Raw genomic sequence first — 72089 nt, forward strand, 5'->3', positions numbered from 1 at the left:
TCAATTATACATAATTATCTAGTTAGGGTTTTGCTAATCCATTTCTTAATTCCGGGTATTACAAACAAGTATGTTGATTAACATCCTATATATGAATTCTCTAAAACAATGAAATAATGACTCCTTCCGTTCAAGATATCTAGCCCTTGATTCCTTTCTGTAGCAGAGCATTATCAAGACCTGAACCTAAATCTCTTTCTCTTCTTCGGGGTTGGTTACCACCGTCTTACTCACTATGATTTAGTACTTGACTTGCTATGTGTGGGCATGACACTCATTCACTATGGGCCGAAATAGGAAGAACAATGAAGGAGGTTGAATCTCTATAGAAGGAACTCTCTCATCTAGGTTTGGTTGAATAGTCAAGTTAACATTAATTGGATGAGTGAGACTATCTTGTTTCTTTTATAGTGTTTCAACTAGGGCTTAGGGTTGAATTATATGAATTAAAAAAGAATAACATATTGGGCAAAATAAACTTAAGTTCCGTACACATAAGTGGATCACTTTCTAGTTACAATTTTGCCACTTTATTTCAATCACTTATTCTTCTTTTCAATAATACCATATTTTCTAATTCAACCTTATAAATGCCAAAACTATTTATTTACTAATTATAATTAATTACTAAATAAAATTGCCATTTATGTAATTTATTAATTAGACCATACAAAGTCTCTTAATTAACAAATTGACCCCAAAACCTCTTTTCTTCACAATTAAGCCCTTGCTTAGTGAAAATTCTTAAATAATACATAGTTTAATTTTAGAATTATAACTGATTAATTAAAATCAATTAACTGAGTCTGCAAGCAGTATTATCTCAACTAGTGAGGGGACCATGGGCCTATATAACCGAGCTTTCAATAAAAAGATCTAGAATTCACCAAGTAAATCCACTAACTTATTAATTCCTCATTGAACCACTATAGAACTTGAAATTGAATACACTCTCAGTTATATAGAACGCTCTATATGTACCACGATATAGATACGTTATGATTATCCATTGTTACAATCCTAATAGTCAAGGATCCACTATAGATGATCTACACTGAATAAGAACAAATTTACCGTTCTACCCTTCAATGGATTTTATCCTTAAAACACTTAGCTACCCATAAATGATATTTCAGTAAACTAATATAATTACTGAAATAAGATCTCAATCATTTATCTCTATTCAACCAAGCTCGAAGAAAATCATCGTTTCACTTCTATGTCCAGATAGAAGCTATAGATTCCATATCTATGATTAGTGCTCCCACTCAATTGTACTATCATGTTCCCAAAATGTACGTATCACCCAGACCAAAAGGTAGGTTTAACTAACAAATCAAAGAATACATATAACACTTTTGAGATCGAACCTAACCATGTAAAGATTAAGATCCATAGACCTAAGATCAACCATTGATATATATTGACTTAGAAAGATATAACAGTAAGTTTAGGATATCATATCCAAGATCAATATCGGTCTCTTCCAATGTATACTCCATACATCCGATACTGGTAAACTTTGCCAATGCCCTAGAAAGGACATAACACTTATCCAAGATGTAAGTATACCTATCGCAGATTATCATGCCAGTCTAAATCCAGTGAACTGATAAATCACGAGAATTAAAATTTTGAACATATGATCATGATTATATTCCACTGTGCTGACGATACTATAATCATGAACAAATACATATGTTATGGATTTAAAAGAATTTATACATTAAACATAATCATGAAATAAATCATCTGAACCATGCAACATAAAATGAGATTTCTAATCTTTATTAATTAGTAAATCTAATTATATTGAAATTAGTTTTATTTAGGGCACGAAACCCAGTAAACTCCCACTTGCACTAATATAAAACAAAAAGTGCATTTCAATTAATCTCAACACCTTGATATCCAGATCAAGTGTAGTATGTAGTATTCTCTCCGTAATAGGATCTGACAGGTTGTATTCAATACAACATTTCCTCCACCATTACATTTCTTAAATCACAAAATCCTTGATATTGTGAAATTCCTCTCTATATGTCTACTCCTCTAGAGATACTGGATTCTTTACTTTTTGGCAACTACTTTTGTGTTAGTCAGGAAGTAACACTAGTAGTTAATAAATATTGGTACAATGCCAAAAACTGTATAGAACTTTCCATAGACTGAATAAGTATCTTTCCTACAACTTTAACATTCAGTCTCTCTGGTAGACTTAGAGACTTCAGATATGTTTTACAATTCTCCAAAATTACTACTCCACCCCCAGAGTAATCACCATCTCAACAGTAGACTTTCTAGCACTAAGGCAAGTCTACAAACCTGATTTGGTGTAGTCTAAGAGTATTAAATATCACCCTTATCGACTAACATATAGTTCCTCTTCTTGATCTTAAGATTTACTTGATTGTCTTCCAATATTCCTACCCTGGATTAATCTGATACCAACTCATTACTCCCACTCAACAGTACGTGTCTGGTCTAATGCATAGGAAAGCATATTTGAGACCTCTCACTGTTGATTCAATGAATTCTTTCATTGGCATTTATCTTTTCTGGAATAGTTGAGACTTTTCCTTAAATAAATAAAATCTATGTCTAGAAGTCGAGAAGCTTCTATAGATGTAGCCATTAGAAAAATGCACCAGCATCTTACTAAAGTAAGTTGCTTGCACTAGAGTAAGTAAAATTACCATGCATACCAAAAGCCATAGGCTTAGATAAACTCAAACCATTAATACTAGGAACAAGAATTTTTGTTAAGTCCATTGAATAAGCTTATTTTAAAAAATTTCCTATCTTGTCCTTGTAATAAAACTTTTGGTAACTCCATATGAATGTTTTTAACCATAGTTCTCTTGGCTTTACTTCTTAGTTCCTTATTCTGACTATCCATTTCTTGTTTAAACAAATAATGGATTTTAATCACAAGTGTCTTCCAAGTCTTTGTTTAAACAAAGTACATGTTCGAATCATGAGATGTATTCTCTATTTCATGATTTCCTCGAGTATGTACTCCACCACCTCGAGCCATGAACACAAACCAGATCTAAGAAGAAGAAAGAAGGAGAAGAGCTCACGAAGCTGGCTCTGATACCATATTAACTCAAAAGAGCATGAACAAGAATGAAAGAGAGAAAGAGAGATAACCAAAACAGAATTGTGTATTGAATGAATTGAATTAGTTACAACAATACAATATCTACTACTTATACTAGTAGCCAAAACTAGCATACAACCAAATGAATTAAGGACACCAAACTAACTAACTAACTTCCTAACTAACCAACTCATTACAAAGCTTACCTTGATATACAACCAAAATTTATATTTATTCTACTATATAACTGCGCAAAATGCGGTTACGTTTACTAGTTAAACTATAAAACACATAATAATATAACACAATTATTAATTAGAAGCTTCATAAGAGAGAGTGAAGATTCTTCGCATTCGTTTATGATAATAAATGTTAGAGAACGATAAAGACAATTAATAAATATTAGTATGTAATGTAATTTCACACCATATACTGAATTTTTTAACTTTCTAACTTTTTTACTGTAGGATGGAATTTTTTTTCAAAAATACTCTGTACTGTGTTAAGTTTTCACGGTTGTTTCACTATTGTTTTAATTGTTCTATTTTGTTGTTTTATGGTTATTTTATAAAGGGTAAATAGTGGTATAAGTACCCAAAGTTTTATGTTTGTAAGCGGCATAAACCCAATGTTTATAAAATTGTAATTTTTTTTCTAATTTTATCAGTACAGACTCTGTTATTGTCTTAAACAGGGCACATATAAGGCCTAAATTCTTGATCATTGGGTCTAGATAGAAATATGTAGTATCAATTACTTCTAAATGTTCTTTTAATAAATTTAAAACAGAGTTTGTACTGACGAAACTGGAATAAAATTACAGTTTTACAAATATTAGGTACTTATGCCGCTAAAAATAAACATTAAATTTATGCCGTTTACAAACATAAGACTTTAGGTACTTATGTCGCTATTTACCGTTTTATAAAAATATAGTATTTTTATAAAAAATTACGTGTAACAGTAATATGGTAAATTTTTATTCAAAATTAAATATTTTTATAAAAAAACCATAAACCAAACCCTATCATAAATGTTATAACAATAAAAAATAATAAAAAGAATTTCCGTACGAACGCCAGTTGTTAAGATTCATATATACACATCAATATATATATATAAAGGAAAGCATTCAAGAGTTTATGTGGCATACTCCCCTTCTTTCTTTCTAATTTATCTATTTTGTAGTTATTTTAGATTTTCATTTCATATTTGAACTTTTATAATTTATTAATAATATCAATCCATTATTACCATTAATATGATTACAAAATAACCGAAAAATTTAATAGCACTAATTTAATATATAATATAATTTATTGTATAACTATTATACTATGCACCAAACCTATCATCTTCTCCAATAAAATTATTATTCATGCATGTAACATCAATTTTTTAATTTACAATAACTAATTTCTATTACACTATTAAAAAACTATTCATTTTCCACTACACCACCTCTCTCTCCCTCTCTATGTAAACTAACTATAAATAGATATCATATTTCTCAATCTCACATATGATATTTTTGTTTATTAAATTGATGATGTGAAGTAAATCATTCATATACATGAATAGGAATGATTCTATGAAAGGAGTCTACATTTTTTAATCTTATTCAAGAGGTTATTTATATATATATATATATATGTTATTTATAAAAGAAAATTTCATATATATACAATATTGATAATAATGTTCTAAAAATATATATACAATGATAAAACCTAATATTATTAACATAATCTAGCACATACGTAATCACATAAATATAATAATGTAACTTACAAAATAATTTGTTGGCCCAAACCTAAATGACTATTGTTGGTGTTATTCTTTGAAGAATCTCACGTGTGATTATTTGGCAATGCATAAAGTATATTTTTAAAGTCAATGGTTGAAGAAAGATTCACAAAAATAAAATAGGTACAATAACCAAAAAAAAAAAAGGAAAAGGAAAAAGAAAAATTAATATAGGCCTCTTCTGTTTATGGGCACCATAAAGTAATTACTTTTATGAGTTTATGGGAATTAAACCAAAAAATAAATAAAAGGAGAAAAGATAGAGAGAATGGTTTAGAAGAAGATAAAGAAAATGATTGTAATAAATTAAAATAAGTAGAAAGAATAAAAAGGAAGGGTTGATAGTGGAAGCGTGAGTCAGGCATATCCTGTCACCCACCTAAAGAGACCAAAGACGAGAACGCGTTTAGTACGTGACAGCTTGGAATTTCTTAAGCCCCTCACAATTTCCTCCAATGCCCTTTTCTCCCACGCGCCATCCTCCCTAACCATCTTTACCTTTTCTATCTTTACATACATTGATTTTAAGTGTTAAAATGTAACTCAGTTTTTATTGTTTTTCCTAGATTTTTTTTCTTCTTTTTATTTGTTCGTTTTCTCATTACTAATTAATTCCTGACCAGACATAATTAAAAAAATAAAGCATTATAGATTCTGACAATTTTATGCATGTGTTATCATTATTAGTGTAACAAAAATGACCCACTCAGTTTTCAATCGAGTAAAGAAAATGGTCTTTTTTTCTCCTATTTGTGTGGTAAAGATTCATTGAGAAATTTTGTTAATAAAAAAAAAAGAGTTATATAATTTTTTTTAAAGAAGAAAATCAGTACTTTTCTTTTTTGTGTTTTTAAATAAAATCAGGAATAAAAAAGCTAGTGGCGCGTGGGGAAGGAGCTTGGTACTGCATGACACGTGTATAGCGACCTGTTGAGGCGGTTAACCATAAGCGAAGGAAATGAGGAGCAGAGCACAACAGGTCAGTCATGGTGAATTTGCATTTCAGATGCATTTGAATTTCATTTAGCAGGAAAGGAAGAGACATATAGCTAAATGGGTCTTTTTATTTTTATTAATAGAGAAGCGGGGCCATACAGTTTTGAAGATTTGACTTTGACTGAGTTGAGGCTTTTTATTAATATAAAATAAAGCAAAGTAAGAAAGAGCTGAGAAGAAAAGTCACACTTTCCTCTAAGCTTCTTGCTCCTTCAAACTCAAGCTCTACCATATATAAAGGCCCATATTCCATCTTCAGGTTACTCATAGTTTCTTCAAACCAGGTCTTCTGCAAATATTTTTTGCTCTTTATAAAGATAAACAAAAACGAAGATAAACCCAAAAATACCATACTCCTTCCCAACAATAACTATTCTAAAGGTACAGTACGAAACCGAATTTCTTACTCTTCTAAATTTAGACTCTTAAATCTGGTTGTTTTCCTTTTTTTTTTTTTTTCAGTTGTCATCCAAAAATTTGGTGTCTGGTTTTTTAGTATTTTGGGTTAAACTATGCTTGTTATGCCTCTTGGTTGGTGGGATTAATTGTTAAATTATAGTAATAGCTGAAACAATCTTTTTCGGGGTTAAAGAAAATAGCCTAAATCTAGATTCAAATAATAATTATATCCTTTTTTTGGTTACAATTAATTTTGTTCTTCCTTAATTTGGCCATGTCGTTTCACAAGATTTTATTGAGATATGGATAAAATTTCTGACCCTTTTATTTTTTGCTTCAAATTTTTGCAGGAGACTTTTGGGTATGTGCAGTGGTTCAAAGAATAAAGTTAATAATAACCCTTCAGAGGTTATCATGGAGAGCGAGTTTCCCAAAGAGAATAATGGGGTTTTCAGTAAGTGCTCTGTTTTGCTCGAATTGTCCGCCTCGGACGATCTCGAGGCCTTCAGAAGTACAATCGAAGAAAAGGGTATCAACGTTGACCAGACGGGTTTCTGGTACGGCAGAAGAATTGGGTCCAAAAAGATGGGATTTGAAGAGAGAACTCCTCTTATGATAGCCGCCATGTTTGGAAGCACCAAGGTTTTGAAGTACATAATCGACTCCGGCATGGTCGATGTCAACAGGGTTTGTGGTTCGGACAAAGTCACAGCCCTTCACTGTGCTACGTCTGGAGCCTCGAGTTCTTCACTTGAGGCTGTGAAGCTCTTGCTTGAAGCCTCCGCTGATGTTGACTTGGTCAACGCTTATGGAAACAAGGCTATTGATTTGCTTGGCCAAGGCTTTAAGTGGCCCTGCAGTTCGAGGAGGAAGGCAATGGAGATGTTGCTTAGAGGGGAGACTAACTCTGTTACAGAAGATGAGGAGGACCAATTTAGGGTTGGAAGTCCTTTGTCCTCAAGGGACGGAGGTGAGAAGAAAGAATACCCCATTGATGTATCTTTACCAGACATAAACAATGGGATGTACGGTTCAGACGATTTCAGGATGTATAGTTTCAAGATTAAGCCTTGTTCAAGGGCCTACTCTCATGATTGGACTGAGTGTCCATTTGTTCATCCCGGGGAGAACGCCAGGAGGAGGGACCCCAGGAAATACCCTTACAGCTGTGTTCCTTGCCCTGAGTTCAGGAAAGGGTCTTGCCAGAAGGGAGACTCTTGTGAATACGCTCATGGAGTTTTCGAGTCATGGCTTCATCCAGCTCAGTACAGAACTCGGCTTTGCAAGGATGAGACTGGCTGCACAAGAAAAGTCTGCTTCTTTGCTCACAAACATGACGAATTGCGCCCAGTTTATGCCTCCACAGGCTCAGCCATGCCTTCACCAAGGTCTCTTGGAGTCAGCGCCTCGGACATGGCTACTTTGAGTCCTTTAGCTCTTGGTCCATCGTCTATGCCATTACCCGCAACTTCAACACCGCCAATGTCTCCATTGGCAAACTCTTCATCACCCAAGAATGGTGGGTTGTGGCAGAACAAAGCTAACCACAACACCCCACCTGCTCTTCAGCTCCCTGGTAGCCGATTAAAGACTGCTTTGTGTGCTAGAGATTTGGGTTTGGAGATGGAGTTGCTTGGGATGGAAAGTCACGCCAACCAACAGCAGCACCAACAGCAACAGTTTTTATTGGATGAGATATCTCGTCTCTCCTCTCCATCATACTCAAAACAAACTAACCTTGACGATTTATTTGGATCCCTTGATCCTTCTGTATTGTCTCAAATGCAGGGATTTTCATTAAAATCCTCAACACAAACCCAGTTGCAATCTCCAACTGGGCATCAGATTCGCCAAAATAACATGAACCAACTTCGTGGAAGCTACCCAACCAACAACATGAACATGTCATCCTCTCCCGTGAGAAAGCCCACAACTTTTGGGTTTGACTCAGCTGGTTCCATGGCTGCAGCAGTTATGAACTCGAGGTCTTCTGCCTTTGCCAAGCGGAGCCAGAGCTTCGTAGACCGCGGTGCTGCCACGCACCTGGGCTACACAGCGGCTGCCAACTCGGCATCATCGATGATGTCTTCATCCAGCTTATCCGATTGGAGCTCACCCAATGGGAAACTGGATTGGGCAGTTCAAGGAGATGAGTTGAACAAGCTGAGAAAGTCTGCTTCTTTCGGGTTCAGAAACAGCAATGGTGGAGGTATTGCCTCAGCAGCATCCTTGAGGCCATCAACCATTGATGAACCAGATGTGTCTTGGGTCAATTCCCTTGTTAAGGATGTATCATCTGACAGGTCTGGACACTATAATCTCAACAAAGGGGATCGTGAAGTTCTCCCACCATGGGTGGAGCAGCTGTACATAGAGCAGGAGCAAATGGTGGCATGATTATTATTAAGTACTTGCTTCTCTATGCTTCTCCTCACCAAATTAATCTTTTTCATAAACTTACTGGTCATTCATTATTTGGAAACTTATTATCATTATAAATATTCAGTTAGATGTAAGGAGGAAAATGCCCACAAATTCTGGGCAGAGGAGGAACAAGTTATTATTACTACTATTAGGTTAAACAACCAGAGAAAGATTTATGTATTTTTTAATTATATTATATTTGTTTATTATTTTTATTTTTCTCTTCTCCCAAACTGGGATAATTGTAATCCTTCTCCCCTTAAGGGGGTGTATCTTAGCTGATCTGATCAAAATTGTGGTTTTCTCATCAAGAATGAGTTTTCTCTCTTAGATGTATGTATAATAATAAAAATAATGTATTCAATTGACATTTTCCAATCTAAAAATCTCTGTGATATATAATATTTGATTGATGCTTAACATCCAATTCCAAATCATCCTCCATCAAATCCTATTCAAATTCAATTCAAATTCAATTAGAAAAGGAATAATAATAATAAAAAAATGGGTTAGTGATAACATTGTCAAAATTTTAATTAAAACTTATCCAAATCTATCAGATATTCAAGTTTTATTAGTCAATTTAATATTCTTTTTTTCCCTTGCAGCAATTTAATATAACATGCTTAATGTGATTCAAAAGTTTATTTGATATGATATTGAATATCATCATTTTTAGCTTGTCTAACATTATTAAGTATAATAATTTGATTCCATGGCATTTCGTTTCTTTTTGTTTGCTTCTTAATATGTCTCTTCAACAAAATCTGTTGTGTTTTTATTGTTTACTTTGTTAACAACTAATTCTGTTATGTTAGTTTTTTTTTACTGGTTTATTAGTTGTCTGTTAAGGTAGTAAATAGTTAGTTTTCTGTTATTAATCTTGTGTAACAAACTCTCTGCATATATAAATAAAGTCTCTGCCTTTACCTTGATTAGCTTTTGCTATGCTAATCTTGGTCTTTACCAATTGCCTTTTCTTGTTCTGTTTTCTCTCTGGTTTGTGCTTGTGTTCTTACATGGTATCATTCGTCCATGGCGTCGTCCACAACTGATCCTCCTCCTGCAACAATGGCTACTGCCACTAATACCGCTGCTCCCTCTCCTCAATCATGGAATCCTTTCTCGAATTCTCTCACCTCCTCTCTCACTCTCAAACTTGATCGCCTCAATTTCCTTTCTTGGAAATCTCAAGTTGTTCCTACCGTGATCGGCCACGATCTCGACGACATCCTTTTCACTGGTGTCCCTCCGCCCAAACTTCTTGTCAACAATGAACCGAATCCTGAGTATGCTGTGTGGCGAAGAAAGGATCAGCTACTCCTTTCTTGGTTACGATCGTCTATGACTGAGTCAATTCTTGCTTCTGTAGCAAATTACACCAGTTCCTATGCCGTGTGGAATGCTCTTGAACAGAAATTTGCCAGCCAAACAAAGGCTCGACTACTTCAATTGAAAGGCCAATTCTGCAACATTCAAAAGGGAAGTCTCTCAATCTCTGAATATGTTGATAAAATTCAGTCGATTTCTGATGCGCTTTGTGTTGCTGGTTCCCCAGTCAGCAATCAAGATTTAATTTTACAAATGTTAAATGGTCTTGGACCAGATTTTGATTCTGTTGTCTCAGGCATAACATCAAGGAGTGATGATTTAACGATTGAAGAGGTCCAAGCCCTGCTCTTGACTCATGAAAGCAGACTTGTGCACCATCAATCAATGACAGATCTTGCTGTAAAAATGCAAGCAAATCTCACCTTTGGCAGTGGTCGATCGGGTGGTGTTCGACCATATGCCAACATCAAGAATCCCTCAGTTGAATCATCTTCTGCATCCACAGGTCGAGGTCGAGGATATCCTCGCTACAATTCTCAAAGAGTTATCTGTCAAGTCTGTTTACGATCTGGACATACAGCCCCTGTGTGTCACTATCGGTTCGATAAAAACTGGGTGGTTCCTCGCAACAATCCCTATCAAGCACGGGCAAACCTTGCAGAAGTTGAGTTCGAATATGACCCACAAGCCTATACCACAACGATGGTTCAAGATTTTGGCGATGACAGCTGCTGGTATGCTGACACTGGGGCCACAGCTCATGTAACATTTGATGCCACCAACCTTGACAGCCAGAACACTTACAATGGCACAGAAACCTTAGCCGTGGGTGATGGTAAGAAATTATTAATTTCTCATATTGGTCACTCTACAATTCCATCTTCTAATCCCTCATGTCCTCTTCAATTAAAGTCTGTCTTACGAGTACCATCTATAACTAAGAATCTTGTAAGTGTATCGAAGCTTGTTGATGATAATGACATATTTCTTGAGTTTCACAAACATTGCTGTTTTGTTAAGGACAAGCAAACAGGGGCACCTCTCCTCAAAGGAAAGCGTAAAGCTGGTTTATACATGCTAAGTGAGGACTCAGAGATTTCTACTTCAGCTTTACAATGTCACTTAACTACTACGTCTCAGTTTGATCACCATTCCTATTGTACTGATGATATAAAGCACTCCTCTCATAATAATAGTGCTATTGATTCATGTAATCAACTTTCAATGAATAAAGAAAGTACTTCATCTTCCAATTTTGCTGCATTTTCTGCAACTTCTTCTTGTACAGATATCAATATATGGCATTGTAAACTTGGACATCCCTCACTAGCCACATTAACCAAATTGCTTCCTCAAATACCTCATACTGGATCCATTAAAACTTTACAGTTTTGCACAGCCTGTCAACAAGGCAAAAATCACCGGCTACCATTTCCCAATTCTTCAAGTCGTGCTAGTCAACCACTAGAACTTATTCATACGGATTTGTGGGGACCCTCCCATATTCAATCAAAAGATGGCTTTAAATACTATATTCATTTTATTGATGATTATAGCAGATTTACTTGGATTTATCCTTTAGTCTTAAAGTCTCAAGCTCTTGACATGTTTTTACAGTTCAAAAGTATGGTAGAGAAACAATTTGGTTTACCCATCAAAGCTGTTCAAGCTGATGGGGGTGGTGAGTACAAACCATTTAAGAGATTTTTAAGTGATCAAGGAATTTTGTTTTCCCATCCATGTCCACATACACATGAGCAAAATGGTAGGGCTGAACGGAAACATAGACACATTGTGGAAACCGGTCTTACTCTTCTAGCACAAAGCAATCTTGATTTTTCTTATTGGTGGCATGCCTTCCAATATGCAACTTTCACTATTAACAGGCTTCCTACTGCTATTCTACACAACATAAGTCCTTTTGAATGTCTCTTTGCATCTAAACCTGATTACACAATACTCAAACCATTCGGGTGTGCATGTTTCCCGCACCTTCGACCTTATAATGCTCACAAAATGCAATTCCGCTCTCAGCAATGCATATTTCTTGGTTACTCTTCCTACCATAAAGGTTATCTCTGTCAAAATGCTCACGGAAGAATATATATTGCAAGAAACGTCATCTTTAATGAAGGTCATTATCCTGGTGTTTTATCAACTCCACAGTCCCAACAGGTATATGATTCTTCACATACTGTACCTACTGCAACTTTTAATACCTCTACTACATTAATTCATACTAATAATGCTCTCCCTGCTGGTGTATCCCACTGTCATACCGAGACACTACCATCACCATCAAGCATTTCACCTAATCCTCCAACACATATTTCTACCACCACAAATGACCCTCATCCTGATTCCTCATACACAGTTCCCACATTAAACACTTCACCAGATGCCCCACCAAATAACCCACCTATATCCGTTTCCCATATATTGCCTGCAACTCTTTTACCACTTCCAAACACAACCTCCAATCCTCCTACTAATGTCTCTAGTACTCCTACACCAGTTGATACAACACAGGTTGCTGCTATTCCACAAGGCTCCACACCCTCTGATTTGGTTACTTCAGGCCGCACTCATCCAATGCAAACCAGGTCCCAAAGTGGCATCTTTAAACCGAAGTCATATTTAGCCACTAAACACCCACTTCCACAAGCCTTACTGCCCTCTGAACCAAGAAACATCAAAGAAGCTCTCAACAATCCTAAATGGTTTGCTTCAATGAATTCTGAAATGGGATCTCTTAAAGCTGCTGGTACATGGACACTTGTACCCTATGAACCTGGTATGCGTGTTATCGACAACAAGTGGGTTCACCGGATAAAACTTAATGCTGATGGTTCTTTAGATCGTTATAAATCCCGACTTGTGGCCAAGGGATTCTTACAAACACCAGGAATTGATTATGCCGAGACATTCTCACCTGTTGTAAAACCCGTGACAGTGCGAACAGTGTTATCTCTTGCTGTTTCTCATCAATGGCCAGTTAAACAGCTCGATGTCAGCAATGCGTTCCTCAATGGCACTCTCAATGAAACCGTTTATATGTGTCAACCACCAGGATTCATAGATTCAGCACACCCCACTCATGTTTGCCTGTTACATAAAGCAATTTACGGCCTGAAACAGGCCCCCCGAGCTTGGAATACAAAGCTCAAAGATTGTTTAGTGCAGTGGGGATTCACACCATCAAAGGCCGATAACTCATTGTTTGTATATCGTTCAGGTCCCTCTCTAATCATCCTCCTTGTCTATGTTGACGATATATTAGTTACAGGTCCCAATGCTACACTAATTGACAAGCTTACAACTGATCTCAACACACAATTTTTACTTAAAGACCTCGGTGATGTGCATTACTTTCTAGGCGTTGAGATTTTCAGGGACTCCTCTGGCATGTATCTCTCTCAGACGAAATATATTACTGATTTTCTCAAGAAACTCAACATGGAAGGTGCTAAAAGCTCTCCCAATCCTTCCAGTGCAGCCACCAAATTATCCCTCACCGATGGCGAACCATTTTCAGATGTTACTCTGTATAGGAGTACTATTGGAGCTCTACATTACCTTTCTCTAACCAGACCTGATGTGGCATACATCATCAACAAGCTCAGCCACTTTATCAAAGCTCCTACTTCTTGTCATTGGGAGGCTTGTAAAAGGTTACTGCGATATCTCAAAGGTACAATTTCTGAGGGATTAGTACTTCGGCCAACAACAGATTTGACACTTCAAAGCTATTCCGATGCGGATTGGGCGAGTTGTGTTGATGATCGTAGATCAACCGGGGGCTATGTTATTTTTCTAGGTGGCAATCTAATATCATGGTCCGCAAAGAAGCAACAAGTTGTTGCCCGCTCTAGCACAGAAAGTGAATTTAGAGCCCTTGCCAACACAGCTGCTGAACTCAAATGGATTAAATCATTATTGTCTGAACTTTGCATCCAACTTACTCATTGTCCTATTATCTGGGTGGACAATCAAAGTGCTACTGCCTTAGCTGCTAATCCCGTGTTTCATGCCCGATCCAAGCACATTGAACTCGATTTACACTTTGTTCGTGACCAAATTATTGCTCAACAACTTGCTGTCAGATTTGTACCTTCTGTGGATCAGGTTGCTGATCTTCTTACCAAGCCGTTGTCTACAGAACGATTTCACTACCTTAAAACCAAACTACACATGGCTCCATCCAAGTTTAGTTTGAGGGGGGATGTTAACAACTAATTCTGTTATGTTAGTTTTTTTTTACTGGTTTATTAGTTGTCTGTTAAGGTAGTAAATAGTTAGTTTTCTGTTATTAATCTTGTGTAACAAACTCTCTGCATATATAAATAAAGTCTCTGCCTTTACCTTGATTAGCTTTTGCTATGCTAATCTTGGTCTTTACCAATTGCCTTTTCTTGTTCTGTTTTCTCTCTGGTTTGTGCTTGTGTTCTTACATACTTCACACTAAAAAGAGAAAACAGAAGAAATATAGATAATGATATTGTTTTCCAATCTCAGTGACTAAAAAGCCAAGTGGGTCGTTTACTAAAGGATCTTCTAGATAAACAATATGTTAATGAATTATGATCCATAATTTTGACCGACAAATAAAAGGCAATGAAGATTATCATTGCATCAATATATTGTGAAATTGTAATGGTATTTCCCACTGGAAGAAACTTGAGAAAACACATTATGAGATTGATCTATTTGTTATGGTAAACACGTATTATTTATTATTAGGATTAGGGCAAATAGCATCATAAGTACTCAAAGTTTTAAGTTTGTAAGCGGTATAAACCCAATGTTTATTTTTAGCGGCATATATACTAAATGTTTGTAAAACTATAATTTTTCTCCAGTTTTGTCAGTACAGACTCCGTTTTAAATTTATTAAAGGAGCATTTGGAAGTAACTGATACTACATGTTTTCGTCTAAACTCAATGATTAAGAATCTAGACCTTATATATAGCCTCTTTAAGAAAATAACATGATTTACACGGACGAAATTAGAGAAAAATTACAGTTTTACAAACATTGGGTACTTATACCGCTAAAAATAAACATTGAGATTATGCCACTTACAAACTTAAAACTTTGGATACCTATGCCACTATTTACCTTTAGGATTATTATTACAAACATAAAGGAATAAAGAAGAAAAATTGCTTTTGGGATTTTTTTCCCCTACTTTAACTAATTTCAAAATAATAATAATAAAGTAGAGAAAATCTGGCTACAATTAAAAGTGGCCCTCAAGTGGGCAATACCGAATTTTATTGTACTAGGATCATCATCATCATCACAATAACATAAGGCAGTTATCAAAAGCTTCGAAACTTAATGGTGGGTGCACTAAAATACACACAATATAATATTCATAGTATGACTATTAGTTATCGTTATCATATGGTTATTATAAAGTATTATTTAGTTCACATTGTCACATAATCCAAATGAACAAAAATGTGTACTATTACTAGTCTTCTACTAACATGATTATTATCCAATATCCATTATTAATTTGAGTGAATTTTAGGTAGTGTTGCTCTAATAAAAACAAAAATGAGAGAGAGAGAAAAGAAGACCATAGGGATAGGCCAAGCCCATATGAGATTAAAATGTAAGCTTTCAAAAATGCCAGAAGGGAAAGAGAAGTGTTAAGGTCTATTCGATATTATTGATAATGGAAGAGAAGAGGTGTCAAAGGCTGTCATCCCAACATCAAAAATATTGGGTCATGGGGCCCAATATCTTGACCTTTGTTTGTAGTTTCTTAATTCTTTTTACTTTTTTAGGCTTGGAAAAGAAAAGCATGAGTTGAGTGGGGTTATGTTTATGGGTTGATTATTATTTGGTTGAGCCGCCCACGAGATTATTTTATTATTATAAGCCAAGCAAATCATAGCTATAATGTCCAAAAGAAGGCTCCTCCTACCTTCTCACTTCTCCTTTAATTATTATTATTATTATTATTATTATTATTAAGTTCAACTAAGACAAGAGAATTTTCTCCCCTGTCTTCGTGAGCAAGCAAGAATAGTTTATTTATGCAAAAAAAACGCTCCTCAAGTCTCAACGACTCTTATCAATAGAGAGCTATAGTTTATTTTTCCTATTCATTTACAATTTGCACAAGAATGATGATATTTGTTGTGTTTTGTGTGTATTTTTTAATGACATATTTGACTTGCTAATAGGCTTACATCATATATATGTTGAGTGTTTGAAATTATTCCAATGATCACTCAAATACATATAAATATTTATAAGTTTATTCAACTTTCAGACAGTTTTTTTTATCTTTCCTAGATTTAGAAATATGAAAGTACATAAATAAATTTTATTAAATAGAAAACGAACAACATTTAAATATATTATTAATGCTTATGATTAAACAAGATTCAAATGTTAAGTGAAACAATACATAACTAAAACAGATTCAGCTAATAGTAAAATAAGATTCAAATGTTAAGTGAAACAATAGGTAATTGTGGGAAAATTATATAATTAATAGTACACAATCAAAATAATTAAACTTCAAACAATCAAGCGATTAGCAATGACAAAATTAACAAAATAACAACAACAATTAGAAGTAAAACAAGAGCAAACAGAGTACATAAAACTAGAAACAATAAATGTAAAAAAAATAAAGAAATTAACACCAAGATATCTACTAGTTCAAATCCGGTAGATCGATGTAATCTATATCTCTACTCCAATTTTGAAACGAAAACATAATCCTTATTGATTGAGCAAGAATAGGTACAATACAGTCGAGACGAGATTCTCTGTGAGTAGTTCTCATTAAGTGTTTCAACTCTCACACTTACATCCAAGAATCTTCTTCGTCTACAGAAGATTTTTCTTACAAAACCCAAACCCAGTCTCTCTCTTTTCTATGTACCTCTCAATCTTTTCTCCCTCAAACTCTCAATCTCAATCTAAACTGAGCTCTCAATCTCACCCGAACTAAGTTCTGAATCTCGTATTCTATAAAATAACTCGTCAAAATAGTATTTATTGTTAGACATTTATATGTATAAACTGAAATATATATGTTTAAGTATAAAGTGCGGAATTAATCAAACATATATGCACTATAATTTAAGGATCGAAATACCTCCAGCCATTGATTCTTGAGCTTCAAACCCACATAAGCTTTGATCTGCAAAGGAAATTGACTACCATGGGTAATCGGGCTTCCTCGCTCTCTCAACTCTCTTTAGATGGAATTTGCTGTTATGAACAGAATGAGTGAGGAGCTCGGGGACCGAGACCCTATATTTATAGGTGAGATACTCCATCAGTATCTGCGCCACATTAATTGTCAGAATATTTTGACAATTAATTCAGGAAATCAAATCAGGTAATGAATATAGAAATCTGACCATATATAGAATATTACATAATTGATTTTGTCCAGATTCAATGAATATAAAATATTCATTTAACAGAAAATCAATTATTTATTTATTTCCTTAAATAGAAAATCATTTCCTTAATTAGAAAATAATTTCCATAAATAAAATATTCTAATATTCTCCCACTTGGTCAGCATTTAAACTAAAATATTCAAACCCAACGTTCCTCATTATATAATAAACATACGAATCATAGCGACATGTCCTCATTATGAATCGAGTATTATCTTCCATGTATTACAATACATTTACTATATAACAATGTACTTTATGTGGCAATGTACTTAAGCGAATAAACCCTAACCCTTATGTTTATTCAGGTCCTCTTACGATAATTTTCTCAGATGAAATTTAGGTGCACATAAATTCTAATAAGTTATGTTATTGAGAATTCATAACTAATCATTAATAATATACAAGTCATTGGTAAAATTCTAATAAGTTATGTTATTTAGTAATTGCTTACAATTTCTAAAATAACATGTTATTGAACCATTTGCTCTTTTAAGAGTTTGTTGGTCCATCCTTAAGATGACTTATTAGAACAGTAAGATCAATGTTTTCTAGTGATTACATTTTGTACAATAAGAGTTCAACTACAATATTAATTTGAGACACAAATTAAATTATAGAATGATAAAGAATTGAAGTTGTAATACAACATGCCATGAATGAAGAAATGAATATCTTAAAGAGCAATAAAGTTTATCTTTAGTAAAGTTGCCTAATGGGGTGGAGAACATTAATTAAGCATAGGTTTTTTCACCAATAATATTCATTAGGCAACATTGAGAAACATAAAGATATAAAAGAATATTCATTGCTAAGAAATTCATTTTGAACTAAGAATCAATAACAAATGAGATTTACATTCTCACTTATTTTTATAAAAGATTCTATCATAGACCTTGGCATTTGTTGCTTGTTTTAATTCATTAATCAATTCCAAATAGTGAACTAGAGGAGAAGGTATATAGACTGCCATAAAGATTTTCCTCTAATAGTGGTGAACATATGCAAGCTTAAAGTGTCTACCTATAGATCAAAACAAACATCTCACAAATTGGTATTATATCATCTTTTCCTTTAGGTTTGAAAAGAGAATTATGGAAATAATTATATACCAGAAGGTTAGTGGGAGTAATATTTGTTTTATACGTAGACAATATGTTACTTGCAAATGATGATAAAAGTTTTCTATATAAGTTGAAATAATTCATATCTCAAATTATTATTTTGAGATAAGGAATATAAATAATATATATAATTTTAATTAATTAGAGAGTAGCCACAGCATCTCTGATTAAATAAAATTATGTATTATTCATCTGATATAACTTTTATCTTTAAGTGTGATAAATATAACTCGAACTAGCATCTGAAAAATGATGTGGAGTGAGAATAAATTAAGAACATTCATTTGCTTCTATTTTAGAAGCCTAATGTATGCCTAAGAGTCTGAATAAGACTTTGCATTACATTTGTTTCAGGATCGTTAAGTAGTATCAGAATAACTAAAGTTAAGACCACTTTATTTTTCATACAAAGTGATGAGGTATCTTTAAAATACTAAAAATTATATTCATACATATTTTGTTAAGATGAATTGACCATCTGGAAATATAGTTAACCAATTAGATTCTAATGTACTTCACTGGTTGTATTGATTCACGTAAATCAATATTTTATTACGTCCTTAAGATTACCAGTAAGTTATATTGTAGAGAATCTTGATTGTTATTTCCACTATAGAAGTCACATTCATTTATTGTTTTGAGGATACATCTCGTATGATGTATTATAGAGTTTCATAGTAGGCCTAGAGTTCAGAATTACAGTTTCATTAGGCCATTAAGAAAATTTTGCGATAAATTCAGCTACAATATTTATGGCTAATAACTCTAAGAGTACTGGTCGAAGCTAGCATATCGACATTAAGTATTTAGCCATAAAAAGGCGTGATAAGTGGTCATTAATCACGCAAACTGAATTGGGTGATCGCATAGATCCTTGACTAAAGGCATGCCGCAACACAAATTCAAGGATCATAAAGTAAATATGGGATTCAGTTAACCCATATGCAGTTTTTTTTATTTGTACAACCAAAAATTATTTTATGAAACTCTAATTTCGATATTTTCTCATAAATATATATATAAACACTTAAGGGTTGTTGTGAATCATAATTAATCTAACACTTGAGGTGGAAGTTTGAGAAAATATGAATGATCTTTCTCGGAAACTAGGTTCCAAGATTGATCACTCCCACTGATCAAGTCAATTCTTAATTCCACAATTCTAGTGTTGTGAGATGGATAATAAAATATGTAACCCTTAAACCTTATAGCTTTTCAAATGAAATATGCTCATTTATGGTTTAGGGCCCAGATCTTTTCTTTGACAATTTTACTCTAACTATATATGGGTATTTATAAAATGTGTACATGTCATCAAGTCGGTTTTCAACCTTATCACAACTCAAAATATGTTTGAGAAACAACTTTGGTTAGAATACGATTCGATATGTACACCCCATTGAAGAGTATCAATAGAGAAAGATTTAGGAAAGTTTGGAGTTTGCTATGTAGGCTCCACCCCATGTCCAAAAAATGCTTAGTTTCTTAAATTTGTCACACACTATGATTTAGGTGTACCAGGCATATGTATTGGGCAATGAACCCATGCTTTTAAAGAAACTTTACAAATGGACTGGGAGTTTATCCATACTCATGAATTTTAATGTTGTATTCTCCATTTTATAATTGATCTCACTATCTTAATATGCAAAATGCACTATTTCTCTACTTAAGATTTAAATGTCTTTGAAACATATAAATCTATACTTTTGTAGAAAAATTATTTATGTGAGTAATCGTTAAAAGGGAGATGCAAAATTTGAGTCCATGTCTTCAAAATTAATTGACTTGTATGATTTCTAATATGATAGAATTCTAATATGCACCGATTTTAACTTGTTGGAATACATATTCTTAATGAATTTCACACAAGTTCTAAATAAAGTTAGTAAAATCAAGTGTAATGAATATCCCCACCATTTACTAACATTTATTCTATTCATGGATATAAGTTCCATAATTTTTGGTGCTATAATGTAGAAGAATTCTTATTAATAACACATTTCTTATTGTCAGATTGAACTTGCATATCTTTATGAGTGACATCATTTTATAGTAAAGACCTTTAAATATGTCTAAATCAAGTTTCAAAAGAATCTTGGAACATAAAGATCTTTGCTAATTTTAAAACAAAGTCACTACTATATTGCTTGTTCCTTAAACTTCTAAATGTGAGAACTTATCTTGTCTGTGGATAAGATTTGCTCACAGTTACTGACTTTCTTAGGTTTATTTGTAAACCTTGCAAGAAATTATGAATGTGGAATAACAATCTAAAATAATCCACTATGTGTTAATAATCACATTAACTATATTAGAATGAATTCATACACAATAAATTAAAATTTATTGGTGATAATAAAGTGTGATTTATTTTTCTTAATTATACAGTAAAAACTGTACATTTTAGATTAAGTTATCAGAATAAATTTTTGGAAATTTCTACTGGTATGGAAGAAATTTATGAATAGTGATGTAATAAAATTACATATATAGTTTTGAGGTTTAAATGAATCATGTTTTTACCAATGAATAAACATGCTTAAATATGAAATCTTATTAAACAAAAATTGCCTGTGGGCTAAATTTTTAATTTAATAAGATTAGATTTAGATATAGATTATGATAGATTTACACAATTTATGAAAAACTTAAAGTTTAATATTTCTATCTCAATGAAATGTATGAAACACTTAATTACTTATAAATGTTTCAAAATTTTATACTTTATGATAAAATTATTAAATTAAATCTACATAATTTCCTGTGGGATAAATTAAGAGAATTTAATTTAACATATTAATCATGTGAATATAATAAAATCCCTGTAGGGTAAGATTATTATGTTCACATAATTCATGTCCATTATGTGATCTTAATCCACTTAATATATATAATTTTATATAATTAAGGATGCTGTGGCTACTCCCTAATTATTTAAAATTATGTGGTTCACTAGACACCAAAGTATAAACTGAAGATTAAAATTTTACTAAATCCAAAATAGCATGTGGGCTAAATTTTAAATTTAATAAAATTAGATGAACTTTATGATAGATTTAATTAAACAATTAGTTTTGGAAAATGAAGGTTTATTATCTATCTTTAATTAAATTTGTGATAACACTATTAAATTAAATCCCCATAACTCCCTGTGGGGTAAATTAAGAGAATTTAATTTAACATATTATCCTAATTAATTATACAAATATAATAAAATCCCTGTGGGGTAAAATTATTATACCTATATAATTAATTACAAGTTATGTCCATTAAGGTAAATTTTAATTAATATATAATTTTATACAAATAAGGATGCTGTGGCTACTCCCTAATTATATAAAATTATATTTTCACTTTGACATTAGGTATTGGGCTCTACCTAAAAGTAATTTCGTTGTTAACATAATAAACAATCACTGAGATTAGTGCTCCTAGTGTGGTCGTCCGAAGATCATTAAAAACCGTTCTAGATACGAGCATTTGTCCCAAATTCATGTTTTCTTATGTCAAACCACAAAATTACTTACATTTTATTCATATTTTATTCATTTTAGGAAGTTTTATGAATATTTTATGAAGTTTTATGAAACTTAATGTGCTATATAAAATATTCAACCTATCTTAATGTTTGAATATTTCTAAATATATCTAGCACTATAAAAGGAATTTATGTATAGCATTTAAATCATACAAATCTAAATTAATTGCATCAAACATAAATTTGCCAAATAAATACAAATTAATACAATTATTGTATGATAATAAATTAAATGCTTAATTCCATAATATATAATTAATTATGCATTTATGACCATATAATATCTTAAATATTTATACTAATAATTAATTTGTATAAATAAGGTAATTATACAAATTAGTACAATTAATTATATGGAATGAATTAAATGCAAAATTAAAGACTATACTTAATGGCAGATTTTTCAAATTTTATTAATTTAAACAATAAATTACATAAATTTGGTAATAAATAATTAAATGCACAATTATACAAATTGCACAATTATTACATGCCTAAATAAATCATGTAATTAATTACCATATTAAAACAAATTTCCATTTTCAGTTTATACTAAATAACATATTAATTCTAAATATATGTATTAAATTAAAAATGGAAATTAATGAATGTAATTTATTGACTAAATTAACAATAGGAGAATAATTTATATTTCCAAATAAATAAAAAATATATATAAAAAAAAAATCGAAATTTTTTCCCTTTTTTTTTTTTTTTGAAAAATACACTGCCATAAACGACATGATAAAATTTCCTTAAACTTCCAAAAATCATGAAATCAATTCCAAATGAATCTAAATGCAAAAATTAAGACATTCATATAGATTTTATGCATCGAAAATACATAAAACAAAGACTTTAAAAATCACCAAAATTTTCTGAAAAATAATTTTGAGATTTCTTTGTTTTTTCAAAGTGGATTTTCATGCTTAGAACAATCTATATTAATATATGAATGTATTAATACATATACAATATATATATAAATATATATACATATATATACAGGAAAAATAAAAATACTGTATGTATATATATAAACATGAAATGTATATATGTATATATTTGTATATAGCATTTAGATATATAAATAATATATATATATATACAACATATATACGTAATGAAATGAAGAAAATATATATATATGTATATGAATATATATATATATGAACTGAATGAATAAACAAGTATATATGTATGAAAATATATATGTATATATATAATTGGGATTGAATGAATATGAATATATAAATATATACACAAACGAAAATAAATATATATATCAACACTGAATTAAATATATATATATAAATAAACACTGTATATACGAGTATATATATATATATGAAACTCAAACTAAAATCAAGGCAGAGATAAAAACCGCTCTGATACCAACTGTTAGACATTTATATGTATAAACTGAAATATATATGTTTAAGTATAAAGTGCGGAATTAATCAAACATATATGCACTATAATTTAAGGATCGAAATACCTCCAGCCATTGATTCTTGAGCTTCAAACCCACATAAGCTTTGATCTGCAAAGGAAATTGACTACCATGGGTAATCGGGCTTCCTCGCTCTCTCAACTCTCTTTAGATGGAATTTGCTGTTATGAACAGAATGAGTGAGGAGCTCGGGGACCGAGACCCTATATTTATAGGTGAGATACTCCATCGCATTCGCGCCACATTAATTGTCAGAATATTTTGACAATTAATTCAGGAAATCAAATCAGGTAATGAATATAGAAATCTGACCATATATAGAATATTACATAATTGATTTTGTCCAGATTCAATGAATATAAAATATTCATTTAACAGAAAATCAATTATTTATTTATTTCCTTAAATAGAAAATCATTTCCTTAATTAGAAAATAATTTCCATAAATAAAATATTCTAATATTTATAGGCTTAAAATCAAGATCCTAAAGTCGGTAGCTACAGGATACGAGGTTGTTAAGTTAGTTAGAAATAACTAATTTAACCAACTCCTCTTTGAGCGAAGTCTCCACGTCAACGTAAGTGTCAGAGCCTCTAGGAACACATATGAGCTTCTAGACTCACGGACCAAGGACACTCGCTGATGAGGTAAAACTAGCCAACAAGAACTCCATCCTGGAGTGAGGCTAGATTTCCTGAAGATAGGACCCGGAGTGGACATGATAGTCATTCGGGAACTCCCTTCTCAACTCGACTATTATTCCACAAGTCTCCTTCCGGGACTGGCATCCGTGAGTGAACAACTTTTCAGGAATGACATTTGTGGAGACCTTTTTATTTGGAGGAACTATACCATAAATTCCACCTATTTACTTTAAATTAAAGGAATGACGATGATGAAGAAAGAATGCAGCCATCATTGGTTGGTATTATAAGAATCTCAGTATACTAACTTATGAGATTGATCAAGTTCAAGCAATGCTTGAACTTGGTTAAGGTTAAGACCTTAGTCCCAACATCAGCAGGATTATCTTTAGTACTGACCTTCTCTAAATCAAACAATCCTTCTTCTATCTTCTCTCTAATCTAGTAGAGTATTATATCTATATGCTTGCTCTTTTTATGATAAATTAGGTTCTTACAAAGATGGATGGATGACTGGCTATTTGAATACACAGTTACTCCCCCTTTGATTTGTTTCAACTCATAAAGAATTCCCTGAAGCCATAAAGCTTCCTTGAATGCTTTCGTAGTCGCCATAAATTCTGCTTCCATGGTGGAAAGAGCAACCATAGACTGTAACTGGGCCTTCTAGCTTATACAGTTCCAGTTTGTCAAGAAAACATAAGAAGCGGTTAATTTTCTAGTATCTCTATTCGAGGCGAAGTCAAAGTCCATGAACCCTTTCAACTCTAATTCTCCTTTTTGTTTCTCATAGGTCAGACCATAATCTCAAGTGCCCTTCAAATATCTCAATAACCATTTAAGGGCCTTCTAATGTTCAATGCTCGAATTGGACATGAACCTGCTTAGGATACTTAGAGCGTGAGCTATGTCAGGTCTTATGCTCACCATCACGTACATTAAGCATCCAAGAACTACTGCATATGGTACATCATTCATCTCTTCTTTCTCTTTCATACTGTTAGGACATTGTTCTTTTGACAAAACAAACCGAGCCCATAACGGAACAGATGTACTCTTTGCATTCTCCATGTTGAACTTCTGAATAATTTTTTTGATGTACCCGACCTACTTTAAGCTAATAGTCCCTTCCTTCCAGTTTCGTGAGACTTTGATACCAAGTATGTTTTGAATAGGTCCAAGCTCTTTCATCTCAAATTCTCTTTTGAACTTGGCTTTGATACTTTTGATCACAGATTTATCTTTGCTCATGATGAGCATATCATCCACATAGAGCAATAAGAACACAGCTATAGATTGCTCTAGATTCTTAAAATATAGTGGTTTTTACAAAAAATATTAGATTTTAGGCAAAAATACTATCTTTTAATAAAACAACTGTAAAACACAAAACAGAACAATTAAACACAATAGTGGAACAACTAAAAAACAACCATAAAAATTTAATACAGTACCCAGTACAATATTTTTGAAAAAAATGCCGCCTCACAGTAACAAAATAAAAAAGTTTAAAAATTCAGTATGGTGAAAAAACAACTAATATATATCTATTCTATATAAAGTGTGTCTATATAACTAAAATTCTTGGTTTATGAGAAATTTATGGGTAACTTATAATTTTTATTTAATAAAATAATAAAATAATAATAAAACAAATCATATTAATATTTGAACTGATATTTTAATTTTTATTTAATAAAATAATAATGAAACAAATCCTATTAATATAAATATATAAATATTTGAACTGATATATTTATAAATATTTATATATTAATATAAATATATAAATATATAATAAAACAAATCCTATTAATATAAATCCTATTAATCCTATTTAAAATGAAAACCCATTTGGTAAACTTAACAGAGATTAACCCAGCCGTTAACTTATATATAAATATAAATTAAACCCTTAAGCCGCTGTCAACCCCGACTTCTGTGATATCAAATTATCAATCACATATTAAATTTACCTTCTTTTTTCTTCCCACTTCAAAATAAAAGTAATGGCCATCATATACAATATAACATAACCAATTGGTCCTTGGAATGCACTGAGGAATTTATTGTTATAGAATTTCGTTTTACTTTGAGAGATACTGGGATGCGTGCAACTTTTCAGTTGCTCCTGGTATTTGAGGTAAACCCAATTGATCTGTGCCGTCAGACTTTAATCATAGCTTAGTAGCTGGTAAACCCAATTTCTCATAAACCAACATAGGTTTCTACTAAGCTGTTATTCTTTTTGTAATTGTGGTAAACCCAATTGAAACAGGGACAAAGCTTTACATATCAATCTTGAAATATGGTGTTTCAAACGAGGATATTAAGGTTACTTTTCCCATTATTTCTAATTATATTTTTTTTCCTTCATATATACATATATGTATTAGCTTTAAATAAATATTTTATATTATTCTTTGTTTATTCTGTGATCATATTATTACGATTATTACGTTCTGCAATCTATACTTTTTTAATTTTCTTTTTATCTTACCCCCATTTAAGTAATAGTTTAAGAATATATTTAAATCATTAAGCTTTCTTAAACACTAATATATTGCATTCAGTATTCAATAATAATCTCACTTTCAAATAACATAGAAAAAACCTAGCATAAAATATACGTGCCTCGCACGTAATTTTTTGCTAGTATATATATATATATGTATTCATATAAAAAGTCTAGTAATCCTCACTTCTCTCAAGCTGAGAAATGTTGTAGCCGGTTCTCACTTTGAACTTGAGAAAGTGGTAACTTGTTCGTGTGATGGGAATTTTTAGATTTCGAAAAATAGATTTTACAATTTTACAATTTAACTGCTACACGAAATTATTTATAAAAATACTATCTTTTAATAAAACAACTGTAAAACACAAAACAGAACAATTAAACACAATAGTGGAACAACTAAAAAACAACGGTGAAAACTTAATACAGTACACAGTACTATATTTTTTTTTTTAAAAAAAAAAATATAGTATTTTTGAAAAAAATGCTGCTTCACAGCAAAAAATATAAAAAAGTTTAAAATTTTAGTATGGTGAAAAAACAACTAATATATATATGTATTTATATAAAAAGTCTAGTAATCCTCACTTCTCTCAAGCTGAGAAAAGTTGTAGCCGGTTCTCACTTTGAACCTGAGAAAGTGGTAACTTGTTCGTGTGATGGGAATTTTTAGACGAAAAATAGATTTTATATTCATGTTTTGACCTAGAAATGTATTGTAAGCCTCCATTTTTCTTTCAAGAAAAAAAGACTAAAATTGCATATTGGTTGATTTTTTGTTATTAATCCATTGAACTAATGGCTAAGAGCAATCAAAAATAAAAGAAGATAGAACAAAAAGAAAGAAGAAAGATCTAAAAACATATAATTATACAAACATGCAATCAATAGCAACATTCAGTATTTATCATACTGGTAATTATAATATGAGACTTCCATATTAATACAAAAGATAGCCAAAAAAATTGGTATAATTCAATGTAACTTCTAACTTGGCAAAGAAAAAAAAAAAGAAAACAATGTAATTTCCTCTCTGAAAATGTCAGTTTCGAAAAGGCAAAGTCACTGATCTCATTTTGTTATTTTTGGGCCCAATGGAAATTGTATGGGAAATTTACATGGTATACTAATTTCTGCCATTTTTTTACAAAAATACTACAAGCGGTTATTTTTTACATTTTTACTGTGTTTTTTTTATAAGTTTCATACTGCAGTATACTGTGCTAAGTTACTATTGTTCTAATGGTGTTTTTTTGTTGTTCTACTATTGTTTTGAGTTGTTCTGTTTTGTGTTCTACTGGTATTTTATAAAAAAAAAAGTATTTTTAAAAAAATTTCTATGTGACAATATTTTTGTAAAAGTTAACCAAAATTTCAGTAAGTTTCCCAATTGTATAAACAATGCTCTCAGATTTTGTAGAATTAGTCAAGTTGAAGAAAACAAAGTCAAAAAAGCTATAATAATAAAAATGATGGAATGAATTTTGGGCTCAAATTAATCATGATTAGATTTAAATATGAGCCTTTTTTTTTTTGTATAAAGTGAAAGCCATTTTCCAAGTTTGGCAGGCTGCTGTGTAATTAATGAGCTTTGTTATTAGACAGTTGTCCTCAACACTTTTTATAAGTATTAATTAACAATATTTTTTTAAAATTATTTTTTTAAATTATAATAAACCTAACAGTTATTTAGACCAATAGTAATATAACACTAAAAGAAAAGTACTAAACTAGTAATGCTCTTAAAGAAAAGTGGTGCCTTCCAATATTTTTCATAATTAATTAATCTTCTTTTTCACAGCAAACAACCTCCTCACAGCCACGCCAATTCATAAGGGTATGACTAATTTAGAAAAATAGTCAAAATTTGTGCATATTATTATTTTTATTTAAAATGTAGAATGTTTAAGTCGATAGATAGTAGATGTGTACATTGACCGATTCAATCACTTTATGCTACATTTTATTTAAAGTATTCTTATGAAAGATGACTAAAAATTAATTTATTTTTTCATTAATATATCACATCATCTAATCAGATGAGCTTGTACCTACGCCCGGTACTTATCATATGTCATTGGTGTCTGTACCTACGCCCAATACGTTGCCAAGATGAAACCCAACAATGGTTTTGATCTGTGCCACAACCTGGCAATGGGGAAACCCTACACGGTTCCATTATGTCACTAACGCCCGTACCTACGCCCGATATGTTGCCAAGAAGAAACCTTACAACGGTTTCATTCTGTGCCATAACCTGGCAATGGGGAAACCGTACACGGTTCCATTCTATCACTGACGCTTGTACCTACACCTGATACATCGCCAGGAAGAAACCCTACAATAGTTTCATTCTGTCACTGACGCTCGTACCTACGCCCAATATGTCGCCCGGAATATCGCATCACCTAATCAGGTGAGCCTATACATTATGTCCACAATATCATCACATTATCATTGTCTAATCAGACAATCAATAATTTTAGGACCTAGCAAACATCGGTTTCGATTCATAGTCATAACTTTATAACGGTTTCCCCACAGGTACAACCTGAATGTCAATATCCATACATCACATTACCTACTCAAGCAAGATTATGCCATGGCCTGGCATTCATCATAGATATATGTATATTGCATTGCTTAATAAGGCAAGCTCATGTCATAATCTAACATTCATATACCGCATTGCCTTAACAGGCTAGCTAAGCCTATGCCATAACTTGGCACCATATCCCCTAATCAGGGGTACTTATATATCATATTGACTAATCAAGCAAATCCATTTCACAATCTAAATTCCATATATCATATCACCTATGTTAGACTTTTATTTGGGCTTACATTAAATTTTATTGGTTTTATTAAAACTTGGGTTGATTGGATAGTTCTTTGCTGTGTTAGCCCATGTTGTTGGTGATCAATTGTTAATGGGCTTAGCATCTGTGAGTAAAGTCTAGGTGAAGCAGAAGTGTGAGCTTTTCTAGTTGACTGAAGCCTTTGATGAGCAGGCCCAGCCCAACTAGGGTTTTGTAGCTAAGTCCCCTCCCTAACTCTATAAATACATATTGTCTCATCACAATTGTATACCTTTTGATAATCAGATAAAATAAACTGCTTCTGATTTAGAGATCTAGGGAGGAAGACTTAGTTGATAGTATTGCACTATCGAATTGGAGTAACTGCTGTGGATCAATCAGAGATAATTGCTATGGATCTATCAGGTACACATACCTAATTATTATATCTTATTATTGTGTTCTATGTTATATACAAATAGATCTTGGGTTAATTGTTAATTTATCTAACAACCTAATCAAGTGAAGTCATATGTCACATTTGCATTATTACTGTCTAATCAGACAGTCAATGATTACAAAACATGTCATACCATGTGGTATATTATACTTTTCTTACTTTTTATCCAGATTCATGCACGTCGACCAACCCAAATAGAGAAACTTCCCCGATGAACTCAGCCCTATGTCACAACAACGGTAAATTAATAAGTGTTTATCTCAAAACACTACTTAACAGTTGCAAATGATAACTTGGGGTTTTCTACCACACCCCGTAGTACAAATAAACTAAAATAAAACTTATATTTTGGCTCTAAAATATAAACCATATGGTAGAGCTCGTCGCAAGCTTTAAAACAGTATATAGAATGTCCAAAACGGACACCTGAGTGAAAAGTTATAACAAAAATACAATTTCTAGTCTTGTAGGAATTTTCAAAAACGGTAGAACACGAAAATCTCAAACTTCACACTCACTAAAATCCTACCGAAACTTATCCAAATCACTCCAAACTTCACAGGGCACATATATACCATAAATATTACCATCCTCACGTAACAGAAATTAAAATTAAGCCCTTAAATGGAAAACGTCATTAACATTCGGACTAAGCTTTAAAAAGTTCCAAACTCAATTTCTAACTCAAAATCACCTCAAATTCAACAAGTAAACATCGAAATTAGTCCCATGACTACCCGAGAACAATTCTATAAGGTCAAAACCTCCATAACTATTCCAATTCATAAAACTCTATATAAAACTAATCGTTTTAACTTAAAACTAAATTAAACCATACCTTAAGCTTTTCCACTCAGAGAATTCGCTATCTCGCTACTACCGTAGCTTAGATCGCTAGGTTTCGGGTTGAAAATCAAAGAAAATGGTTTAAAGGAAAAGAGGATTTCATTGCACTGAAAAAGAAGGTTTCGTTTATATGTTCGTACTGTTTATAACTTAACAAATGCTTTTCCTTCTAAAATAATAAAGAGGCAGGTGCTTCGTGCAAAAATTCTGCGTTCATTGCCATGGAAGCCCTTTAGAAAAAGAAGGAGGACAAAAAGAAGTCCTACAAATGCGAAATATAACTTAACTTAACTGATACGTTTCTTTTAAAAATTAATTAATACGATAATATAATAATAATAATAATCTTAAAAGTAATAATAATAATAATATATTAATAAAAAAATTATTAATAGTTATCCTATCATTTTTTAGTCACTAAGAAACCTCTACTTTTAAAGTATTTGGCCAACTCCAAGTACACCCAAAATACCTCAGTATTTCTAAGATCAACTTACCTCAAAAATTCTATCAATATTTCTAACTAATATCATTGTGACATTTTTTGCCTCCAATCAAGTTTCCAAGGTCGTTGAACTTGAAAATATTTATATTTCACAAATAACTCATATTATATAGACGTATTTCAAATAAATCTCTGTAATTAATAAATAAATTACGCTTATTTATCCACTTATCAAGTCTTCAGAGACGTCAAACCTAAAAATATTTTTATTCCACATATAGCTCATATTACATTCACACATGCTATATAAATCTCCGTAATTTATAAATTATGGTTATTTACTCACTTATAGCAAATTTAAATTTTATGTTGAAATAAATTAGTAGGATCATAATTCCACTTACTACCTGATTAACTTATAATATAAATATAAACTTTAATTATTTACATTAGGCTTATCGAGATATTACATCTATAGTATTTGACAAATATTCAAAATTAGAGCTCAGATGCTCACTACTCATAATAGACTATAAAGTTATGTTGACCCAGAACAACAGAATATTGACTTTAGGTTGGAGATATGGTATTTCTTTGTATTTCACACATGAAAGGAGTAAAACACTTTGGTAGATGGGAGGAAACTAATTCCTAGGTTTATTAGACCTTTTAAAATTCTAGAGAGGATAGAGCAAATGACGTACATGTTGGCTATGCCTCCAGCACTAGCAGTGTACATAATGCCTTTCATGTTTTAAATGCTTTGAGAATATGTGTATAAAGAGACTCATCTTGTAGCTATGAATTACAAAGCTTTGAAACTTTAGTCAAAGTGATGTACCCAAGTATAAGAGCTATTATTTTGGGGGTGTAAGGACCCAATGGAGACTTGAAGTGAGGACGTTAGAAATGATCAGTGGAAATACTTGATAGAAGAGAGAAGTTCTGAGGAAGAAGACACTGGTATTAATGAGAATGTTATGAAGGTATAGCAAGGTCGAAGAGGCGACTTGGGAATTAAAGTTTGATATGAGGCAGAACTACTTTGTATGGTTTAAGTAAATTTCGGGACAAAATTTCTATAAGGAGGAGAGATCGCTCTACCACTGAGCTGCTGAGGAACAATAGGAGGTTAGATCTCATAAAGTTCAATTCCCGTTCTCAACACATGACCCATATGAGCTCGAAGTTTCCTTTGTAACTCTCGAAACTTCTTCTTCGTGGCTCCATTCCAATTATATAATTAATTATGTGAAAATTATTTGAGATTAATTTACATTTAAGAGTCTATTTATGAGTTAGGAGATTTTTCATAATTTTGACCCAGGAAGGGTAAAATCGTAATTTTAATTTATATTATGCTAATAGATTATATTATTATATAGTATGTTTATTTTGTCTTATTTTAGGTGATTTTTGTCAAGTTAGCTCGGTATAGTCACAATCGGGTATTTTGGCTCAAATCGAGTTTATGGTCCAAAATTTATAAACTTTGTGATTTGGGCAATAATTCAAATTATATAATTATGTGAATGTAAATATGAAAGTGGAATGATTGAATTGCCCTTAATTAAGTTATATGAGAAATATTAGCCCTAGGGGTAAAATGATCTTTTAACCAATTATACAAGAAATGAATTAAGCCATTTGTTGGCTAAGTGTAAAATAAAGAAAATAATTTTTTGGGTTTTACTCTCTCAAGACGACCCCTCTCTCTCTCTCAAAATATTCTTGAATTTTTGTTGTATCATGAGGTGAAATTAAAGCTTTGGTGTTGGATTTTGGGTTGGAACTTAAGGAAGACACTTGAGGTAAAATTTAATCTATTAATCTTGGTTTTAAACTTTGAAAAGAAAAAGAAAAGAGTTGTTAATATATGAAAATATTTGAGTTTTAAGCTGAAATTGCATGCCTTTGATTTGGAAAGATTAGTATAATCTTGGCTTAGTTATTTGTGGTCAATCTTGGTAATAGTTTGGGTTCCTTTGGTGTTGTTTAATTCTTGTTTCATCTGAAATTCAAGTCATTTTGTCACTTTGTTATGAGCATGAATTCTGAAATGAATGATTTGGGTTTTTAAAGCTTTGAATGTTTGAATTTGAATTGGATTTTTAAAGCTTTGATTATGTGATTTATGAGAGATTTGAGCTTGATTGATTATGTGTGTTTAGGCATGTATATTTTGATGGGAAATTCACCTATTATGCTTTGGTATTGGATGTGTGAATCAATTATATGACTTAAGTGAAGTTTGGGTTGAGTTTGTGTATTGTTGGAGCTTTAAAATTGGATTTTTGGGTTTTTCGAACCCAGTTGCCGCAGCCAGACTTATGGTCACCGCGACCAAACCTTAGAGGGAGCATTCCTGATTTTTCCGAACGTGTTTTGGTCATAACTTTTGACTCTGAACTCGGATTTGATGTTCTTTATATCTTTGAAAAGCTTATTTTGGGCTCTATTTTTTGGTCTAATATTGGAGTCGTAAATGTAAATATTTATAAAATGTAATTTGGGATTAACCCTATTATGTAAAAATACGAGAATTGTGACTAGGAATACCAGCACTTGGTCAAGATCACCCGCGGATTAGGATTTCTCCTCATACATTAGAAATCAGATTAGACAATAAATTAAGCACATAGATTATAGTGTGGTGGCACGATTTGTATTATATTATTAATTAGATAAAAGTGTGAATTAGGGTTATTACCCTAAGTTTATATGATGAGAATTAGGGTTACTACCCTAATTAAATATATTGTGAGTTAGGGTTATTAGTCTAAATATATTTATTGTAAATTAGGGTTACCACCCTAAATATATATAAATATGGTGAATTAGGATTATTACCCTAAAAATATATTCTCTTGAGCATGCAATAATGTATTATGTGAGTGAATGATTAAAATTATGTAAGTTAGGGTTAATACCCTAAAACTTCATACAGTAGAGTATATGTTGAATGTATTGTATGCATATATATGTCAAGAGTTATGTGTATAAGACATAACTGGGTTAGACCTGATAAACTATCATCAGGATAAACCATTATAAGAGCATAATGTATGGATTATGTGTATATGAGTAGAGTTATGCAAGTAGGGCATAACTGGATTAGATTCGGTAACTATAATCGAGACAAATCCTAGTAAGGCCTTAAATGTAAAAGAGACATGTGAGTGTAACACGTAGGTCTATGTTACATAGACATTAATTATAGTGACATTATCATATGGAATAATGTAATTTAGTGGAGTATCACAATATATATGCAGTAGTTTTCTGTATGAAGTGTAATTATTATTATTATAATTTTTCATGTAGTATTATTATTCTGTCTTGATGGGCCTTGGCGCATGAGTGCTCTAATGTCCATGCAATAGTAAAGCGGTGTCGGTTCAGCCATGAGTTCGAGAGTTTTGAAGATGAGTTATATATGTTCCAGCCAAGGTAGACCACGAGGTTTTGGTCCAAAGAAGAATTGTGTAGAAATTCTAATTTTTTCGCTTAGGTCGGCCTGTGAGAAATGACTTGTAATATTTTAAAATTAAATTTTACGGGATTCTAGATATGTAACTTTAAATATTTTGATTTGAAATAAAGTTTGTAATACTGTAAGATGTTTATTTAAATTAAGTTTAATATTGGTCTTAAATCACTTAGCTTATGAACAGGGACGGACCCAGTTGAGTTATTGTGGGGGCTATAGCCCCCACTAATAAAAATATTGTCTTTTAAAAATTTAAATTAATTATTTTTAATTTGATAATTATAGACTAAAATAATAAAAAAGCCCCCACAAAATTAAATAAGGAAGAGGTTTCAATGGTTACGTTTTTATTGTAACCATCATGGTTACATTTTTTTAAGCCATTGGATTACTATTAAATGGTTGTGATTAATTTGGAAATTAAATAAAAATAAATAATAAATAACTTGTAACCTGAAAGTAACCTAATCATTTATTTCCTTATAAAACTTTAATTAAGATTAATTATATTTTAAAATTTAATTAATTATAATTATTAATTAATTTTTTACAATTTATTACTATATAAGGATCTTTTAGCAATTTATTTTTTTATACTTAAATTATTTAAAATTTTATAGCAAAACTTTTTATAATTTAAAATTATACACATAGAATTTCATAATTTAAATTTTATTATTCTTGCAATCTTAATTTTAAATTATTACACTTAATTATTTAATTTTTTTATTTAAATATTTAAAAAGTAAAAAATGAAATAAGTTAAAGGATTTTTTAGAAAAAAAATGGCTGCACTTGTTATCGATTGATTAGCTTGAGGCCTCATACTTAGTTCATATAATTGTAACAAAATAATTAAATATCATTTAAAAATAATTAATTATTTAAAAATTTATTATATGAAGAGAATTTTAATTTGTGTTAAAAGAAGTTTAATTTTTGTAAAAAAATAAATTTTATTGTAAATATTATAATTAAATGGCTTAATTATTAAAATAATTCAAGTAAGGATTTAAATATAAATATTAATTGCTAAAAGATGTCTTGTTAAATATTTAATTAATTATTTTAAGAAAATAGTAAATTATAATTAAATAATTCTAAAAAATGAATGTCTATTTAATTAATTATTTTAAGAAAATAGTTAATTATAATTAATTAAAGGGTAAATACCATTTTGGACCCTGTGTTTTGCAAAAGTTGCAGATTGGACCCTGTGTTTTGTTAAATGACAAAATAGACCCTGTATTTTCTAAAATAGTAAAAATAGGACCATGAGCTTAATTTTTGACAACTTTTTTTTTAATACAACCAACTTGAAGACAATGCTTAATACGAACAGAAACAAAAAATGTAAATAATTTTGTCATAGCACTTTTAGATCGGATTATAATTAAACTTTATTTTGACAAAAAATCAATTCAGGGTCCTATTTGTACTATTTTAGAAAATACAGGGTCCATTTTGTCATTTAACAAAATACAGGGTCCAATTGGTAACTTTTGTAAAACAGAGGGTCCAAAATGATATCTAAAAAAAGAAAGTCTACCTATTAGTAACATGCTATTACAGGTTAAAGAAAAATGTTACCATATGATTACAATAAAAATGTAACCATTGAATAGTCACCCAATTAAATAAATTTAGTAAGAGTAATCTATCTATATATCTATATAAAGAAGAAGTATGAGACGGTGATGTGGCGGTCTAAAAATACTTCAAAGTCATCTTTCTTTTTCCTCTTTAATTCTCTTAACTTTTTAATTTTTTATTAGCTTGATAAATAATAATTCCAAAATTAATATTTAAAAAATAATATTTAATTGACATTATTAAGTATTTAAAAAATCAAAAATCACCTAAGGTCACGTTTTTTTTTTCAAATCAAAAGTAGCGAGTTTCCAAGTATGGAAAAGTGGCAAGGTGATTAATATTACAAAAGTCACATATTTATTTAAAAAAAAAATTATTTTTTAATTTTTATTAGGTCATTGATTAATTAACATTAAATAAAAAAATAAAAATATCTATTTATAGCCCTAGCCGTATATATATCTATTCTATATAAAGTATACCTATATAACTGAAATTTTTAGTTTTTGAGAATTTTATGGGTGACTTTTAATTTTTATTTAATAAAATAATAAAATATTATTTATCTATAATAAAATAATAATAAATATCCTAAATTAAATATTTGAATTTGAACTGATATTAACAATCACTTCAATTAAATATTCTAAAACAATTGAATCAGCTCTGCCCTCAATTAAATATTCTAAAACAATCGAGAAAGAAAAGCTGTTTTGTTGGAGGTGGCCACCTGTGTATTAAGAATCTAAAAACTCGAACATTGCCTTGATCGACGAATACCGTCCGGACGATGCTGTTGTTGCTGGTTCGAACGACGCTGTTGAGCCTGGCCTTGTTGATGATAGACCTAGGGTTTATGGGGAGCCCAAGAGGGTCGACTATATGGTGTTGATTAGATCGAGCGAGCGACCACTAAAGCTGAGATCAAAGATAAAAACAGTCACGGATAGACCTAGGGTTTATGGGGAGCCCAAGAGATTATGTTTGAGCTGACTCACCGAGTCACGGATTCCACATTGTCGTTCAAAGCTGATGACCTGACCTGATCAAAAAGCAAAAAAGTCTTTCCCTTTGGAATTGGAATCCACACCATCTCCCTTTCTTCCCTTCAATTCCACTCAATTCCCAATAATTGTTCTGAATTTTCAGTTAGGGTTTTCGATTGATTCTAATTGATTTTAAAATAATAAAGAAATTAAGATAATAAGATAAGGGAAGATGTGGGCTGCTTCGTGCCTGGTCTCATGTTGCGCTGCTTGCGCCTGTGACGCTTGCCGTACGGTGGTCTCAGGGATCAGCCGCCGCTCTGCCAGGATTGCTTATTGTGGTCTTTTCGCCCTCTCTCTCATCGTCTCATGGATGCTTCGCGAGGTCGCTGCTCCTCTAATGGAGAAAATCCCATGTCAGTTTGTCTTTCTTTCTCTATGATTGCTTTATGGTTTTGGCCTCGTATTACATGCGACCCTTTTTTCTGGGTATTTTTCAGGCAATTTCAAATTCCAATACTTTCTAAAGTTTAATTTATTCATAATCATATTCTATGCTTTCAATTAATTGGAAAAAAAATGGATTTAAGCATCGATTATTGATTGGTTGTGGCGGAGTTAATCTGCATAGAAAGTTTAGAATTTTCTTATATTTAGATTGAATTGCTTAGATGACAATGGTTTTAACTTTTAAGCTTCAATTGGCTTGACATTACGTGTGCTCACCAATTTTTCCAAGTGCTACTATATGGGTTTGTAACATTGTTTGTATTCTATGTTGTATTTTGTGATGCAGGGATTAATACCTTTCATCACACTCCAAGCAGGGAGTGGTTTGAAACAGATGCAGTGTTGCGTGTTAGTTTGGGAAATTTTCTCTTCTTCACCATCTTCGCTGTTATGATGGTTGGTGTGAAAACTCAGAGAGATCCCCGTGATGGTTTGCACCATGGTGGATGGATGATGAAAATTATATGCTGGTGCCTTTTGGTCATCTTTATGTTTTTCTTACCAAATGAGATTATTAACTTTTATGGTAAGTCCTATGTTTGTGTGTTTGTTTTCTTCAGGGGTTTGTTGTATCCCACAAAATCTTAAAACCTTAACTGGCTGTGTTAAGATTGACCGGATCCTGGTCACTTGATATTTATTTTCCTTTTATGCAAAATGCTTTGGTAAATTGCACTTTATTATCATACTTAGAGAATAAGATGCATGCTAATAACAGTTAATTTTTCTTATTTTATGACATTATTTTATACTATCAAATATTTCTTGGCGGCGGATTAAATAGTCAATCTGTTTAGTTATCAAGATCCGTAATAAAACAACTTTCTGGCTGCCTTTACTGTTTTTTTTTTTTTTGAGACTCTTTACTGTGCAGCATGGATGAACGATAGTAGTGTGTTGGTTTTGCTTTTCATTTTCTTAACCCCCAAATTAAAGGACCGTGAAGCTTTGTTGGAAAGCCACAAAGATGGGTATCGAATCTAATCGCAGCAGAGGAAAGATGGGTTGGTGGCTAAGAGTCGGCTTATGACCGCCGACGACAGAGGTATGGGTGGCTACGACGATGAAATGGGTTATGACCCTAACCCGAAACCGAAGATGCATATGAAATGGCTACGACACGTACGTTTATTCCTTACCAAGCAATTACAACCTAATTTTTTTTTTTGAAGGAACAATAGTTCAGCAATTACAACCTAATTAAATAAATAAATTTATGTGTATAAAATGAAGAAAAGTCATATATCTATTCTATATAAAGTGTGCCTATATAACTGAATTCTTGGTTTATGAGAAATTGTGACTTTTTTTTTTAAATAATAAAAACTATTATTATTATTTTAACAGAAGTTACATCTTACGTTAAGTTTAAAAAATAAATTAAACTTGTAAAACCCTATGATTATGAAATTCTCTCTGAAATTCTCTGTTAAGGTTTTGTTTTCTTTATGCAATTTCTGCTTAATTTTCTATAGATAATTGATTCGACTTGCCGTAATCCATCTAAGGTACTTACTATCTTGATTCTTATCATTTTCTTTCTACGATGTGTGCATATTTATTCATTCTTTTGGATAGTTATTGATGTCGAAATTTTGAATGTAGTGAATATAATTTGATTACTGCCACACATTCTAATTAGGTCTAATTAGGCTGTAGTAGAAACTTTAATGATTATTATTATCATGTTTCAACTATACATGACTTTCTCAATCTGGCCTATGATGTGGAGAGGTGTGTTGTACCTTTGTTTTATTGGTTTTATAGTTTTCCATAGTTAGTTCAATAATATTCCTATTTGGGACACCATCTGTTTCCCCTGTATTTCTATGTTTTGTTTTGAAGACTTATTCTCATTGTTCTTTCTTAATTAGTGTTGCTTTGTATTCTTCTAATGCCAAATTATGTTGTGCTGGATGTATTTGCTGGTAAAGGTGGACAAAAAATAAGAGTATTAAAGAATCACCACTTTTATTAAAGAATCAACTGTAAAAACCACCACAGCAATAGAAATGTATGTGCTTTATTTATTTCCTGCCTGTAATAATCTTGTTACTATGCTGGACACAATTGGTTCATTCATTATTTAGAGACCAAAGGAGGACACTTTACGATAATTGAATTATTTCTTGGACTCTCTTATTTTATTTTTCTTGCAGAATTGGAAGTAGTAAAATTGAAGGATAGTCTCTTGCTCATGCTTCAAAGGTAAACTATCATATATTGCCCTTTATAAATTACTTCCACTTCTAAATTTATGTTAAAATACTGAAAGTGGCAAATTTGCTCATTCTCCGAAAGAATTCTATCTAAAGATCAATCATATAAGCACATATGTGTATATATATAGTGACTACTTAGATGAAATTAATAATGACTAATTATTCATATTTTGTGCAGTGATTTCAACTAAATAGCAGGACTCTAAGACTGTTGTCTCCTAAAAGATAGACTGTTTAGTTAGTTTTGTGAGATACTGAGATACATACACAATTTTTACACTGAGTCATTACTTTCATTCACATATTTTCCTTTTTTCCATTTAATATATTGTTGTAAATTTGTAACAGTTCCTTTACTTTCTTTGAATTAAAAAATATATAACTTTTTGTGTAAATATGTTAAATATATAATTATTTCCTTAACTAATCTTCATAATAAAATAATATAATAAATAAATCATTGTAGCGTATTTGATAATGGTTTTAAGATAAGTAATAAAAAATATTATGAAAAGTAAAATAATGGTTTCATTATATGTGATAAAGAGTATTATGAAATTAAAATAATAATACTTTTTTAAACTTATTAAAATAATAGAGTAATACACAATAAGTATTATTGTAAATTAATCAATAATATTTTTAATATAAGTGAAATAATGCATTATGAAAACTCATAAAGATAATGTAAATTTAAACATATTAATGTATTAAAATAATACTTAAAAAGTATTATAAAAGAGTCAATAATATTTTAGTATAAGTCATAAAATACATTATAAAAGTGTCATGACTTTTAATAACATAGCCTTCTTTAATATTTTGAAAAGTATTATGGTAAGATTTTTATAATACTTTTTTGGTATTATGGAAAGCCTTTTTTCTTGTAGTGTATATCTCAGTGTTTTTATTATTTTTTAGAAATTATTTTACAATAAATATGGTTTCTTTTGCTCCTTAGGTCTCTCTTCGTCCTACAGATTGCGGGGATTGTACAAAGGCTCAACGGAGCTGCAGTGGGCATAACGGTTAAAAGAACATAATTTTTAGTTTTTGGACGTATATAATCTTTTTTATTAATATTTTTAATTATCAATATTTTAGTCAACCCATTTTCTCCTCTATTTCTGTCTCTCTAAATCTGTACCAATAAAATTATTACTGTTTTTGTTTTCAGATTTCTCATACCTCTACACTTCTTGATTGGGGGAAGGGGGTCATAGGTGAGAGGCTGACACTTTAACAGTCCTAACCTCTCTCCATTGTAATTTACTTAGAAATAGGAGTACCATACTTTGAATAGCATTGAAAAATTGGGACTCTTTTTCATTTATCAATTACAGTAGCTGTGTGTGAAACTATGGCTCCTGTGAAGCTAATACAAAATATGACATAACAACTATTCAGTTTGCCATTGTTTATTAGGCTTTGAGCCAAAGATTAAAGAAAATTAGAATGCAAGGTATTGGTAAAAATAGTGTGTGAGAAAGAGTTCTTTGAGCTCTTGAGATGATGCAGGGAAGAAAGATGGGTTCATTAAATTTTCTAGCTTGAAATTGCCTTAATACTCAATATACTTGGATGAGTAAGATTATGAATCTTGAGGTATGCTCTTGTAAAACTTATACAAACTTGGATATCAGTGTGGAGAAAGCAGAGTGGCTGCTTCGTCTGATTTAGAGATCTGCTTGATATTCAAAAATTTCAATCTTGCAGAAAATTGTGCATTCGCTATGAGGCTATTAGTACAATTACTTTCTTGTAACTCTTTGAGTGTAAATATAGCATGCTTGAGCACATGCTATATTTTTTGAACAATCATCAAAACTTTATACATTATTTTTCAATATCATAACATTATTGTTATTACTTGCAATCAGTTTCATTAACAATAGTCATTTAAATTATAGATCGAAGTAGTGAAGACACTATTTTAATTTAAATATATATTCCCATTAACAATCTACAAACTAACACTATTTCCCTAATTCCTTTACCACTGATAAGAAACAGTCTTATATAAAAAAAATTTTGATTTATGAGAAATTATTGGGTGATTTTTTTTTTTTCTTTTAAGTTTTCTATTCAAAAAGAATAGTTTTTTTTTTTTTTGGTTGAGGTTAATGGGGTCAAATCCCCAATTTATTTTTATCTATAACGGGGTTAAGAACATATTTAAATTATCAAGTTTTCTTAAACACTAATATATTACATTCGGTATTCACTTTTAATTGACAAAATTATAAGCTATAATATTTAGATACACATAATAATAATCTCACCTAATAACTAATAATATTTTTTCTTGAGCAATTTGCGGCGAAACTCCCTTATGTTTTGATTTTTATACACTTAACCCCCTTATCTTTATTTTTGGTGGCAAAACCCCCTTATGTTTTAATTTTTATACACTTAACCCCCTTATCTTTTTTTTGGTGGCAAAACCCCCTTATGTTTTAATTTTTATACACTTAACCCCTCTATCTTTTGTTTTGGTGGCAAAACCCTTCAGTTTACTTTTCTTTGCAAATTTAAAGTTTTAGTTAAATATTACCGTTAAAAACTAACCGGATTACTACTGTATCGACTTCGAGGTTTTACCGTTACATATACAAAGGTGTATACAGTGGTCATCCAGTTGATATTTAACGGTAATATTTAACTGGCGTGTCAAATTTGCAAAGAAAAATAAACATAAGGGGGTTTTGCCACAAAAAAAAAGATAAGGGGGTTAAGTGTATAAAAATTAAAACATAAGGGGGTTTTGCCACAAAAAAAAAGATAAGGGGGTTAGTGTATAAAAATTAAAACATAAGGGAGTTTTACCACCAAAAATAAAGATAAGGGGGTTAAGTGTATAAAAATCAAAATATAAGGGGGTTTCGCCGCAAATTGCTCTTTTTTCTTTAATTTTTAATTGTATCACTTTTAAATAACATAGAAAAAAATTAGCATAAAATTTAGTATACGTGCCTCGCACGTAGCTTTTTACTAGTATATATATGTATATGTACTAGGTGATTGTTACGTGCCAAGCCACGTAGTGTTAGTTTTATTTAATATTTTAGTTTTTTATTTTAATTAATAATTAAAATAGTATAATTATTTGAACAATTTGTTTTATAAAAATAAAATATGTGTTAGTATATTTAGTAAGTAAAACATAGTTGTGTTATAATAATGTATGTTATTAATAGTAAAATGTACATTAATCTTCTAATTGAAAAAAGTTCTATTATCTCATTTCATATCTAATAATAGTTACACAACTATATATTTATAGACTTTCACATTCTTTGCAAATTACTAATAAGCACCAATAATATTTTCATATTCTAATATTTTTCAACCTTCTCCTCTTGGTGGTAAAATTAAAAATAAAACTAAAAATAAGCACAAACATATAAGGTAAATACTAATTACAAATTTCATTTCATCTTTTTTTTTTTTTTTAATTATTTTTTTAAGCCCAAGCCTAAAAATCTCTAAGCCAACACAATCAATCTTCTTTTATATTATCTTTTCTAGATATTTTATCTATATTTTTCTTTTTTAAAAAATAAATAAAAAAATTATTAATATTCTCTCAAGATAGGTTTGTTAGAGAGATATGTGGCTAAGATGATTTTTTTAATTTAAAAAGAGATTATTAATATTTAAAAGATTGTTTATTTAAAAGATTGTTTAATTTTTTGGTTTAATTATTGGGTTTATTTTTTAACGGAAGATCAAACCTAATCGTTAAATTTAACAGAATATTCTTTTATTTTTAAGTATATTCTGTTAAACCAAGAATGTTAAACCAAGAAATGCCGTTAGATAGGCACTTTTAATATATAAAGATATTTAGCATGCACACTTTTATTTTACTCTTTATTTTCTACTCTCCTCTTCACACAATTGACAATTATAAGGTTTTACCGTTTCAACTTCATTTATAGGTAACTCTATCATGGTTTTATTTCACGCAATTGACAATTACAAGGTCTTACAATCCGAATTTCATCCATAAGGTAACTCTATCATAGTTTTCTTTTGTTTCTCTTCCTCTTTATAATTATAGTTTTTTTGGATTTGATTTCAATTTCTCTTTCTCTTTATAGTTATAACTTTTTTAGATTCAACTTATCTTTACGATAATTTACTCTCTCAATCTTAATATTTTTTCTGATACTCTAACTAATAAATAATAACTATTTATTTTGTTGTTAGATTTTTTGTATTTATTTTGATTTTCTTTTTTTTTTTTTTTTTTTTGAAAAACTTATAAGAAAAAGGTTTGTTAAGTATAATTTATTTAGTACTTTATTTGGTACATAATAACGTATTTATTTAATGTAATATTTTTCAAATAGTTTTTAATTTTTATTTTAAGGATTGATGTAATGTTGTTCTCTTAAAATATACACACATAAATATAATTTTCATAATTAAATTGATTGGATTGATTTAGTATTTATGAAGTACTATAACAGATGTTAACTAGATATAGCTACATATTTTTTTGAGGAAATTATACTCTATACTCTTTTTATATTGTCCTCTTTTATTTTTACCTTCTTTTTTAAAATCTATCATTTTTACCTCTTTTTCTAAATATTGTACCAATTTTGCCCCTATCACTTCAAGATACTCTCCATGTGATTCTCTTATGTAAGGGTATTTTGGGTACAATACATATAAAAAGAGGTATGTTTCAAATAAACATAAAATTAGAGGTAAATTTGATTAATTGATGAATAAAAGAGGCATTTTTCAACTTACCCCTATTTTTTTTCTAATCCATTCCTCACTTTTTTTTTTCATTTTCTTTTATTTTAATTAAATTAAATTAATCTAAATATCTATTATAAAAGAAACTGAAAAATATCTTTAAATATCCTTAAAGTATTTATTATTATCTCTTTTTCTTTTCTTCATTTTATTATACGTTATATAATTTATAGTTTATAATGAATTATGAAAACTATAGTTAGCTAATTATCCACTATATCGTTAATGAACTATATATATTAATATTATAACTTAAATCTTAACCTACATGTTAATAAATATCGTTAATGAGCTATATATATTATTAATGAACTATATGTATGGTAAATATCTATCTATGTATCTATGTATCCGCTAATCTATATGTTATTGTTTGATTCTCTTAAATTAATTAGGACTAATTCAGATTTACAGTATTCCTAACATATACAATTAAAAATCACTCAACATAACCTTATCTAATTCTCTCAATTTAAATTAATAAAAAATATTAATTTTAATATATTTTTATAACTTAATTATTAATAAACAAAATATAACCGCACGCGAAGCGCGGTTTGTTTCCTAGTTATAATATATGTATAAATATTTTTTAATAATAAATAAGCCCCTACAAAGTAAAATTTCTGGGTCCGTCACTGCTTATGAACCCCGATTAATGAGATTAGTTTATTGTAATCATGATACATGTTGTTTCTCTGAGTAAGACATTACATTAAGAAACAAATTGATTGTCATAGTGCAATATCTATGATTAAACTGGATCGGTTATTTGAGATACTATCAAAGAACTATTGATTTTAAAAGTGGTCACAAATATTTTCCTGTTACACTTAATCCATGAATTGTTTTCAAATAAAATTATTTTGATATGTATTAAAATTTAATGTAGTGCAAGTCGGAGAATGTTAGATTTTATTTGAGATTACATTAACATTTTGTTATTTTTATTAAAATTTAATTTGTTAGATAGTTCTTACCACATATAGTTAATGAATTTAATATTTATGTGAAATTTAAATAAAACAGAATTGTGAGTTTTTTTTATTAAACAGAAACCTTTGCAATAAAAATTGTATAACTAAATTTCTTCTCTCTCTATAAAAAATTATATACTTTTGATTTATCAAATAATCTTAGAAATCTATTATTACTATAGAGGTACCTTTTCCTAATTATTATCAACTATCATTGTGCTTTAAATTACATACAAATTTATATCCTGACGATACATCATTTTCTAAGATATATAGCTATAAAGCTTAGTAAAGTGCCATTTAGTGTATGTTCAAAAAAAAAAAAAAGTGCCATTTAGTTACTCGTGACTTGTGAGAGCTTGTCTGTCTTTTTGTTACTTTTGTACCCTTAAGGCCTAATCTTACTATTATTTTCCTCACAAGCTTTATTAGCTATGGACTGGGCTTAGTCTTTTTTAAGTAGATTTTTTTTTCTCTTACCATATCCTTAAGGGTATCGTTGGACCTTGGAATTTCGTAGGAAAAGGAAAAAAGGAAATATGAGAGAAAATAACTTTTCTAGCAACCACCAATCATATTGCAAGATTAACATTTTCTCTATCATATCCACCTATATCAATTTCAGTCCACTAGTTACATTCTTTGGTTGAAGTTTTGGGTCCTAAGACGTGGCATAGTCTATCCTACCTTTTCAAGTTTAACAAAGGTGAAATGGGCATCCTCTTATGTGTCAATATCACTATTGGTCCAATTAAGTATCAAGTCACGTATAATTTAATATAATAACTTTTAGGGAGTATCGCTAGCCAATCGCAACGCGACATGTCGAGAAAGTGCTAGGCACCACTGGTGCTAATAGCAATAATCTTAACAAAGTATTGTCTTTTTCAACTCAACAAGTCACCAATAATATAGATACATATAGGCAATTAATTTTGTGAGTAATTTGGTTTGGAGCACTTTAACTTCTAATAATTAAAAATTATTCGATCAAACTAACTATTAATTTAACATTTGTAAAAGTAAAGAAAATGCATACTCGAACGGCCGAACGAGATAAAATCTGCTTCCTAGAGAGAGAGAGAGAGAGAGAGAGAGAGAGAGTAGAGAGAAGAGAGTAAGAAAGATTTACAGCTCTAAAACAATGCAAAAACTTATTTCATAATTGCATTGTACACAACTAGTGAAAGCACAGTTCACAACGTTAAATAGGACAAGACACCACTATCTAATAATATAAGGCCACCGTTTTGGCCACATGGAAGAAAGAAGGAAAATTGTGAGGACACAAATGGCTTTCCTAAGCTCTACTGTTAAAACAGAGTTGGATAGCTGTATTCAGACCTCAAATGAATCCATTGCTTACTGAGCTTTCACTTCACAGATCAGGAAATCTTCATAATTAAATGGTTACTTACTTCATGTGGAAGAGTCAGATTCAGAAGGCCCATATAGCTTTGGATCAGTTTGGTAGTAAACAACATCCCCTGTATCACTAACATAGTGATCCTTTTTCATGCTTCTTATTAAACTTCCAAGCAAGTGAAATGGTAAAGGTCCAGACTTATTTGGCTCCTTATAGTATTTACCAAATACAGGTCTAGCTGCCTCTGTCTGTTGAGTTAATATTTCATAACAAAATTAGAAATTGTATGATCAAGACACAAAGAATGAGAGTTGCCAAGATCAAAAAACGAAAATTTTAGTGATACTTACTGCTTCCACTAAGTGATAATGTGGGATTTGAGGGAAGAGATGATGTATAACATGAGTTCCAATATCATGGTGAATGTTATTGATCCATCCATAATCACGGTCAAGAGTAGTTAGTCCACCTCTTAGATAACTCCACTCCTGTTTTGTAAAATAATATATACTTAACAACATGGCTAAAGCACTAAACTTTGATTGGTTTTTGCTATGTTGACTAAATAAGTAATCATAGTTGAAAGATTCCTTGTATATTTCTTATGAGAGAGGTGGTTTGGTACTAAAATAATATATATGTATGTGTGTATATTCAATTTCAATTTCAATACCTTTCCACGATACCATGGAAGTTTGTCCTCGTGGCCATGATGATGCAAGTAAGTGACCAAGTCCAACCACATGACAAAAATCTGTATTTGAAGGGAATCAGAGAAGGAAAACAAGAGGAATTTTCTTCCAAGGTCAAAGGAACTAACTGTATTAACCATAAAGAAAAGAAAAAGTACCCAGTAGGGAACAATATAGAGCTTAATGAGTTGAACAGGACCCATTACAAAGGAGAGCACACCGAGCAGAGCAACCATGGCAGTCCAACATGCAGTGGAGGTGATGATGTCTTTCCTTTCACTCTCAACAAACAAGTCACTGTTTGGATCAAAATGAGAACCCTTCTTTCCGGGACTTCGACTCCACTGTAAATAATTTCAGAGCCACAAACTAAGAAGCTAGTAAACTAACAAACAAATGGAATAAGAGAGAAAAAGCTAGAACAAGATTGCTTACCAGATAAAAAGGGTAAGCAAGCATAGGGAAAGGCAAGGTAAACCTCAGCAATTTGGTACCCTTATCCAAGCTATTGTAGATTTTCTCAGATAGCTGAGAAATCAAATGATATAAAATCACTGAATCATAGAATTGTTGCATGACACATTCACAAACACATATATGTACATATGTAAGAGGTTACACACTTACCGGATGCCAAGATTCATCGTTTTCAATGTGTCCATGGTTCTGATGATGAGTCCTGTGGCTTATTCTCCTGTGGAAACAAATGAAAAAAGTGCAATTATGTAAGCTCAAAACACACGCAAAGCAAAGAATACCTTAGATGACATATAATATAATAAAAAGAGATTCTACCCTTCATTTATGTGTGAAACTCACCATCCATGGTATGGGACAAGGATTGAAGAATGAAGAATATGACCCACCACGCTATTAAGGTTTGCGTTATTAGAAAAACTTCCATGACCACTGTAAAAGGAAAAAAAACAGACAATTGAAACATGGATATCCAAAATAACAGAATGTATAATCATCTTGGTCACCAGAAAAAATATAAACATGACAAAGCTACATAACCTATTACACCACTTTAAATTCTTCTAATGTAAAGGTATCAACTTCTCAGCCAAAGTTTTCTTTCTTAAAGGAGAGAAAGAGAGAGAGATCATAATTACCAGTCGTGGCCAAGAACAAAAAGAGCCCAGAACATGGTTCCTTGAGCAATCCAGTACAGAGGCCAAACGGCCCAGTTGTTTAAATAAGCAGCCGCAGCCGCCATACCAAAAACGACAACAACGTCTCTCAAAACATAGCTCATAGATCTCCATGGGTCCTTAATCCAACAGTGTTTAGGAATGGCTGCTCTAATATCAGCCAACTTAAATGGAGGCGGCGCACCAGGGTCGAATCCACTTTCATCTTCCACTACCCTCTTCTCATTATCTTCTTCACCAACATCGGAGACTCTTAATGGAGCACTCACATTAAGTTTCCAATTCTGCCCCCTAAACCCACTTGAGGAAGACAATGAGAAACCCAATTGGCTACTCTTACAGACCGGCAATGTCCTAAGACTCGACGGGATGGAAGGCTTCAACAACATTCCGGTTCTGGGTTGAGGGTAGACTCTAAGAAGAGGTTTTACGCCACATTCTGATAAGACCCAAGTCGCCATTGGAGACCCAGATGAAGAAACACACAAGAATTGTTCAAACTTGAGGTATGAGACCAGAGTATCTTCCCCTGGCGAAAGGGGTGGAGATGACTGAATGTGAAGAGAACAGAGTAGCTAATATAAGATGAGGAGAGGAGATAACGAAAAGGTTTCTCTCCTCAACTCCAAAGAAGAGAAAGAATAAAAAAAAATCACAACTTGTGCTTGTTGTTGCTTGACGCTTCTACTCTATCTTTAATAGACGGGGTGTTCTCCCTCTCACAAAGTTGGGTAATGTGGTACGGTGACCACCTCAGACTTAGTTGATAGAGAGTGGATTTTTGGTACGTGTGAAATTATTAATGTAAATAAAAATGAAAGGTTGGATTGGTTCGATTGGGCCATTGCTATTGCAAATGGGTCCAAAGGTACGTGGTCAAGTCTGCCAAAGGTCGGAGCAATAGAAACTCCATTAATCCATTTTTTTTAAGATGGTATTAAATTTTATACCGAATTTACTTTATTTAATTTAATTTCTACTTCTATTTGTAATGATGTTTTTATTAGATTTTTTAGCTTAATGTAAATTATATAGGCAGCCGATTTTGTGCCCAAATGTGCAAAATACGGATTGGAATCCGTGTACGGCAGGTAGGTCCCACGTTAGAATAGTTATAATTTTTAATTATTTAATTAAGTTGGCAACCGGTTATTCTAGGTTTGGTAACCGGTTGTAAATTTGAATTTTTAATTAAAAAATAAAAAGGTACAATTTTATTACTGTTCACGTCAGTTAAAGTAAAAAAAAGTACAACAGTTTTACTGTTCGTGGCAGTTAATTGTACAAATATACTGTCGGCAGTGGGTCCATGTTGTCGGAGTGGGGTTATTTTGGTATTTTACATCATGTATGTAATTTTGGAATTGTAGTTGAGTACAAAATATCACGTACCGAGTACATTAATTGTTTATGCATGCTGTTTAGTAAAATTAGTGTACAAAATATCACGTACCGAGTACAAAATATCATGTACAGAGTACATTCATTTTTGTTTCGTAGTACATTGTTAAGAATAATTTGTTATAAATTATGAAATTAATGTGTTGGTATATATTGAGTTTTACGTTGGTGTATTATTTTTATTTTTATTTTATTATTGTGTATAAAAAAAATTAATTACCATGGAAATTTTGACCTTATAAGATTGAATTTTCTTGGGTAAAATAATTTATTTGTTCATTAATTATAAATTTGAGATTTGTTGAGATAAATACCTTAAACACGGCAAACATAACATGAAGTATATAAATGTAGAGTTTTTGAAGCAATAACTAGAGTCATAAACCTTAAAACATCAACGGTTAAAAATAGCTAGTTATATATATGAATGACCATAGTATGATTCTTGTGTGGAGGAAGGCGGTTCAGGGAAATACGCGTTGGAGTGTTCATTGAATGAGTCAGTTGTTGGTTGATTGTGTGCTGACTGTTGCCCCTGAGATCCAGTATTCTGTTGACGGTTTGGGCACCGCCGATAATCATGGCCTGATGAGCGACAAATGCGACAATGTCTTGAGTTTCTTGGGATCTGCTCCCCGTTCGGTCCTTCCCTTGGATTTCCCGTACCCTTTGTTCTCACAACTTCAGGGTCTTTAATAATGTTGGGGTTGTTACGATATCTTCCAGGTTGTGGCGTCTGTCCTTCTGGATTGGAACTCATCTCAAATTCTTCCTTGAACATTAGAGTTAGCCGTTCAATCTCTTCCTTTGCACGCGTGTACGAATCCTCTGTTTTTGCTGCATAGAAAGTCAAGTTATAAGTTAATGAGCTGAGAGATCCAAACCTAGCCATCTCATAAATGTGTTGTTGTTCTTGGGCCGGGGGGTTAAAATGTAGGTGGAGATTTGTCTTCGCGGATTTGCTCCATCGCTTCATGAGAAGAGTATTAGGTATTCTTCTGATGTTTAATCTTTTCATTGTAGCCCATAAATGTCTACAAGGGTACTCCTGACTTTCATATAGCATGCAACATACGGTGTAGTGCTCGTTGGCCTTCACAAGAATGAACTCGGTATCGGACTTCGGATGCCGAAACTTTCCAATGGTGTATATCCGCCACTCTCCTTCGCTCCCGACTTATGACAAAATAATTATTCTCTAAATCAAGCTGCTCAGCAACCTTGTGGTACATAGTTCTTGTGTAGAATTCGGCACATTGGTTGTAGTACGTGGTCGAAGCATGTAGGATTAGGTGGGTGAGGTCGAGTGCATCTCGCTTTTGAAGTCATTTGCGCTCTCGTTGTGTCCGAGCTTTGAGACCGTCATATCTATGGTTGTTACGAATTCACGCAAGCAATAATTCTTCTCTAAAAATTTTTTTAGAGGCCGAGTTGATCGATTCGCAACGTTGTGTGGTTCTCATTCCTGCAACGAATGAACCCCTTAAATAAGTTTCTCGCCCACTCGTTTTCTTGTGTCGAATGTTGTTTGGCACCATTCATTATCTGTTAGTTGTTGGGTTTCAACGACGTCTAACCATCTTGCTTCGAAATCCTCCTCCTCGTAGTAGTTGTACATTAGATCTTTAAATATTTTCAAGAAGATCGGATCTTTAACCTTTTTGGAAGCATTTGTATTGAGATGCCAAGCACATAGACGGTGTGTCACATCAGGCATGTGTTCCATGATGGCCTGTTTCATGGCCACATCTTGGTCGCAACTACAACATTTGGCTTCTTATCTCCATGGCATTCGAGAAATTTTTGAAGTAGCCAACGATAGGATGGAAGCTTCTCGTGGAGGAGTAGAGCGAACCCGAAGATGCATGTGTTGAAATGGTGGTTTACGCCAATGAGAACAGTGAGAGGCTTATTGTACTCATTTGTCATGTAGGTGGTATCAAACCCTAGTACATCCCCAAAAGCCACATAGTCGACACGTGAGTTTCCATCTGCCCAAAATAAGTTAGCCAATCGATTCTCCTCGTCCACCTGATATACAACGAAGAAATTTGGATCCCTCTCTGCGAGACAATCAAGAAATCCCAACGCTCCTTCCGAGTCCGTCTCTATCTTTTCTTCTCGCTTGGCACCAAAGAACCCCGTTGTACATCTCGAAGTTGACATGGCATTCTCTCGTAACCTCCACTTTGCAAAGCAACATGAGACATTATGTTGGCAGTTTTAATTCCAACTGAGTTCATCGACCTAACTTGGGCAAGCAAGCCATCGGACACTACTCGGTATGATCTCAAAAATTGTACCTCACTTGATGAAGCGAGGTCGTGATTGTGTATTGTGCTGAACTCTTTGCATTTCCAAGTGTTAGACGGTTGTGTGAGTAAAATACGTAATGCTGCCTGACATCCAGTTCTAGTGACATCATGAGGTCTCTTTTTTCTTTGTGTTTCCGTTATTGTGATTCTTTTGTAACCCTCGGAACAACAAACCCACCTGCGCATTACGATGACTCCGTGAGAACGTCGTACATCATCTTTTCTTGTGCCGAAACCCATCCGTTTCGCATACATTTCGTAGAATGCTTCCCATTTTCCCGGTTGTCGAGACTCTTGCCTAGGACGTCACATATTTGAATCTCATTCACTCGGTTTTGTGATGTTTAGCTCTCGTTATGCTTTCCCATTCGTAGGTTTGTTCCTCATTCATGTTCTCTCGCTCGAGACTCGGCCTCCATATTGTATCTGTTTGAATTAACAAATTAAATGATAAAGTTAATAGGTAAGGAATGGTTTTCGAGAAAGATAAAAAAAAGGACTTACTGATAAGTAACCAATTGTTCCTTCGACGTTAATGTACTGGAGTGGAGTTACAGTGTTCGATTGTTATTGATATCCAAGAATTAGAGATGAAGAGTAAGGGAAAGATAGTGGTGAGTCGATTTAAATTAGATTTTTATGAGATTGAATGCCTCAGATTGTAGAGTAATATGGGTTGGTGATCACATTTAAGTGTGTTGGGCTGATATTAATGGGCCTTTCAAATATTGGAAACTCTATTCCACTCTCTTCGTACTTTTGAACGAGTAAAATAGTACAATTACATTTACTTTTGAATAAATTAATTGGAAAATAATGTTATTGTATGATTTTTGGGTTTAGATATTTTGTTGAGTTGTATGGGTTGGTGGTAACATTTAAAATTGTTGGGCTTATATGAATGGGCCTTTACCAACCTTTTTTAATGAATTAAACCACTTCGTACGTCAGGAAAAAAGTAATAGTACATTTTTGTATTTGTGGAAAATAAAGATTGAAAAGTAAGGATGTTTTTTTTTGTATGAATTGATGACATTTTTTAGTAGAATGGGTAGTTTCTCCCATTTATATATGTTGGGCATTTATATATGTTGGGCTGATATTAATGGGCCCTTCACCTACATCTTCTTATGAATTAAACCGTCGTTGTACGTTAGAACAGTACCGTAGTACATTAGGTTTTCTGGGAAAACGGGATTGATGAATAATGTTGACATTTGACCATACTACGTACGCCTACACGTGTATTTAATCGTGTAATTCGTAAATTTAACGACCCCTCTGTTGACACATCAGATGTGCCCAATGGAGTACATCCCAATAGAGTACAAATAACTAAAAACGTACTATGTGGTTATTCTCCACGACTTATATAACACACTTGAGACGTTTTCCAATCCGGCCTCAAGTTTATAAGAGAAATTAACTTGTAATTTAGTTATTAGCATTACATATATCAAGTATGAGTTCAGGTCCACACTGGGTTATTTTCAATGGACCAAATGAAGGTATCTATAGTAGGTACGAAGACGCTGTAAGCAAAAACACTAATTCTGATGCGTCCATAAAAATAATTCGTTATGAATCTTTCATAGAAGCTTTCTCTGCTTTATGTCTACATGGAGAGACGGGACAATGCTTCAATGGGCAGCAAGTTAGAGAACTTTGCTGTGTTAATGAGTTTCCCTGCATGTGGGATTCTGATGATGATAATGATGAAGAGGCTATCCTTAATTCTGTTTCCTCACTATTTGATGAGGGTGAATGCTCTGGTGCAAATAAATCACCCGAACAGGACAACGTGAAAGATTCGACTGACAAAGGTGAGGACCGAAATGGAGATGATATACAAGTTGGGGACAAAGAAGGAGTGGATACTTCTCCAAAAAACAGTAAATGATGCACTGTGTTAGTGTCCAAGTTATGTTATTTTATATTTTGATGCTATAATGTACTATCAGTATTTGTTATGAAATCTGTACTTCGGTTTATTTTGCAGTATTAATGTCACTTTCCTCATTAATTAATTGTGGAATTAAAAGTGAAGTGAATCATTGTGAAATCACAACTGCAAACAGAAAGAAAATAGACTTAAAATAATATAGTAGAGTTACATACAACTATATATATAATGGAGGTAAGTTCTTCAATCTCATTAAATGGCCTAACAAAAAGTTGATAGAACGGCCATATGAGATGAGTTGTAACAAAAGTACACTATATATATATATAAAATACCACGATTGAAACCGAACGGATGTTCAATCAAGTTCTATAACTTGAGGGAACTTCCGTTGAGACGGAGGGCTATTGTCTCTGAACGGGGACTTTGGTCGTGAAGGACTTTCTCTTGGAGTAGTGATTGGTGATTCTTGTTTTACATGAAGTGGGTAGTGGGGTATGGACACCTCGGTGTAGTCGAGAATGTCATCCATGATACCCTCTAATTTTTGTCTTGAAGTGTTGGCTTCTTGCATGAAGTGGGTTGTATGGTACAGGTGTTCCGCCAGTTTGTACGACTCCTGCTTGGCCTCCGTGGCTCGTGAATGAGCCTTCCTTATCAGCTTTTCGTGTTTGTGGAGAACAGACTCCAGCCTTGCACAGTTAGGACATCCTGACATGGAGGCTGAACGGAGTCTTGGACTCCGTGACGGTGTACCTACGGGTCTTGTGGAAGAGAAAGGATGCGGTGGGGATTTTGGAGGACTTGTTTCAAAAGGGTTGAAGTTTTGGTAAGGGTCCATTTGATTTAGGAAATAGTAAAACGGGGTTTCAAAATAAATGCTTAGTTTGTATAACCTAACCTTTACTTATATAGTGGTTTGGTGGGTTGATGTACACGTAATTCGGTTCATGTAATTTAATAATGGATTTTTTTTTCCCAATTAAACCATTTAATAGTTAATAAATTTTGACAATGGTAATATCCACTTACGACAATCTCAAAAATCCCAATTTACCCATTTAGTTAACCAATTTTAATAGAAGGAGAAGGTGAATCAAATCCAAACAAAATCTAAGTAATATAAAAAAAGTACTATGTGATGTGACATTTTTCTATTAAAAAAAATAGTACGTACGGTTTTTTGATTTAAATAATAATTTCCGTAATTGAAGTAAAAAAAAATGTCACATCACCATCTTGAAATAATAAGTACATGGTTTAAATGGTGAAATAAAAAATGTGATATGACATCCACTCATTTCGCAGTCAATAATTTATTAACATTTCACATCATAATCGGTGTTGGGACCACTACCATAGTTAATTAACTTAGTTTTGTTAATTTTGTTGGGTAATACTATCATAGGGACTACTATCGTATTAAAGCTGACCTAATTCATTTGTCCAAATTTTAATAACAAAAATGTCATATTAGTATATTAGAGCCCAACAAATATTAAATCTCCTTAAGTAATATACGTAGGTTTCGTGTTTGCATATAGGATCTTAATTAACTCAAATCAGGGAATCCCATGAGATCTCGCATGTACCGAGTTTGATTTGACGTTACACCGTGACATCTCGACGTACGTTATTTAAAGTATATGAAATATTCCATTTAACGTCAGTGAGTACACTGTGGGACGTAGACAGAAAATTAAATATTGATAAGACAACAATTGGTTTTTTTAGTGAGTATGTAGAAATTAAAATTAGAGGAAATAGTCCATACTTGGCTAAGAAGATTACAATATTTGGACAATTTTGAAATAATTCCCAACAATATAAGAACGTGGACTATTAAGAATGGGTAGTAGTCCAAATTTAGTACAACTCCTAAATAGGAAATGGTTGAAACTGTATTAAAATAAGTATTTTACGAATAAATATGTACGAAATTATAGTTTACATTTGACAACAACTTCTAATTATCTCATTAAATTCAAATATTGAGTAAACATAATTGCACCATACTGTATTTACTTGCAGTGAAGTACCGTGCACATATATTGATGTACGTTATTTTCAAACTTGAACTTATTGAGATATGGGAGATCCAAATTTTCTGTCGTACATTGAAATACGTCCCAAATATATTTGCTAATTAATTTGTGGGAACCACATTACAATTTTTCACATCTTGATTTAAACATTACAAATTTCCAATATTAAAAGTGAACACCCAACTACCATTACCATGAAGATGTTATGAATCCGTGTTGGTAAAATTAATATTAAATATTTTCATTTAAAACCTGATTTGACTAGACTGTACACCCTATCAATCAAGATGACTTTGTCAATGCATTGGAAAAAGGCATTTGGAAAATCCAACCCAAATGGTGATGTGAGTTCAAATTTCAAATGAAATAATATTTAAAAATAATAATTAATAATTTCGAAGGTATTACTAATTACTTGATAGTAATTATATGTCATTATTTCACTAATTTTGTACCATTAATCCGTATAAGGTCACAACATTAGGGTGTACCATCTACTTTGAAAACCCTAGCTCATCCACTTATTTTATTATGGAATTATTTTTTAAAATCTGACATTGCAAGTGTTGTTCATAACTTATTGGAAATAGTGAAACTCAATGGCACATATTGGGTCAACATAGTTCCATTCCAAATAAAATTTAAGTTTACAGTTACAAAGACATACACAATAGAACAGAATTTGTACATAACTTAGTTGTATCCCAAAATAAATTAATTAGGATGTTTTTTACACTGAAAAATGTAGGTTGTATTGAGATATACTATAATATCAGTACTATTATCACATGATGCTTTATCTGACTCAAGACTTTAGTTTTCCACCCCGCGTGTCGATTTTGGTCCAGTGTTTGGCGCACCGACTACCGTATCAAATATGATAACACTCATCCCCCGATGGCCTTGTGGACTACGGGAGGTTGGGTAGGTTCGGTTGGATGGGATATTTGGCGGCGTCTCAAGTAGTTCCCTCCAGCCTAATCCACCAGTCCGAACCCTTCGTCAACATTACCTGAATATACATGTAGCACGTACATAAAATTTCTAAGAATCAATTTGTAATAATATACTATTGAAAAAAATAGACAAAAATAGTTGAGTTATTACCCAGATTTATTATGAGATGATTGATTGAATTGCTGAAATTTCCTTAATGCATCTACAACACACGGTTGTATTGCATACCAATCCTTCTGTTTACACATCTTCACTTCGGTGCAACAACAATACATAATTTATTTTTTCATATATTATCCCTACACATATGTGTACAGGAAGGGAGTGAGTTCTCTAGGAAAGAGAACAATACTAAATTGAGGTGTGAAGGAGTAAGGACAGGTAGAGGGGTATATATAGTACTTGTGGATGTGATTGTGTTGTGTAGTCTTTTCAAAAATTAAAAAATAATAATTAATACAAACTGGTACGGCTAAAGATGGGGTGATATGAGACCAATACAAACCTGATTTTGTCAATGCATTTGAAACCGTTAGTTCAACATACCCAACCAACTAATAAATTTTCCTTGAAAGACGTAATTTGAACCAACCTATTGACCGGTTTTGTTATGGTTTGGTTCAGTTTGTACGTGTAAGAAATTAGTACAATTTGTGAGAAAAAAAATTGTTATTAGTTTGTATTGGAATTCTAATTTCCAATAATCAGTTGACATGTGTAGGATGTATTACCTTCTTTAATAAAATAAAAAATATTTATTTAAATATACAAACCTTTGAAGTCAATATGAATGAAAATAATGTTTTAATTTAAATATACATTTTGAATTTTGACTGGGTTAATATCAATGAAACTTAATTTTTGTCTTATGTTAATAAAATCTCCTACAGTACATATGATGTTACATATAACTATGTAAAACTCAGCCAAGTACGTTTTTACAATAAAATAATAATTTCAACACTTAAAGTAAACAACAAATCCTTCGAAACCCTAAAAAACGATTTTAAATAAATGAGGAAGACCTTTTTTGTATTTTAAAGTAATAAACATTTTAATAATATTTTCCCATCACTCCATATACGGTCAAATCAGTAGGTTGTACTATCCCCTAGAATAATCTAAAATAAAAAATACGTACAAATGTGTTATTACTATAATTAAAATATTTAACTAATTCTGTTCTTAATAAAATTACAGAATTTATTAAAAAGAAAATCAAGTACTATAGTACTATTTATTTTTTTGATCTAAGTCAAATATTGTATGTATATTTTTTAGTACAGTTTTCTTAAAAAAAAATGATTTTAATAATTAATTAATATCTCGTTGATTGGGACAAGATACCGTAAAATACGGTTGTTTAATTTTTGGTATTGTTTATTAGTGGATTTAATATAAACCAGTTAACCATGTACATCTTCAGATTGAGCGTCAAATAAAAATAAAAGACAAATTATGCAACCAATTAATTATCATAATTATTTTAGTACGTAAATTGATTAATTATCATTATTATTTGATACTGTAAACATACATTCTATTGTGATGAATTTGTACATATACTATAACATCGGGACTCTTATTACATGAGGAAGCAATTTGACCTAAGACTGTAAAAAACGCTGACATTTGCCTCCCGCATATCTTTTCTTCAAGGGTCTGGCGCACCGTTGTGTCAAATATAATAACACTCATTCCTCGGTGGCCTTGTCCACTCGGGAGGTTAAGGTTCGGTAGGATGACATATTTGGGTGGCCGTTTTGGAAGTAGTTCCCTCCACCCTACTCCGCCCATCCCAAACCTTCGTCAACATTTCCTGAATATACATGTACGACATACAACAAATTTTTAAGAAACAATTTGTAATAATATACTATTGAAATAAATAGACATAAAGAGTTGAGTTATTACCGAAATTTGTTATGAGATGATTGATTGAATTGCTGAAATTCCCTTGATGCACCTACAACACACGTTGCACAAAGGTATACCAATCCTTCTGTTTACACATCTTCACTTTGGTGCAACAACAATACATAATTTATTTTTTTAATATATTATACACACGTCTACATATAGGGAGTGAGTTGTCTAGGATAGAAAACAATACCAAATTGTGAAGGAATAAGGAGAGGTAGAGGGGTATATATAGTACTTGTGGATGTGATTGTTGAGTGTAGTCTTCACAAAAATTTAAAAATAATAATTAATAATATAACCCTAGGTACGGCTACAAATAACCTAAAGCTATTTATTTGACTTTTTCAATCCCTTGAAAAACGTAATATCAACAAACCCAACCCCCTACTAACTTTTCCTTGGAAGACGTAATTGGAACCAATATCCATGCTCGGTTTTGTTCTGAATTGGTTCACTGTGCTAAACAAAAATTATGTATTTAAATAAGGTAAATGTTGCTCCCATTGTTATCACATGTAGCAACAAATATCCTAATATTATGTCCAAATAAACATGTGTGGCCAAATGAATAAGAAATTAAATTAGGATGTTTACTAATAATGAAAACTCAATATTTTTTTAAATACGATTTTAATATTTCATTAAAATATTATTCGTTGGAGTAAATATTGCAATAATTTTTGTAAGATTACATGAACGTATCAATCGTTGGAATCAAGATTACAATAATTTTTTGAATACTATATAAATATAGATATTTAATAACAAAACCGTTTAATGTTATGAATACAATAGTAGTTTAAGACAAGAAGTGACTCTAGTAATAAAATCAGGAGAATAGTGAATCTGGTACGCTTCATGATGAACTGAGTACACACTCAGCCTAAACAACCTAAATTCATAGTGCGACTTCTGCCATACTGCATCGGTGTCACTCTGTACAACCCTAGGTCGAACTTGATTCGGTGAGTTCGTTAGAAGAGGAGTGACTCCGGTACCCAACAGCAAACTTCAGTACATACTGTGTCACGACGCATGTAAACACCGCGAGTGACAACATGAGTGCTATGAAAGGTTGACTGTCGCGCCGTACAACCCTAGCTCGAACTGGATTCAGTGAGTTTGTTAGGAGGATAGTGACTCCGGTACACCAAAGCTTACTTGACTACATACTCTGTGACACAGGGCCCGTAAACACCGCAAGTGACAGCGTCAGTACTACGAATGGTTGAGTGTCCCTCCGTACAACCCTAGGTGGAACTCGGATTCGTTGAGTTCGTTAGGAGGATAGTGACTCCGCACACCAAAGCTAACTTGAGTACATACCGTGTGTCACCTTAACCACACAAAACCCTAGCTTGTGACAAAGTGTGAGTCCTATGAAAGGTTGATCGCCGCCGCAGAATCCTAGCCCGAGAGGATGTTCGGTGAGTTCCTCGTGAGGATAGTGACTCCGTACACGAATGGTGACACGAGTACTTACCGTGTGTCACATTAACCAAAAAACACCCCAAGAATAAAGGTGAGTCCTATGAACGGTTGACTGCCGCTCAGTAGAATCCTAGCCCGAGAGGATGTTCAGTGAGTTCGTCATGAGGATAGTGACTCCGGTACACCAAAGCTAACTTGACTACTTACTGTGTGTCACATTAACCAAAAAACACCGCCTGTAACAGTGTGAGTGCTATGAAAGGTTGACTGCCGCTCATTAGAACCCTAGCCCGAGAGGATGTTCAGTGAGTTCGTCATGAGGATAGTGACTCCGGTACACGAATGGTGACACGAGTACTTACTGTGTCTCACATTAACCAAAAAACACCCCAGTAACAGTGTGAGTGCTACGAACGGTTGACTGCCGCTCATTAGAACCCTAGCCCGAGAGGATGTTCAGTGAGTTCGTCATGAGGATAGTGACTCCGGTACACCAAAGCTAACTTGACTACTTACTGTGTGTCACGTTAACCAAAAAACACCGCCTGTAACAGTGTGAGTGCTATGAAAGGTTGACTGCCGCTCATTAGAACCCTAGCCCGAGAGGATGTTCAGTGAGTTCCTCGTGAGGATAGTGACTCCGGTACACGAATGGTGACATGAGTACTTACTGTGTGTCACATTAACCAAAAAACACCCCCAGCAATGCGAGGTGAGTGCTACGAACGGTTGACTGCCGCTCATTAGAACCCTAGCCCGAGAGGATGTTCAGTGAGTTCGTCATGAGGATAGTGACTCCGGTACACCAAAGCTAACTTGACTACTTACTGTGTGTCACATTAACCAAAAAACACCGCCTGTAACAGTGTGAGTGCTATGAAAGGTTGACTGCCGCTCATTAGAACCCTAGCCCGAGAGGATGTTCAGTGAGTTCCTCGTGAGGATAGTGACTCCGGTACACGAATGGTGACATGAGTACTTACTGTGTGTCACATTAACCAAAAAACACCCCAGTAACAGTGTGAGTGCTACGAACGGTTGACTGCCGCTCATTAGAACCCTAGCCCGAGAGGATGTTCAGTGAGTTCGTCATGAGGATAGTGACTCCGGTACACCAAAGCTAACTTGACTACTTACTGTGTGTCACATTAACCAAAAAACACCGCCAGTAACGATTAATGAGTGCTATGAAAGGTTGACTGCCGCTCATTAGAACCCTAGCCCGAGAGGATGTTCAGTGAGTTCGTCATGAGGATAGTGACTCCGGTACACGAATGGTGACACGAGTACTTACTGTGTGTCACATCAACCAAAAACACCCCGCAATAAAGGTGAGTGCTACGAACGGTTGATCGCCGCTCGCAGAACCCTAGCCCGAGAGGATGTTCAGTGAGTTCCTCGTGAGGATAGTGACTCCGGTACACGAATGGTGACATGAGTACTTACTGTGTGTCAGAGATACTGATAGTAACAGGATGTTCATTGTTACCATAACGAACCCCCCGTGAAAAATTGTAAATTTTTTAAAAATATTCCAACATGTAATTTTCGGCTTCACGACAGAGATACTGATAGTAACAGGATGTTCACTGTAGACAACACTAATTTTTTTTTTATATAATAATTATATAATATTAAAAAAAACTAAATAATTATAAAGAAATATTAATCAAGACTTTTATAAATGTATTTGTTTGTATTTTTATATTTTTAAGTGTGGTAATAATATATTCGGGTGTTTGCAGTGTGGGTAGTGTAGTTTTTAACCTTTTTTTTAACAAATCCATACATGCGGTTTGTCCAATTTCTCAAACCGCACTCGCACCGCGAAACTAAAAATCGCGTAACTCGCACCGCGGAAAATGGTGCGATGCGCATCGTTTTTTCGATTTGGACTATTACCAATAATTAAACTATCACAAATACAACAAAACTTGAGCAACATTTGTCAAAAATTAAATTTCAATCAACGTAAATTAAAATATTTAATGTTTACTAATATTGGCATCCCTACTAATATTATTTAATGGATTTAACAAATATTTAGTAGTGTAATATGGGACGTACACTGTTCACTTGATGGACCTTGTCAATTCACACAACACTAAAATATTATTTTAAAAGAAAGGACTGCTTGAGACATGACATGATACGCTTCCCAACGAAACAATCAGCCATGCCCTATTATGTTGTACGAATTAGGTTTTGAAATTGGGGTTTATTTTGGCACCAAGATTGATAATGTTAGAAAATTTTTAAAAAAAATTCATTTTCCCACCACTAACTCATTTGGAACGACCTATATATAAACAGGTGCCCCCTTTCCTTGTGAGTAACACACATTATCTCCACCATAGTTAGAAAAAAAAAAATTTGTACACCTCACTCACAAATTATAGTACATCGCACATGGTGGCTGGTGGTGGAGAAGACTCATGCGGGTTCGATGGGGGTGGTCCGCCTTGGAGAAATTCACTTCAGGGACACCCCCATTGCTACTGTGGTGATCTAGCTTATGTTTGGACTTCTAGTAGTAGAGCAAATCCTGGTCGTCGATTCTTCGGATGTCCACACTATGTAAGAGTTTTGTCTTTTTGCATTCAAAAGTACTTCTCATTTATGTTTTACGTACTTAGGCAGCCATGATAAACTAATAGGGTTATTTTCAACTCAGGAGAACGATGAAAGTCGAGGATGTGATTACTTTTGTTGGATCGATAAATCACATGGTAAGAGAAGTACAGATGCTACACCTGGATTGCGAAACCAAATCAAGATTTTGGAAGAAGATAAGAAACGCAATGAGAATGTTATTAGAAAATTAATTTTTATCATTTTTATTTGCCTTTTCATCATTGTCCAACTTATATTGCGTTAAAGATATGGGTTGTCCCAAAATGCAAATGTTTTGTATATCTTATGTTCTCAAAACTTGTTTAACTTAATTGTGTAGAACTTAATAGATGCGTGTGGATGATGACGAAAATTTCATTTGGTATGAAGTACCCACTACGTTCTCAAAATTATATGTTTTCTACATTTCTAATTTCTGTAGCAAATTTCGTCAATGGGTTCAATGTGAAGTTGCAAAATTATATATTATTCACATCTTCGTATTTGTTATGTGAAGTAAGCCTTGATGAGAATGTTCTATATTCCATATTTTTCCTCATTACTATGTTATGAAAAACCAAATTTAAGGGGGCTATTGTTTATTTACATTTGGTTAGAGTAATGGGAGTTGATATGGTATGGTTTCAATCTTTTTTTTTAATATGTTCTCAAAACTCAGTTTAAAGTTGAATGAGTACAAAGATTTGGTAACTAACATCAAACAATTAACAAGTGACCTTTGTCGTTATTTGTAATGTTATAGTACATGTGTTTTGAAAATTCGGTTTAAAGTTTAATGACTACAAAGATTTGGTAAGATTAGGCAAGTAACATGATTTCCTTCAAATAATTAAGAAGAAGTCACCTCTTCACCAAAAAAACAAATAAAGAAAATTAAGAAGTCACCTTTGTTTTCTGGTTAAATAATTTATGTGAAGTACAATCAACTACTTCTGAAGTATCGGTACATTGTAAGAGTTGTTATGGTGTGAGTACAAAGATTTGCTAAGTATGGTTTAATATATTGTCAAAACTAAAATAAACACAAGTCTGTGAACATAATAACCAGTTCTAAACGTGAACTAATAAAAACAGATGTCTAAATCCAAATGCTCCCAAATCCAAACTAAACAACACACAAATAACACAACCTATGCTCCCAAATCCAAACTACACAACACACTGATAACACAACCTATTAATAACACAACCTATTAATAACACAAGTGTTTTTCACACACTATTCACCATATGAAATCTTAGTCTTGGTAGACTGAAGCCTAGGGGAGGCTCTTGACGGGGGAAACATGTTTGCATTGCGAGACTTCGCTGTACTGAACCGAGGATCGCGTGGAGACTTTGACGGACTACGCAAAGGGGCCGAGGATGATGCAAATGAGCTGCCTTGTGCAGCCCTACGATCTTCAACCACTTTGGTACGAATTTCATTTTGTTCATCAGTTATGATCCTCGCAATGATTTCCAAACGTGCCTCAACCGGTGAAACCGTGCCACAATACAGAAACAAAAACAAAAACTTAGAAAATGTAATTAACTCTAATCAACTTGACAGTAAAACACCGAATAAAATTTAAATTACACAACGTTAATCTCAATCAAACTTGCGTAGTACATTCTGAAATATTTAAAAAGTGGTATACCTCATCAACTACTTCTTCCTCATTGGCCACAGCGTCCATGTACTTCATGACGTATACACCGCAATCTCGGTCATTGTCTTGTTGAGGAAGCCCGCGATCTTTCCTGTCAATTCTGAAATCCACGAAAGTCACATTCTTCGACCTATTCTCCTCAAACAAAAGGTCCAACGTCGACAACTGCAAACGTATACAATTAGTTAGATTCAATGAAGAATGAGTTATTCACATCAAACAATGAAACTTTGCAAGTTTACCATTTCTTTCGTAGCCTCCACACGATACTTCTCATTCATTGCGGTGTGTAGGGAGTCCATAAATGAGACAACCTTGGACTTCATATTTACTTCGGCACCAAACTAATGTGGTGCACCTTCTAGAGTCAACACCTAAGACAAACATCTACAATTGAATAGAGGAACAATAAAGTCAAAAATAAATTGAAATTACAGACCATATAGATATTCGACACTACAATGACCAATATGCATCGCTAACATATCTCAGTTTTCAAAATTACAATTAAGAACGACCATGTGTATATGATGAAGTACCTTGACGCATTTTTCCAAGTTGTCTTCGTAAAACAGTTTTGACCACTCCCGGTCTTTCGCAATCCTCTTCACATTAAACGAACCGAGAGTTTTTTGCTGCAAAAGCATTGTTCATCTTGTCAAGTAACAGAAATTACAACCAAACTGAATTACAAAATTTAAAATAAGTTGTACAGCAAAGCAATTACCGAGATGCGAGTGGGCATGTACCAAACACGAGGTTGGTCAGGTAATCGACTATCACGTTCGTACTTGTTCATTAGTATAGAAAAACAGTCAATGATCCGCAACAAAATGAAATATGATTTACACATGTACAATAAATGATACATATTTAGTTAATACTTTGACACTTACGGATCCCTCAACTTCTCGCAATCGGCCGCAACGATGCCATGCACCTCCTATCCACTTCAAACTTTCGAAATTTCGCAAGCACATATACGATTCAATTGTAATCAATGTAACTGTTATTAAAAATTTCTACAAGTATATCATAATGAGAAATACGAAAATAACATTTAATTACCCCGGATCTAACGTGTTGCTAAAAATAAACTTGTAAAACCCATATTGGTTACGGGATCGCTTCCTTCGTCTTGAAAGGCCGAACAACGGTTCGCCCGACTCAATGAATTGCTCGTACGCCTTATCGTTGAAGTCATCCTCAATTAAAGGCACATTCTCCGACTGTGTCTTCTTTGATTTGACGAGGGCTTTGCCTTTATTCCGAGAAGATGCCACTTCGACTATATCAAAGTCCTCATCGTCGAAGGTCTTATGTGCGCACCTTCATCTTCAACATTTTGTAACAGATAGTGAAGGCGTACTTACGTAATCCACCACATTTTCGTCGGATAGACCAACAACATTAGTCTTTGAACGGACAGGACTTCAACGGGGACTCCTCCACGGCCCGTTGCACTCCGCCTTCTTCCCCGTTTCCGCAAAGAAAGATCCTCCTCCAACTCTCGGTCAATACCACCTACACCTTCTCCTTTGTCCATAAATTTCAAAGAAAATGATCTCAACTGAGACTTTAACTCATTGGAGAAGTACTCCTTCAACTCGTTGATAGAGCTGACAAAGTGGTCACTGCTCTTTCTTCCTTCCGAGTCGGAGTAGTAGTTGGGCAGTATTACGGGATTCGAAGTGAGCGTTATCTGTTAAACATAACAAATTTAATTTTTCAAACCCAAAATAATTAATATCAACTGAAATCACATTACCACATTGTAACCAAAATTCGATGTACCTTGTCGCTGTTGGGACCCCCATTGTCTTTCACAAATTTGTAAGCGGACTTACATTGTTTACTACCCCAAAAATCAACAGGAGCATTGTTCGGTCGACATATCCAAAGTTCCACTCCACGTGAGTCAAGTACACCAACTGTCACAAACAAACAATGTATTAGTAATACATTCGACTAATAAATGACAATATTATATTATAAACTGAATAAACACATTTACATAATTGAAAGATAACAAAATCAATGTACCTGGAGGAATAAGGTGCAGCCAGATACATTCTTCGTCGCCTTATTTCGGAATCTGAAAAATTGAGTTCATCAGATACCTGAACCCCGCAGCCGCCCCGCTTGTGGCGAATGTCCCCGGTAACCCTAAGGGAGTGCAAGTACCCGAAGTGATATCGACCCCCGTTTTCGGCGCAAGGACTGTCCCTATGACCACCAAAGAAAATTTAATCAGAAATAGGCTGTCTGCCTCAACGCACTCCAACAAAGATTTCTCCAACATTGTCAAGGACACGGTGTACTCGACAACGTTCAATATCTCCTCCAGATATCGAGTGTCACTATCACCCTCGGTGACTACAGGATCCCCTCCGTCGTCCACCCCATAACATCTCCGAACATCGCGGCAGATAAGTGAATTTTCCTCCCATACAAATCCAGTATGCTAGTGGTTGGGTCAACATGTTTGATTAACCAACTCACTAGTCGGGTGTCAACGTATGGTGCATCCTCTCTGATGAATGATCCAAATCCAGCATTTTGGATCACATCTTTCTGCTCCAGGTTCAGGTTCTTGCAAATCCTGATTAAACGGTTGAAGGAGCATCGACCGTACACAGATGCTTCTTCACTTTCAGGAGCACCCTCTTCCTCATCCACCTCCACTTTCTTCCCCTTGGCATCGCCCGCCTTTGGTTTCCTCCCCTTGTTTGCACCGCCTTCTTAGCGGGATTAGGGTTAGGGTCATAGCTTCTCCACTCGTACTTCTCCTCGTCTAAGTGAAACCTTTATATTGCACTTTTAATTTGTCGGTAGCCTGTAATATGAGGCAAACTTACATCAACTACAGAGTACATGGAAAGAATCGTAAAGTACGTCAAACAACCCTAGGTCAATTACAGACAATTGATATAAAAAAATTAAGTAACAGTCGACATCAAACCTCTTTCTCAGTTAATCCCTTCTCAGCTGCTCGAAGGGCTTTGTAGTTCGCATTGCTACATATGGACATAATTTCAATCAAATATATAATAAAATAAATGTTAAACATCAATCACACGAGTAAACAACTATCCATCATTCAAAACTTACAAGAAATTTCTCCAAGCAACCGCATTATCGTTCGGCTCGGGGGTGACATCCTTCTTTACGGGTTCATTTCCCCCTTTCCTTTTGCGTTTCCCAGCCATGTATGATGAACCTAACCAAATTAAAGATAAACAAATTTAAACAATAAGGACTACATATTTCAACAAATACACTATATAAAAAAAAAAAAATTGACCAAAACACAATGAAAATCGTGCATTGTAATCACCCAAAATCACATCAAATCAACTTAACCATTCGGCATTGGAAAAATTCAGATTTCAAACACACATTTCATGCTTCTTGCATGTTACACATTAAAGTACATTAAAATGATGTGAAACTCTTTTCAACTAAATGATTTCCAATACTCAAAAATTATACGACAACACTTCCACAACCAAAACAATGAACAAAACAAAACTTAACTACTAACTCCCATAACCAAAAAGTGGTACAAACGAGTTGGTACAATTCGTGAGAACCAACAACATAAAGCACACACATGAATAGACAAAATTCCCCCAAACTTAACCAATCTAGGTACCTTGTACCTCTTAATTCATGATGAACAGAGTACAAAGCCATTTGGAAAACATTTAATATCAGAATTAACAAAACAATGCTTCACTACTAACTGTCATAACCATTTCAATAACTTCTCCAATAATTGATATACACAAAAAAACAAAACTGCCATAGTTTTTATCAATAGTGTATCTCATTAACTCATGAATCTTCTGTCTAAACCATCCAATTTTTCAAAACAAATTCATAACAATAGGAAAATACAAACTACAACTTCTAATTAAAGTACAAAAATCACTCACTACCCAACACATGACAGCCATCACCATTTCATTGTTTTCCTTTCTTTCAATTTTTTTTTTGGGTCAATATAGGGCGTAGAGGGCAAAACATTAGGGTAAAAAATACACACGAGAATGACCAAACACGCGACTCCAAAACACTTTCACAATAAAATTGATTTCCGAAAACAATTATTTTTCAAAGAACACTGTACATACCAATGTTTACATTGTTTTTCTTTCTTTCATTACATTCTTTCATTAAAATTGTTTCACTGCAAGGGTATAAATTAATCCAACACACTTTCACAATAAATCAACAAACAAAAAGGGTAAACACATGAATCGAATCAAAACTACTTCCTAGTACTGTGTAAAATTGGGGAACATAAAATGTACCTTCAATTTTCTGCAACCCGTGAATCAAAACTTCTTGAATAAGCTGCATTTAAGGCACAGTAAAACGGATTAAAACTACTCAATAAACCAAAAATGGAACAGAAAAAAAAATACGCAATGCAAATACACGGATTGAACACCACATCACAATTTTGACAAATACTTTACTATCCAACTTAACCCAAACTGAGAAACAAATTAAGATTTCTTTTTCCATGAATGACAAATGCATTACTATCCAATTTACCCCAAAATGAGGAACAAATTTATGAGTGGTGATGAATGTTGCTAAGCAACACCTTAATTAATTAATAATAAAGTTGTTCTATCTGCATAACTTTGAAATTTCCACTTTTTTTACTTAAAATAATAAAAGGTGCCCAGTTCGTATTAATAATTTCAAGGGTAAATATCTGTTTCATCGCACTTTCTGTTTTGTTAATTCATCATTATTTCTAATTCTAACTATATATTTTACAACAAAAATTCCATTTTAATAAAAAAAATAACAATAATATGTAAAATATAACGAAGGAGAACACATACAACGTTTTACTGTAACAACAACTTTTTTTTTTCTGAAAACAGATTAACACCAACAAATTTCTATATAATTTTTTAGTAGTTTATTGATTGAAAAATAAAAAATCACGAGGAATGGCAGTCAGGACCTCCTTCCTAACTAGTATCTAACATTATCCAAAGTAAATAACAAACAATATGCAAAAGAATGAGAAAATTTCTTGTACAAACCCACCTCGTTCGGAGAAGGAGCCGGAGACAAACAAAACCAAGTGCACCAACTCTGAAAGTACTACAGTTTCCTCTCCCAAAGAAAATGTGAAGAACAAGAAAAAAATGGGAAGAAGAAGAAGAAAATTCGAAGAACAAGAAGAAAATGAGAAGAAGAAGAAGAAAATTTGAAGAAGAAAAAGAAAATAACAACTGCCCTAAAATAAACCTAACTCTTTATACCCACGAAGAAGAAGAAGGAAAGGCTAATGTATTTTCAAAAATTGGTAACTGTCACGTACATCAAACGTCAATCGGTGTCACTTTTTTTAAAAATTAATTAATTTAAAATACAAAAAACCAACCGGTTACCATTTTTCCCCCCCTAACTACCCCTACTTTAACCCCAGCCCTTAGATCAACCCCCAATTCAATCCAACGGCTACAGTACAATCAGGGATTGTATTCCCTATTTTGGCATAACGGGACCAAATCCTGTCCCATATAATTATATATTATTAAAGTAGAGAATAAAAGTATATTAAGCAACCTACTCAAAAAATGAATATACTTTTATAAAACTAAGTGAGGTTAGTACGTGCATTTGCACGTGCCTAGCTCTCCTTATTCCATTTTATTTATACTTTTATTTATTTAATTTTTATTAAAATTTATATAATTTAACTTTTACATAGTGCAAATTTCAAAATATGTATTTTCTTTCTGGGTATATTGAGATAATAGGTAGAAGCATAAATTGAAACATTCTGGAGCTACAAAGATAGTTATTAAATCGTTAGCACTACATAAAAACATTCCTCCTAGAGTAGTTGTTAATAAGAATAACAGAAACGGAGCTTCTTGTGGATCAATGTCACTACCCTTCTCCGCATCATTTACTAAAACAGTGATCTCATTATTCCCTATTCTAGCAAAACCACTCGGATCCAAGTTGAGAGAGATAAATTAAAAAAGTATGGTCGCACACTATTGGGATGTACTATTAAACCTAAATTGGGGTTATCCGCTAAGAATTACGGTAGAGCAGTTTATGAATGTCTTCGCGGTTACCGTGAACAACACACTTCAATCATTTATGACGACCCCTCCAAACAAGCACTGGCTTATCGCCAAATGTCTCTTTTATTACGAAGACTATCGAAAATAGGATCGATTACGGATTCGAGCCATAGCACATGGTTTCATAAAACCGTACGATTTTTTCGATCTAAATAAAGCAGGTTTTACATGAAGAAGATTTGACTCAGCATGTTCTATTCGATACGGGTAAAAGAAGAGTCCGACTCGGTATTCTTAAAAAAAGATAGAGAAATTCAGAACCAAGTCAAGATGATACGGACCCAGGAGCTACTTTACCATATTCTGAATTCAATGGTTTCAATAAACTCCCTGAACCTGTTCGTCTTGAACCAGATCTAGAACTACCCTCAATAGTTTGTGTAGCCATAAGAGTTCCAGAATTACTAAATATGGAGCTATAGGTTTATCTCCATGAATGAGCTTGCTATTTTCAAGATCTGCAAAAAATAATTTTAAAAACCAACAATGGTATATTTGCATTTTAATAAATTAGAATAGTTTCTTTTATCATAGTACACACCACCTTTAAATTTAATCAATTGGAGACCATACAATAATACTAAACACGTTTATTGCTATATAACCACATAAT

At 32.6% G+C, this 72089-nt stretch overlaps 6 protein-coding genes across 11 annotated transcripts; 3 read left to right on the forward strand and 3 right to left on the reverse strand.

Annotated features, from left to right (window-relative positions):
* Positions 1-5435: 5435 nt before the first annotated feature.
* LOC115705593 (zinc finger CCCH domain-containing protein 29) lies at positions 5436-9114 on the forward strand. Of its 2 annotated transcripts, XM_061103756.1 has the most exons (3): positions 5436-5888; positions 5989-6286; positions 6655-9114. In XM_061103756.1, the coding sequence occupies exon 3, from the start codon at positions 6668-6670 to the stop codon at positions 8699-8701; it is 2034 nt and encodes a 677-aa protein (XP_060959739.1). In that variant the 5' UTR covers positions 5436-5888; positions 5989-6286; positions 6655-6667; the 3' UTR covers positions 8702-9114. The 2 variants fall into 2 exon arrangements, with proteins under 2 accessions (XP_060959739.1, XP_030488827.2); XM_030632967.2 differs by lacking the exon at positions 5436-5888 and having other exon boundaries at positions 5960-6286.
* Positions 9115-37057: 27943 nt separating this feature from the next.
* On the forward strand, positions 37058-41541 carry LOC115724895 (uncharacterized). 5 transcript variants are annotated; one of them, XR_009684378.1, is made up of 4 exons: positions 37065-37809; positions 38190-39025; positions 40063-40111; positions 41087-41541. XR_009684378.1 is itself a non-coding variant. In XM_061103760.1 (2 exons), the coding sequence occupies exons 1-2, from the start codon at positions 37626-37628 to the stop codon at positions 38489-38491; spliced, it is 486 nt and encodes a 161-aa protein (XP_060959743.1). In that variant the 5' UTR covers positions 37081-37625; the 3' UTR covers positions 38492-38573. The 5 variants fall into 5 exon arrangements, 1 of the variants encoding a protein (XP_060959743.1); XR_009684380.1 differs by lacking the exon at positions 41087-41541 and adding an exon at positions 40304-40520; XR_009684377.1 differs by having other exon boundaries at positions 37058-37809; positions 38190-40111.
* A 5267-nt stretch (positions 41542-46808) lies between these two features.
* On the reverse strand, positions 46809-49857 carry LOC115705594 (omega-3 fatty acid desaturase, chloroplastic). Its single transcript, XM_030632968.2, has 8 exons — positions 49049-49857; positions 48753-48842; positions 48561-48627; positions 48369-48461; positions 48092-48277; positions 47915-47995; positions 47592-47729; positions 46809-47489 (listed from the first exon to the last, which is right to left on the reverse strand). The coding sequence occupies exons 1-8, from the start codon at positions 49546-49548 to the stop codon at positions 47295-47297; spliced, it is 1350 nt and encodes a 449-aa protein (XP_030488828.1). The 5' UTR covers positions 49549-49857; the 3' UTR covers positions 46809-47294.
* A 2368-nt stretch (positions 49858-52225) lies between these two features.
* LOC133036554 (protein FAR1-RELATED SEQUENCE 5-like) lies at positions 52226-53058 on the reverse strand. The gene is made up of 2 exons (XM_061113094.1): positions 52792-53058; positions 52226-52675 (listed from the first exon to the last, which is right to left on the reverse strand). Exons 1-2 carry the CDS (start codon positions 53056-53058, stop codon positions 52226-52228), a joined length of 717 nt encoding a protein of 238 aa, XP_060969077.1.
* A 10376-nt stretch (positions 53059-63434) lies between these two features.
* Positions 63435-64087, forward strand: LOC133039915 (uncharacterized). The gene is made up of 2 exons (XM_061119034.1): positions 63435-63639; positions 63737-64087. The coding sequence occupies exons 1-2, from the start codon at positions 63472-63474 to the stop codon at positions 63938-63940; spliced, it is 372 nt and encodes a 123-aa protein (XP_060975017.1). The 5' UTR covers positions 63435-63471; the 3' UTR covers positions 63941-64087.
* Positions 64088-65209: 1122 nt separating this feature from the next.
* On the reverse strand, positions 65210-65681 carry LOC133039917 (uncharacterized). The gene is made up of 2 exons (XM_061119040.1): positions 65591-65681; positions 65210-65513 (listed from the first exon to the last, which is right to left on the reverse strand). Exons 1-2 carry the CDS (start codon positions 65672-65674, stop codon positions 65292-65294), a joined length of 306 nt encoding a protein of 101 aa, XP_060975023.1. The 5' UTR covers positions 65675-65681; the 3' UTR covers positions 65210-65291.
* Positions 65682-72089: the final 6408 nt, after the last annotated feature.

This window comes from Cannabis sativa, chromosome 1 (assembly GCF_029168945.1).
Source record: "Cannabis sativa cultivar Pink pepper isolate KNU-18-1 chromosome 1, ASM2916894v1, whole genome shotgun sequence".
Classification (NCBI taxonomy): domain Eukaryota; kingdom Viridiplantae; phylum Streptophyta; class Magnoliopsida; order Rosales; family Cannabaceae; genus Cannabis; species Cannabis sativa.

Coding starts and splice junctions, on each gene's coding strand:
- LOC133039917 (XM_061119040.1), bottom strand. CDS start 65,674: ATGAAGTCCAAGGTTGTCTCATTTATGGACTCCCTACACACCGCAATG. Junction 65,514..65,590: donor TGGAGGCTACGAAAGAAATG/GTAAACTTGCAA, acceptor ATACGTTTGCAG/TTGTCGACGTTGGACCTTTT.
- LOC115705594 (XM_030632968.2), bottom strand. CDS start 49,548: ATGGCGACTTGGGTCTTATCAGAATGTGGCGTAAAACCTCTTCTTAGA. Junction 48,278..48,368: donor TTGCTTACCCTTTTTATCTG/GTAAGCAATCTT, acceptor AATTATTTACAG/TGGAGTCGAAGTCCCGGAAA. Junction 47,996..48,091: donor TCTATATTGTTCCCTACTGG/GTACTTTTTCTT, acceptor CTTCAAATACAG/ATTTTTGTCATGTGGTTGGA.
- LOC133036554 (XM_061113094.1), bottom strand. CDS start 53,058: ATGTATGCGAAACGGATGGGTTTCGGCACAAGAAAAGATGATGTACGA. Junction 52,676..52,791: donor ACCTCGCTTCATCAAGTGAG/GTACAATTTTTG, acceptor TGCTTTGCAAAG/TGGAGGTTACGAGAGAATGC.
- LOC115724895 (XM_061103760.1), top strand. CDS start 37,626: ATGTGGGCTGCTTCGTGCCTGGTCTCATGTTGCGCTGCTTGCGCCTGT. Junction 37,810..38,189: donor TCTAATGGAGAAAATCCCAT/GTCAGTTTGTCT, acceptor TTTGTGATGCAG/GGATTAATACCTTTCATCAC.
- LOC115705593 (XM_061103756.1), top strand. CDS start 6,668: ATGTGCAGTGGTTCAAAGAATAAAGTTAATAATAACCCTTCAGAGGTT.
- LOC133039915 (XM_061119034.1), top strand. CDS start 63,472: ATGGTGGCTGGTGGTGGAGAAGACTCATGCGGGTTCGATGGGGGTGGT. Junction 63,640..63,736: donor TCTTCGGATGTCCACACTAT/GTAAGAGTTTTG, acceptor TTTTCAACTCAG/GAGAACGATGAAAGTCGAGG.